This window comes from Zeugodacus cucurbitae, chromosome 6, assembly GCF_028554725.1.
Source record: "Zeugodacus cucurbitae isolate PBARC_wt_2022May chromosome 6, idZeuCucr1.2, whole genome shotgun sequence".
Lineage (NCBI taxonomy): Eukaryota > Metazoa > Arthropoda > Insecta > Diptera > Tephritidae > Zeugodacus > Zeugodacus cucurbitae.
The window spans coordinates 4902797-4974885 of record NC_071671.1 but is presented as its reverse complement, the minus strand read 5'-3'; the positions used below and the strand labels follow the sequence as shown (position 1 = coordinate 4974885).

At 35.4% G+C, this 72089-nt stretch overlaps 3 protein-coding genes and 8 non-coding genes across 11 annotated transcripts; 8 read left to right on the top strand and 3 right to left on the bottom strand.

The window, feature by feature from the left end:
* Positions 1-22500: 22500 nt before the first annotated feature.
* On the bottom strand, positions 22501-23529 carry LOC105211194 (C-type lectin 37Db-like). The gene is made up of 4 exons (XM_011182530.3): positions 23337-23529; positions 23232-23275; positions 23047-23164; positions 22501-22819 (listed from the first exon to the last, which is right to left on the bottom strand). The coding sequence occupies exons 1-4, from the start codon at positions 23485-23487 to the stop codon at positions 22599-22601; spliced, it is 534 nt and encodes a 177-aa protein (XP_011180832.2). The 5' UTR covers positions 23488-23529; the 3' UTR covers positions 22501-22598.
* A 1125-nt stretch (positions 23530-24654) lies between these two features.
* On the top strand, positions 24655-24868 carry LOC114803866 (small nucleolar RNA U3). The gene has a single exon (XR_003752229.2). It is a non-coding gene; the product is annotated as a small nucleolar RNA U3 (small nucleolar RNA).
* Positions 24869-30123: 5255 nt separating this feature from the next.
* On the top strand, positions 30124-30338 carry LOC128922904 (small nucleolar RNA U3). The gene has a single exon (XR_008472093.1). It is a non-coding gene; the product is annotated as a small nucleolar RNA U3 (small nucleolar RNA).
* A 4135-nt stretch (positions 30339-34473) lies between these two features.
* On the bottom strand, positions 34474-34545 carry Trnae-cuc (transfer RNA glutamic acid (anticodon CUC)). The gene has a single exon. It is a non-coding gene; the product is annotated as a tRNA-Glu (tRNA).
* A 3345-nt stretch (positions 34546-37890) lies between these two features.
* On the top strand, positions 37891-38104 carry LOC114803865 (small nucleolar RNA U3). Its single transcript, XR_003752228.1, has one exon. It is a non-coding gene; the product is annotated as a small nucleolar RNA U3 (small nucleolar RNA).
* A 193-nt stretch (positions 38105-38297) lies between these two features.
* LOC105211193 (general odorant-binding protein 56h) lies at positions 38298-39058 on the bottom strand. The gene is made up of 2 exons (XM_011182529.3): positions 38901-39058; positions 38298-38816 (listed from the first exon to the last, which is right to left on the bottom strand). Exons 1-2 carry the CDS (start codon positions 38952-38954, stop codon positions 38463-38465), a joined length of 408 nt encoding a protein of 135 aa, XP_011180831.2. The 5' UTR covers positions 38955-39058; the 3' UTR covers positions 38298-38462.
* A 2179-nt stretch (positions 39059-41237) lies between these two features.
* On the top strand, positions 41238-41309 carry Trnae-cuc (transfer RNA glutamic acid (anticodon CUC)). Its single transcript has one exon. It is a non-coding gene; the product is annotated as a tRNA-Glu (tRNA).
* A 4034-nt stretch (positions 41310-45343) lies between these two features.
* Trnae-uuc (transfer RNA glutamic acid (anticodon UUC)) lies at positions 45344-45415 on the top strand. The gene has a single exon. It is a non-coding gene; the product is annotated as a tRNA-Glu (tRNA).
* Positions 45416-52237: 6822 nt separating this feature from the next.
* On the top strand, positions 52238-52798 carry LOC128922859 (tigger transposable element-derived protein 6-like). Its single transcript, XM_054235129.1, has one exon. The coding sequence runs from the start codon at positions 52238-52240 to the stop codon at positions 52796-52798; it is 561 nt and encodes a 186-aa protein (XP_054091104.1).
* An 11363-nt stretch (positions 52799-64161) lies between these two features.
* Trnad-guc (transfer RNA aspartic acid (anticodon GUC)) lies at positions 64162-64233 on the top strand. Its single transcript has one exon. It is a non-coding gene; the product is annotated as a tRNA-Asp (tRNA).
* A 6795-nt stretch (positions 64234-71028) lies between these two features.
* On the top strand, positions 71029-71100 carry Trnad-guc (transfer RNA aspartic acid (anticodon GUC)). The gene has a single exon. It is a non-coding gene; the product is annotated as a tRNA-Asp (tRNA).
* Positions 71101-72089: the final 989 nt, after the last annotated feature.

The window sequence follows — 72089 nt, the reverse complement described above, 5'->3', positions numbered from 1 at the left end:
TAAAAAATGTAAAAATTAAAAAAAAGTTTCCTTTAAATACAAAATTGAGAAAAATATGGCCTATCCAAAGGCGCAACCATGTCACTATAACTTTAGTATTAACTTAAAAAAATTCACTTCTGTTATTAATATCTAAAATTATCTCTTGCTCACATTAGTTACTTACTTGTAAATCGGACAAACACATACCAAAATCGTGAATTACTCCAACAAAAACTGTCTCCTCTTCCGAGCCCAATGGGCCGGAAGCGAGAAATCAAATATGCTGCTGACCAGTCAGCCATATAGACAGCTGAATGGTTAGGTAATTACATAAAATGCATTAATTTGTTAGAGTAATAAAATTGTGAACGCCCAAAAATAGCCCAAAATGAGCAAATATACAGACATAGCTAAACCAAAAAGTAAATAAGCAAACAAGTAGATGAAAATAACAATAGAAATCAAAGCAAAAACCGAAACTGCATACACACATAAACTTAACTTACTACATTGAATGGACAGTGGCAGTTGCTTGGGCGCCTAAAAGCACACAATGACATAAAACAAGCATGATGGAGTGATTTTTATTGCCACAGACACACATCTAGCTGGCGAATGTCATGCGAAAAGCTAGCTAAAAAATTTAGTGTGATTATAAAAACGCAAATTATACGCATTGTGTATATAGTAATATGTCAACTGTAGTAAAAATCTAGTATATGTATGGGCCTAAATTAAAATAAATTTACTAATATACAGATGTTTTTGTGTGTGTCTCTGTTGTGCTCTGGAGCGTAAGATGTCTAAACGCACACCAACCGTGACGACAGTTATGTTACAACAAGCCAGCCAACAATAATAAAATACATAAAATTATTCATGTTGCATACCAAAAGGCGCTTACACCAACACATAGCATATTAATAGCGGTCAGCTGTAGCAAATTTAGTGCGAAAAATCAACAAGAGGTCGTCGTCAGCAGCCGCACCATCCGCATCTACACACTGACCAAAAGCTATATAATTTCCTGCAGACAAAGAAACGCACACACATATGAAGAAATAGCGGAAATAAAAATGTTTTGCCTACCCCTCGGCTGCTGCTGCTGTTGCTGTGCTCGTAAATATCAAAATTAGTTACTGGTCAACAGCAACGGTCACACAATTAATTAATTAGCTAAAGGCCAACATGACAAGCGCACCGAGCTGTGACAGCCAACGAGCGGGAAGGCGTTGCTGCTGGCCGTTCTCCGTAATGCCGCTATTACTGTTGTTGGCCTATTCATTACAGTTGGTCGGTTGACAAAAATTGCATGGGCGGCATAACGGTGGCTGTGGGTGTGTGTTTTTGTTAGTTTTTGTAAAGGTCGTTTGTTTTGTTGCTGACGCTAATAAGGATGCTTGCGGTTATTGGGCTAACAAAATTTCGGTTCACTGTACAAATATGTATTACGTGGATTTACTGAGCATAAATGAAAGGCTACTAGTCAACTTCTGCTTGTCATGCTAAAATTATGTACACATTACTTTTACTATGTAGAGTTGTCGAATGTGAGACACTTTTTCGGAAGGAAAAAAAATAGCCTACATTTAGGGTGTTAAATAAAAAAAGAAAATTTAGTCTACATTTAGGAATAAGAGGAATTTTTTTGAAAAAAATGTATAGCAAATTATAAAATGTATTTCTGATGAATAAAAATTAAAAGAAAAACTTTCATATAATATTTGTTATTTAAAAAAGAATTTCGAAAGTAATTATTTTTTTATTTTTTTAAATGCTGAACCATTTTTCTGTATATTTTTTTCCAATCTGGCATCTCTTTTTATGTACATTTGTTTACCAGCTGTCAACTATGTGACGGAAACTCGAGTTTCTATTCATATTAATTTAGGCACACATATGTGCTTTGTCTATGTAGCTGTTTTCCACATATCTAGACAAACTCCACGAATTTGTGTTTAGAGCCTAAAGGACTACTAACGAAATGAGCTTTATTATTTGATGTAAATCTTACATAAGCAAACTGGGCTTATTTTGGTGTTTCTATGTTTATATATTTTTACAACAACAAAAATTTGTCGACCAAATGACAAACCTAAATACTTACATATATTTATGTAGAAAGAAACTGCTCATGACTTTTTGTGTTTTGGCTTTAAAAGAGGTTTGACTGCTTAAAGTCATATGATTTGTATGCGCCTAGAACTATGCTAAGCAATTTTATTAATGCGAAAGGCATTTTTTTAGTTTAAGAGAGAATTTGAAGATTTTTAGGCTAAACCAGAAGAGGCCTAGAAGAATGCTAAAAAAAATTAATTACTGTGAAAAGCAATTTTTCATAAAAAATCAATAAAGTTAAGAGTTTCTGTCAGAATAACGAGTATTAAAGTTGTGTTTCAAAATAAATCGAACACGAAAACTAAAAATCAGAATATTCAAAAATTCTTTAAAAACAGACATAAACCTTTAATGCTGTCTTAGTATGGTTAAAATTATTATAATTGCCTTACAAAGTAATGAAAGTGTGCCTTTATATAATCGCAGCTATCTACAAATCACTTGATACGCAAATTAGCGTAAATCTGACTCACCAATTACATGAAAATTGTGAAATCAGCACGTTTCATAATTTCACCAAACACAAACTAAGTATGGTGAATGTGAATATTGTAGCTGCACTACAGGGCATACGCCCACTTGAAATGCGAAAAGCCGCAACGAACGAATTCAGCAAAACTCCGATGCAACTGTTACAGCAAATAGCCACTTATGTGGCATACATGTAGGCGCCAACGAAACAACAGGAACCAAAAAATCACGGCATTGTAGTGAATGCACTGCACATACATGCTCTCAAATAGATGAAAACAGACGAATTTTTATTTAAAAATTTTTGGTAATAATTTGCTGCAACTGCAACTGCCACAGACAGACAATACGAGCATAGAGGAGAAACATAGGTGGAGGGGACAGCGGGAATCACACTATGCCGCCAACTCAGCAGTCGCTTTGCATTATGCTCCTGCAGTTTTACCAAATTGGCAGACGCATGAACGCACAAGCGCAGACCTTTGCCGACCGGTTACGTATACGCCATGGCGCGCTCCCACAGTGGGCAACAGCGCGTTGCAAAGCGTATGCAATAAAAGTGCTGGAGACGCGCAGGCAAAGCGCACTAATTGGAAATTTTATGCACTTCGTTAGGGTAAATGAGTGGTCAGTGGCCGCCAGTAGTGCTGCTGCACACCAAACCACTTCAGCGATGGACAACTGCGTGACTCATGCTGCAACGATGCAACTATGCCTGTGACGCCCTCACTCTTACCCTCCGCGCTGCATCTATGCACCATTCCGCACTCATGTTGAGTTTAAATACTCCGCCGCTGCATATCAATCGGCTAGTAGTTATTGGCAGCGATTAAATGTCGTCGGCACGCGCGCCAACGATAATTGGTGGTGATGGGCTTATCGCTGGCACACAGAGACACACGCATTCCACATACATTGCTGTCGAATCAAAATGCATGGCGTTGCACCAATCAACTCGAATGGTTCAAATGTTCATGCACAAGTGGCATTTAAACAATTCACTACAAAAGCATGCACGCAACTCACACACACCAGTACTTTCAAACATGCGAATATGTATGTATTTGTGTCTGTGTTCACTGACAGCTGTAATCGCATAAAACTTATAACAAAGGCAACACAACATCACTTGCAATTCTATAATTTGTGGTGTTGCACTTGAAAATTGTAATTAAATAAATTGATGCGCAAATTGAAGTGGCCAAAAGCACAAAATGTTGCTTTGATGAGCAGGCTGTGGATCGGTATAAATGTGGTAGATGGACATCCACTGCTTTTCAAGTGCATTTTACTACAAAATATTATGCTCTGAGTGCCATCTAGGCGTATATTAATAATCAAAGCAATATTGAACTTGATATTTCAATATATACAGGGTGTTCCATATAGTCGAATTCAAATAAGAATCGAAAATTTGGATAAAGGTAAATTGTTTACTCAAAATTCGATTTCAAAGGTTACGTACAATCTTAAAAATAAGAAAAATACAGTCATGTAAAGAAAAAAAATAAGCACGGCTTACTGTCTTATATGAGTAAATCAAAATATAATACGAAGAAATTTTCATGTGGATCAGTTGGAAAATGGTATGCAGGGTGTTACACTGCCTACTTTTAGGAGCAGGTATGTGTTTCAGAAACTACTGTTATTTTAACCAAATTCGGTTTACGGTACTCACATTAGATAATCTTAGTATGGTTTTAAAGATAGAAACGTCGACGTGGAACACTACTAGTTTCGTTGGATCCGCATTTAAAATCAAATGGAGTTCATTAACGCCGAAATCCGGGCTATTTTAAAGTTTTCCTTCGTTAAAGGCAAATCCGCTATAGAAACGTTCCGTGAGATTAATGATGTTTTGGGGGATGGTAGTCTATCACTTCGAACTGCGGAGGATTGATTTCGACGATTCAGAGCGGGTGAAAACGACACCATGGATTATCCAGCCGGCAGAAGTCCTGCGACGACGAATACCGATCAAATCATGGAAAACATCGAGTTAGACCGGCATATGGCATCTCGTGACATCGCCCAGGAGATGCGAGTTAGTCACCAAACCATTTGAAACCATCTGCAGAAGGCTGGATACACAAAAAAACCTGATGTTTTTGTGCCGGATGAATTGACGCAAAACCTTCGGAACCGAATCAACGCCAGCGATATGCTGCGGAAACGGAACGAACTCGACCCATTTTTAAAGCGGATGGTGACTGGCGACGAAAAATGGATCACATACGACAATATCGAGCGAACACTGTCGTGGTCGAAGACCGGTGAATCGTCCCAAACAGTGGCTAAGCCGGAATTGGCGGCCAGGAAGGTTTTGCTGTTTGTTTGGTGGGATTGGAAGGGATTCATCCACCATGATTATTATTTGAGCTGCTCCCATATGGCCATATATTGTGAAAAACTGGACCGCTTGAAGCAGGCAATCGACCTGAAGCGTCCAGAATTGGTCAGCAAGAAGGGTGTAGTGTTCCACCAGGGCAACGCTAGATCACACACTTCGTTGATGACTCGTCAGAAGCTTTATCGAAGGTTTTATGGAAGGTTTTATCGCATCCACCATATAGCCCGGACATAGCGCCAAGTGATTACTGCCTGTTTCTGTCCATGTCGAACGCCCTTGGTGGTGTAAAGTTGAACTCAAAAGAGGCTTGTGAAAAGTGGCTGTCCGAGATCTTCGCAAATAAGGAGGGGGCTTCTACAAGGGGAACCGAACCGAAAGGAAGGGAGATATTGGCCAACCTAATATATATGAATTCCTGGTGTGTAACGTCTTTTCAAGTCATAAACAGACAATATCAGAGTTGTTCCGCAAACCTTAACATCATGGTCAGGATTCCTATCCCATCCCTTAATTGTTAACATCATTCTTTAGTAACACATTTAGTAGTAAATATATGAACTTAATTTAAAAAAACAATCCAATGGACAATTTTTTCTTATCTTGGAAACTTTTTTCTACTTCTCTTTATATACTCACATAGATTCTCATTCCACTCCATGAAAAACCACTCTCTAAAATGAAAAAAAAAATGTCTCATTCCACATGTAATGGCGTATGCCATTGAGCATTGTTCACTGAAAACGTTTTTAATTAGTTTCTTATTTGTTTGCACCAAACGAGCGCGCAATGGCAGAAAAAAGTTCATAACCTTTCCTTACTCTTCATTGGAGTGCAAACAACGCGCCGAAGGTTACAAGGTATAAAGTTGACTGCAAAATATCGACAGCAGTCAACAACAAGTGCAACGCCAATAAACTGAGCTAAAGCAACAGGCAAAAGCACACAAAACAACAACAAATGCAACACACGTACATTACAGTAGTGGAAAGTAGAAAAAACTAGAAAGTACAGTGAGTTAAAAAAAAACGCCAATGAAAGTCCTTTACTTCCAACTACCCACAACTCATATGCGATTTCACAAGAGTTTATATTGCTGTTGTTGCATTTTTACCAATTTCCACTCCTATTTTTTACGATTTTTTGTTCACTCCATCGCGTTGAATAGAAAATTATTACGTGAAATTGCAACTTTGTATGGGTTTAAATACTGTATCGAGCAGTTTATGGCAGCGATTTGTGAGCATTTTGTTGAAGTGCCGGAGCAAGCAAGCATACACATGAGAGTATATGTGTGTTTGCACGCAAATGAAATGCTACTGCATTGCCATTGGTGCGACTGCACTTTTAAATAATGTAAATGGCAATTGAGACGTCTGCAAACTTTGTACCTTCTCGTAAGCTTGCCATAAACTTGTGACTTGCCCCAGCGTCACAAGCGCGAGCCACGAGTCAAGGAGACTGCCAACCTTCAGGGTTAACTAACTAGCCTTTCGCAGTCAACTAACCCTGGTAACATGGAGTTGTACTACCACCCACATGCGAGCTGTGGCAAACTATTAGCTGATGGATGCTGGCATATCGATGACTAGCTATAAGTATTTACTTCAAAATTACTGTGTGTGTGTGTGTGTGTGTGGGAGTATGAAGTAGTGAGAACTTCAACTTCAGCCAGCCACAAAACCAAAACACATCATGATGGACTGAATAGCAGCAACTGCGGCATTGCACTGGTCTCTAGACGCTTTGTGGGTGAAAGACAACGAGAGAAAGTAGCTACCCAGTAGGAAAAACGTCATAATTAAAAAATACTTCCCCTTTTGTACCAAACAAACGAAGACGATATCTTATCGAACCAGAAAAACCAGTGGAGAGTCTGCATATTATGTGCTGATTGAATGCTAGTGAATAGAGGGTTATAAATAAATTGTTCTCCAAAATTTTTTCAGTTCAATAACTCAAAAACATCGAATTGGTTGTGGAACTTGGTTCTTTGAAGTTCTTCAGACCTTCAACTATTTTTTTGTGTAGCACTTTTTGAGTCCTTGACGAGATTCGTTCTGACTGTGTAGAATATTTTGATCATATATTCGATGCTCCAACTGATTATTATTCTTCAAACTCAAAACCTTAAATCGTCCTTTGGGACAGACTTGTCCTTTAAAGAATATCATGAATAGTTCTGAGGTAATCTTTTTCCTGCAAGGGTTGTTTTCTATCACTACCACTGAAGCAATATTCTTATAATATCCAATATACTAATAAAGCCTCTTCAATGACTTGCCACAACCTTGATCACACCTATAAGTTTTATTTTTCTCTACGATATTTCCACCAACCTACAACCATTTCCATGTGCCCTCAGCGTTCAAATTTTTCAGCTTCTCTTGCAGTTTTTCGCTGCAGCCAATTCTCATAATGCCCGATGACTTAGTAGCGCATACAATGAAATGAATTACAAGATTCCTAATGGAGAGCATATGAGCTTTGGTTGGTTGGTTAACGATATTTACGGGTTTGATAACACCTATGGTAAGGGAGGTCATCATTTTTGAATTGATGATGATAGAGAATAGTTTCAATAAATTTTTCTGAGGATAGTTCTACTATTTGACTGGTCTTTAGTTGAATTTCGAAGAAGTAAATAGCAATTTCTCAACTTCTGAATGAATTTTTCCCTTATAAGCTTTTTATAGAATCAAACAGAAATTTGAAGCACCTTTAATTACAGATTATACACAAATCGTGCTTTATTTTTAGATGATTCAGAGAAGAAATCGACAATCTTCCGCTTTATTTGATGCTTCTTCTTTGTAGACACAAAATAACAAACCAATCGCATACATCAAGGTGGCAATGACGACGAAAAAGCAACTCAAGATGATGAACTTGCATACCGTCGTTTTATTGACGCGCTACTCTTGCAACAACGCTGAGACACATCATGCATACCAACTGTGGCAAGTGCAACTCTTTTTTATGCACTGCATATCGAACCGTCTGACTTATTCCCAGCACGACGCTGGCTTTACTATCGTCTGCAACGCTAACACCTTGGCCGCGAATATCAAATAGCTGGCAGACAGACGGGCAGGTATCCTACTGCGTTATGTATGCACCTGTGTGGCAAGTTGCTGTTGGCTTTTGCAAAATTATTGTTTATGGCGGTCTAAGCACGTTGCGGCAGCGCGAGATTTCTTTGCAGTCTACCGCTTGAAGATTTGGCTTTTCGAAGAAACTATTTCACAATTTTCGCAAGTTGTTTATGCATTCCATGTCTTAGTATTTTTATTTTATTTTTATATTTTTTAATTTTCTTCAACACTTGAGTTGATTTGCTACTTTTTGGCTTTCAGCTGGTCGTTGCCACTTTGCACATTTTTGGTTTTTTGATTTTGGTTTGAGTTATTTTCGAGTTTCAAGCTTATTTTATCGCCTTTTCTCTTACTTTTTTGTTTGTATTTTTCAATGTGGTGCAATTCGATTTGTTTCATCAAATATTCAATGGCATTAAAAGACAGTGATGTGCTTTTCATTTCTTTTTTCATTTGCTGCACAAACGAATTTGCGGCAGCAATAACAGCTATGCAGTTCTATAAATAAACAAATTTATACTCTAACATTGTTTGTGTTGCATAGTGTATGAGAATTTTATATTTTTCGAAGTTGTTTTTTTATTCATTTTGTTATTTGAACACCCAAATAATTTCAACTTTTTATTTTTTTTGCAATTTCACAATTTCATTTCTCACTATATTTCTTTCACCAATGTAGCTGGCTTAGAGTCCAGTCAATCAGTCCTCTCTTAAAAAATTTATAGAAATTTTTGTGCATTGCTTTCGAAGAGACAAATATCAACATTTTTTCGTGAAGTTTTTGGAGCCATACTGTTTCACAGGATATGAGGTTCCATTGCATTATGTTCGTTTGTTTACTATCGAGTATTGGTTATATATAGTTGCTGCCAGTCAATCTGTGACTTCAGTTTAGTGGTTTGAATATTTTGATAAGCAAATTTAGCAACTGCAAGAAATAGAATGATACCAAATTCTTATAGTTTAATTAAGCTTTTTAATTAAATGAAATATTAACGCTAGATGGCGTTTTTATAACACTGTTCATATAAGACACATCTATTTGAAAAATGGTCTTCTCAGAATGGTTAATAAACGATTTGGGAGGAACTTAACAAATTCATAAGAAAGAAAACAAATATATTTTTGAAATTTCAAAACAATTTTGATGTTTCTGATCAAAATATTTGAAAGCTTTAAGGTTTAGTAGAGATTTTGCTTTATTGCAAGTTCATATTTTCAACAAACTAACTCGGAGAAATTAATCGTTATTACTGATAAAAGCTTTGCTCATTATTTCTAACTCCGAATGAGCCAGAAGGTCTTGACCAAAATTAGCTCCAGGTGGGATTCTGAAAAGGTTATCCCAAGGCAAACATGTTAGGCAGCTCCTCCGAGATCCATATCATACAACAAATTCATAAGAAAGAAAACAAATAGATTTTTGAAATTTCAAAACAATTTTGATGTTTCTGATCAAAATATTGGAAAGCTTTAAGCTTTAGTAGAGCTTTCGCAATTTCATATTCTCAACAAACAAACTGGGAGGAATTAATCAGAACTATTGATAAAAACTTTGTTAAATATATCTAACTCCGAATAAACCAGAAGGTTTTTTTCCTAAAGAAGCTCGTTATGTGATTTGGAAAAGATTGTCCCAAGACAGACTCATTAGGCAGCCCCCAAAAGGCTCAGATTTGTAGTGTGATAATATTTGAAGGACGAAACTCATGCGGAATGATAAAAGAGCACGGAGAACCAGTCAAATAGCTGAGGAACTATATATAAGTAGATACTCAGCCACAATCCCAAGACACTGGAAACAATCCAGTAAATAGACAAGCTTCTAGAGATCTCTTTCATTATATATTAACTATTAAGTTGTCGTCCATAAGGTCGTTGAACCGTACAAAATACCAAGTCATGTATTTATGGGAACAGGTTCCTTAAATTCCGATATCCACTCTAATTTTATGATTTTTTAATATTTAGAATATAGAACACAAAGTAATATGATTATGTTCCATTGCTTTCATATTTCTTTGAATCAACCAAAGGAATAAACTCTTTGAAAATCGCATATAAAAGTCCATTGGATGTTTTTTTTACTAGAAACTAAATTTTTTGTCTATGAAACACTCCATATAAACTTAATAACTTATTTACAAATTCATCAATCAACATGTATCACAAAGTTTAAAAAATTAAATATGAAAATAAAACAATGCCGCAAATAATAGACTCCGAAAATCATTTGAAATTTATATTTGCAACACCCACTAGGTGCTACATGTGGTATGAGTAATTGCAATATATGCAATGGCGATCACTCACTCTTACCAACAACAACCATATAAAATATATTGCATGCATTTAAGCGCTTCCACTCACACTCACTCAATCGATAGTCGAGGCACAATAGACAACTTTAGCAATAAAGCAAATAACAAATACCAATACCAGCAGCAACAACAACAACAGTAACAACAATTATGTGTGCTTAGATGCAACAATTTTTGTAAATATGTAAGCAATTATAACGCTTGTTCCGCATATATGTATATGCATGCATAAATAAACTGACATTTGTATGTCTGTGTGTGTGTGCATGAAATTTTTGCATTTTCTATGTCCCGGCGTTTGTTTGCATTGCTTTGGTTAGTTGGTTTTGTCTAACCATTGAGGCATGTAACTTTCAAAAACGCATACACACTCAAACAAATGCAAGTGTGTGTGTAATTATGCGACGCTTGAAACCCCAATGACAAACCACGAACTTGATATGTGGCCATAGTCACCATATGTATGAGATCAATCACCGGAAAATTGGATTTCCATATGTGTACACATAAAGTGCTAACACGAACACATACACACTCATATAGCCTCACTTAAGCAGAGACATACAGGTGACTGCTACGTAGTAGAAAGAGCTTCCTAGTGGTAAGAGTGACTCAACCAATGTAGCAGCAGACATATTGCGAACACCAAGTGGCACATAAAGAGTTGTTGTGGTTAAAGTTTCCGGCAGTTAGTTGGGTAGCTCAGGGCAGCGCTACGTGTTAGCTAAGGTTAAAGTTTAAATTGGCAAATTCTGGTCACTGACACTTAAATTTCATATGAGTTTAATGACGGAATTAAAGTTTAGAGTTGTTATTATCAAATAATATAACTAGGAAGTGTTGAATTTTTGTTCGCATTAAATCTGTTTGTATCTCAAGCGAAGCCCATAAATCAAGCCGCCGCCAGGCTGTCGCGCCAATGTGGTCGCCAAATTATTTCTCTGTCTGATTGTCTGTTTATTTGCTAAACCAGTGCCAAAGCGCCTACCTGTATGCAATGGCAGCTCTACCACTTTATTATTATTGCGTATTTGTTTACCGTTTTCATAGTCTGGACGAAGTATTATTGCACTCACTGTATGACTGACTTGTTTTGTTCTTGCAGATAGGCATGATACCCCTTACTATTAATATTTTAACTCACATAAATAACTTGCAAAACTAGTTGAGAGTGAATACCGCAATAAGACTCTTAGAGGTATCTGGAAAAGATCGACAAACTCTATGACAACGAAGAGTCATCTCTGCTTATCTAAAAGCTTTATTAGCAATTTAATATCGTTAAAAAGCTCATAAGCATAACCGAAAACTCATCACGGAATAAAAAAGGTGTTTGCTAGAGCTTTCATGTAATCGTTATAACCTAGAGATCATCAAGTCAGAGCTTTTAAAACCTTCTTAAGTCATTTGGTAAACCAAAACTACGCTCTGAGGTCTATTGGCTTTACAAGCTTTGCTAGCATAACTGAAAGCTCATCGCCGAAAAGTATAAACATCTTGCTAGAGTTTTGAAAGAATCATTATAAGCCAGAAAGTATGTACCAAGGTAGGTCTTCTTAAACAATTTTGAACCATTTTGAAACTTAAAACTTTACCGGCATAAACGAAAGCTCACCACCGAAAAACTGTTTACTAGAGCTTTCAGGGGATCATTATTACCTAGAAAGCACCAAGTTAGACCTACTTACTTCATTTTGATTTTATTTTCAATCTTAAAGCTTTGCCGACATAGCCGAAAGCTCCGAATGTTTTAGGTGCTTCTCTCATTTAAAAATTTCCACCGCCTCACTTCGTCTCTTTCAAAATCATAAAACCGCTTTTTTAAAGGCTGGCCATAACCGCCTCGCCTCACATCGCCAGCATCGTCACCTGAATATTTACCGTTGTCTGCATTGATTTGTTTTGCATGCAACACTGCTTTCCACCATTGCTTATGCGGGCAACAGACAGACGACACTGTCTCCATCAAATCTAACGCTGTGGCCACTTTTTGGACCAGACATGCAGGCGGTCAACAAACGATCATATGTACAAATATAACAAAAATGACAACAAAAACAACAATGTAAATGGACATCTCAAACAGACCGCTCGCGTGGCATCAGCCCTTGATATACGAGCGTGTGTGTGTTTATTCTAATGCGTCGATGATTTTCAGTTTGGTTTTGCACGCAGCCACACACACACTAGCACGCAGGTAACGCCATATTTGTTTAGTTGAGATGAATTTGCAAATTACTACGACGAGATGCGTGCACATTTGTGGATTGAAGTCGAGACAACGTGACTAACGGTACAATAAAGTGATGAATATGCTAAAGGGAAAGAGAGAGAGGTGAGTAGTCATCCGCCGTATGGTATGCAACAAATTTTGATTGTGATTGTATGTGATTGTTTAATGGCAGTAGCAACAAAGCAACCAATTGATACGACGCTATAAGGTGTATGGCTGTGTGTCTGAGTGTTTATATGCATAACAATATGTGCTCCAGAGTCTGCATTTACATTTGCATTTCATTGCATTTTGTCTACATCGTTGTTCGTACCTGTGCTGCTATTGTTGTTGTTTCAGTGGCATTTGTTCGTTTTGTGCAAATTTTAAGCAAATATTGAATTTAATCTTAATTGAGTACAAATTCTCAATTACAGACACGCCACATCGTCATTTGTGTAATGTACAACAAACAAATGCAAATATATAAATGTCCAATGTACGTCGTGTTGTTGGTACGTCAAAGTAAACATAGAGCAATGAGCAATGTCCACTTACAGAGCCAGACCCCATGAATAGGTTACATAATTACAATGGAAGTTACAATGGAGTGGTTCAAAAGATCAACACTTCAGATAATTTTGAATTGAAAAGCGAATCATGTAGACCAGCAATGGAAGTGCATAAATGAAATCTTGTAAAGCTTTCGATACTAAAAATTGGTCTTTTTCGCTGAAAGTTTTGAATAAAATTATTATCTATTACTAAAACGTAAGCTTTTCATTATAATCAACAGAAAGCGAATTCAATATACTGAGCTGAAAGCCTGCAAACACGCCTTTTATATTTTATAGTTTTCATATATGTATGGAAAGCTTTTTTGCCGAAAAAAAAATTTTTGCCAAAAAAAGCTTTCTCCTAATATTTTTTTTACCTCGAATAATAAAGGAATAGGTTTTTCCAAAGAAAAAGTGGATTTTTCTCTTTACATTTCTTCATTTTTCTAAGCTTTTCAAGAGATTCCATCTATTTAGAAATTCAGATATAAGAGGAATGATTCATATAATAAAATCTGACTATGGAGATCATTATAATTTTTCCCTAAGCTTTTGAAATGCTTTCATGACTTCATGAAATTTCGAATATTATCAGACTAACTATTGTGAATCAAAAAGTAAAGATAATTATTAATTCTTATGGAGCTTTTGAAGAGCTTTCATTCATTTACAGCTTCCAATATCACCGTTAAACCATTAAAAATCAAAGTGAACCTTATTTATCTTTCAATAAGAAACTTACTATTGAATATATCACTTGATGTGCTTTTGAACCATTTAAAGATATTATTTAAATTATTAAAAAAAAAATCTAGAATATTAATTTAAAATCTTTTACATGTACACCATAATTTTCAAGAGCAAAACTAAAATATTTGATATAAGTGCAAATATGTGACAAATAAACCTCAAACCTAAAATGTTTGCTTGCTAACCAAACAATTCTCATAATCAAGCGCCCACACTGAACTACCAATACACCATCGCAAAATAATCAACACCACCATTGTTCTAGCTTTGTTTTTGTCAATTTACAACATTAACATTTCACAAATTTTAGCCAAAATGTCAAATGGACAAGCAGCGTCACTGCGGCAGTGACAAAGTCGCGGAGGAGTGATGTGACGTGAATCTGTCAGCCACGGCAGTTGGGCTGTGCGCATACCTGTCTGCCGCAATGACATCGCCTCCAACGAATACTTTACCCAACCACACATGTCTGTCACTCGTTGCGGCTGCAGTCGCCTGCCAAGGCCCGCAGAAATTTCACTTTCATGTCAGTCCACAAACGCCGGCACAAAATGTCACCAACACCCATTCTCATCACTGGCTTGTATGTTTGCAATGATGTTAATGCAAATTCAGACACACGAATACATACATGCAAACATATTGTTGTTTACATGCTGGCTGTTTATGCTCATTGGTGATTTGGTTCGACTGCAACTCCCAACGGTTTATGGTCACCGCAAAATAAACACGCGTTTTAATTTCCCTCAGCGCATTCGACTTATTTAAAATTCATTAACACTTTGCACTCAAAACCGCCCATCCGACCAACCAACCAACAGGAAGGCCAAAAAAAAGGGCAAAAACAAAAATAAATCATATTAATGGCTTTTATTGGTATGTTTTTGTTTTTAATGCCTGTTGTTTGCTTGGCATTCTGTTCACCGTTCAGTGATTTCTCTGATTTATTCATAGGCACTGCATTCAGTTGCATATTTTAGATCATTTTAAAAATTAATGGCATACTTTTCAAATAATTCGATTTAAGTAATTTACAATTTCAATACCCCAGCATGAAATACCGTTTGTACTGCTCTCATCAAAGTTAGACTCTTCGAGTCCAAATTCTAGTGGTCTCTTCTCTACGCTGAAACCTGAAAGGGTTCTAAGGACTAAGTAAAACCATTCTATAGTAGCGAGCTCTCCTCTCCTACCCCATCTTTAGGCATCCAGAGCGATAAATCGTCCAGAGTGCTGGAGACAACTTCATAGTCGGGAGTTTTTCTTCGACTCCAGTTGCAGGCTTACAGATCAATAAATTGCTCGAGAAATTGCTAGATAGCTTCGTTAGGGAGCTATAATCTGGAGCAGGAGTCTCTACTCCAGTTTCAGACGTCCAGATTAATAAACGGCCCATAGAGTTAGAGAGAACTTCGTAGGAAGTCTATCGATAGCTCTCTCTCTTAACTCCAGTTTCAGACCCATAAACTGTGCTCCGAAGTGTAGCCTCCGTCAAAGTATTTCGAAAGAGTATTCACTAGGTCAAAGAAACTTAAGTTCCTCTAAATCTGCAGATGTCTGAAATGATACAACATCTCCCTTAATAGTGAGTACAGATTCCCGTGTATTCTTATCATTTGCTGAATACTATGCTGGAACTCTGCAATCAGAGTACTGTGTATTGACTCCCTATTTTTTAATTATTCTAAAATCTTTTTAAGAAATCTCCTCGCGCTCTTCACACTTGTCCAATCAAACCCAATCAATTACTATTACAGCACCACTCTCAGGGACTTGTCAGACTATCTAAATCTCGTAAAAAAATTAAAAAAAAACAACAATTTAAATCAAAAAATTACATGCACTTAAAAAGTATGAAAACATCATATTGACAGCTGCTGGGACTCACATGTGCCCGCACACGTTGAAGCCGCCAATAGGATAACTTCATTTGTAGACACGCTACAATGGACCCCCGACTCGTGACAGCTTTATTTTGTAATCACTGCGAAATGACAGTGGACAACAGAGAGCAACTGAGTTTTTGGCGAGTTCTTCGGCCAGACAGCGGATGGTTGTTTGCGCAGCTCAACACACAATCAAACCCCTCATACCGATTTTAGATGTTCATTACGTGGTGTATAGACTTGCAATCGTGTTTATTTGCGCCTGAGTCCATAGGGGTTTGGTTAGGCATGTGTATTTTTATGCAGGTACAACAGAGATTTATTTTTCTTTGCAATCCACTGATGAAAATTTAATTGTGATTTGATTAGAGTATTTTTGATTTTATTTTCTTTTTTTTTTTTTTTTTGTTAGTGAATTTTTAAGCTTTAAAATGAGCTTTTGACGCCTTAAACGTAATAAAATATCTTGAATATATAATAAACTATAAAAGAATTTAATTTAAATTCGATTATTGTCAATTTTGTCCTTTAATCAATGCGTAAAATGTCTTTTCCTTTATTGCGCACGCAATGATATTTGTGTCAAAAGATAAGCATTAAAATGACAATTAAACGACATAATTTAATTACTCCGTCGCTTTAAATACAATTTCGTTTAAATGCAAAAGAAAATACATATTAATGACAACTTATAGAGTTTCAGTTGTGGATGAGCAGTTGTGACGAATTGAAGTGAAGTCCCACATGATAAGGAGTAATAAATCATAAAGTTATTAATTATGAGCGACGAAGGACAGTAAAGCATAGCGGTTGGTAGAATATGCTGCAGCGCAATGATATTAAATTTTATTTAAAGAATAAAAGTCATGTATTTTGCAAAAAATTGAATTTTTAAGATTCAAAAGTATTTTGTATAATGCTCCTAAATGTAGACTATGCATATTTAACATGTATTATGAATTTGACAAAACTGTAAGATTTTCTATATGAAATATTCTTATACATTTTCATTTTACTAGACTGAGATGATAAATTAGTATAAACTTACTTACAGATTCTACGTTCTTCATATATCAAACATTTATCAAAATTTACTGAGCTACTTGATCCGATGAGTATGCCGGGTTTTATGATCAGACTTAGTCTTTGATTTTAAGGAAACTCTCTTCACTTGAGACGAACTATTTCAGTGAGGTACCGGTTTCATAATAACTACGAGAAGTGGTCGTTTATTCTTCAGAAAGTTTCCTAGTTTGATTCAGCATATAACATCTTAGAGATCCCTTTAATATACTGAAGGTACATCGTGTAAATTTGGGTTCAATACACATTTAAGTCAAGACCTTCAATCAAAAAATTAATTATATTTTGATATTCCAATATCCAGTGCCTTTTTCAAGAGCCGTCGCTAGCAAACATGAATTTATGGAAATCTATTTAGTGGAGAACCTCTAATAAAATACTCTTTAATATACTAAGCTTTACGCACCAGGCTGGTGAAGGATTGCTAGGCCAGGCACTTCGGTCTCATTTACAATGGAATGGGAACAAGTAGGAGCGCCGCTGTCCTCTTGCAATTTGCTTCTGTATGAATGGGTCTCAGCTGAACTGAGGAGACCCTGGACAGTCACTAGCACCTCTTCTGTCGCAAGATCATTCTGTCCTAAAGTAAATCGCAAGAAGTCAAGGGAACTCTTTGCCCAAAACAAGGTCACTCTTTCCCAAGTTATAGAAGTTCTGACTGGCATTTTGTCCCATCGGGATTCACGAGGTCAAATTAAAAATTTTACCGGATGCTAGCTTCAGAAGCTGCTTAGAAGAAGATGAGGTAGAATCCTTCCAGAATTTCCTTTTGGAAAGCTTCGCCTTTGCGAGATCTAGACAAAAAATCCTTGGACCTCACTTTTTTTGAGCACCCCCGCAAATTAGCGGATACAGAAGTTAAAAACCTCTGCAAATTTGTATGTAGGTTCTGGGCGCATTGGCGATTTATAATATAAGTGAATGGGTTGAATTTTATGGCATTGTTCTTGAGGATCTAAGTGGGAAACAGCCGTCGTACCTAACTCTAATCCTGAGGATTCCTTCCAAAAAACTTGCTGGGATCGAAGCATTCTAAGCGGTATTTGTAATGACGCAAAAGAACATTCTTTGGAGACTTCAATGAAGTTATTACTACTTAAAATTTCACAAAATGTTGTATTAAAGTGAATGAACAGTTATTGGTAACAAACCAAAATATTTAATGTTTCTCAATTTAAATCTTTAAAGAGTTTCATGTGCTACTTTCTGCGCTTCTAACCAACTCTAACTTTCTAAAATAAACACATTTTCCTAACGACCGCCCTCTCCGCCTCCTACATACAATGCCAAGTCGAAGTGACGTCTCAGTGACACCGGAAGCCAAAGTCGGATGCTGACTTCTGTGAGGCGTAATTGTCGTGGTCGGCACGGCGTAGACGGTGGCTGTTGTTTGTCGCATATTTAGACACACATACACTCACATACAAACGACTGCCATTGCTTGGCGCCTTCATTTATCATTTACGCCAAACGTATGGAGCGTATAAACAAAAATAATAATAATAATGCGGAAAACGGAAATGGAAGAATGAAGCGAGTAGCAAGCGGAATGTGTAGGGAAAGACGAATTGTAAGGCAAAAAAAGGATATCATAGTCGACACAAATGCAATTAAGTATGTGTGTCACGTGTCATGCTGTCGTAAGTACGTATACACATATATATATATATTATTGAGGGTTTATATATGGCAGTGCGCGCTGTGCTGTTGTATGGGTGCGGCGTTGACGCGCATGTGACGTTACCGTTGCGAAGCTGTCAAAATGGTAATTAATCATGGCGTCAAATGAGTTGTGCTGCGATGCGAACGCAGTTGTGGGCCGGTCAGACAGCAGAGCAGCAAGAAAACTACGCTTGGCATTCACAGACTGCTTGGGTTGGGCTAACTGCGGGCGGTATAACGGTATGTTAAGGGACTGACTCCAGTCGTGCCATTATTGTGTGCTTTCTTCGTCCTTTACACATAGTTCATTATTCTTTCCTCTCGTTCGGCGCGCTTTTATTTACTCTTTCATGCGTCAATTTTTGACTTTTCCGCAACGTCAACCACAGTGACAGCAAATGTTGTCGTACATTGAAACAAAAAACAAAAAAAAACCGCTTACAACAAGCAAACATAATTTTAACCATAAGTATATTAAACAATAACAATGTTTGTCTTTTGTTTTTGCCTCATGGACAATGGCGACGCTTAAAGGGATTGCTGTCGGGCGCTGTGAATGAGTAATAGTTCTTGAAGAGTTTTCGACCAAAAGCGGTAAACGATGCAATAGAATTTTAATGGTTATGAAATCAATTCGGCTGCCAACAAACCAAGCATGGCAACTGTCACCCAACGGAAGTGGCGATAGACAGATTGTGACGGATGTTTTGGTGAAAAAAAAAAACACTTTCTTAAAGAGTTTGACAAACTGATGTAGAATTTGTTGAGTTAGAAGTACATTGAAATGTTTAACTAAAATAATGTAGTACTTTAAAAGAGGTAGGCTATAAAAGCTTGAAAAGCACATATCGCTGGAATGCTTTTTAGAAACTTTGTTTTGAGCACAATCGGGATTCTGTGCATAACAGAGATCAGAGACCAGCTATAAAAGCTTTTAAAGCACATATTGTTTAAAAGCTTTTTGGAAGCTTTGTTTTGATCACCAGCTGGATTCTGTTCATAATTGAGATCAAATAACAGCTAAATATGAACTTTTTTATAACTTTAAACTGATTTATGTAAAACACCGTAAAAGCTCTGTAAGCTTTGAGAAAGCCAAAAGCTCCCAGGAGCCTTTATAAATGAAATATATTGTTAATATTAATTTCAACGCATATATCCGTACCAAAAGCCCTCTTGCTCCTCCCTTTCATCCACGAAAACAAATTTCGACTAATTTCAAAATCATCTTCACAACTTTTTGCCGTCTTAATTACACTTGCCATATATTTTACATTTTAATACGGAAATTAACGCCGCCTGTCAACAATACTACCTTATTTTGAAAATAAAGTTGAAAAACAAGTTTTTCTAAACGAATACACCGAACAATGCGACAGAGTCTTGCGCTGATAAACACAGCTTTTCGCCAAAAAGTAGCCGCAGACAGCACAAGAATAATATCTGCGAAGAAAACTCATTTAATAAATAACTGTCCAATTCGTATTAATGTCAATCAACGGTTTGGTGAGTGAAAACTTCATTTTCTACTTCATTGTCAGCGGCAACAGCAAGTGGAAGCCAGCCGACAGCAGCGACAACAGAACTGCCAAAAGAAATAAACGAAAACAGCAGACAAAACACAAATGAGAAAACAGCAAAGACAATAAGTAACAACAGCAATAACAACAAGCAAAATATGTAACAATGCGAGCAGACAGTTGACAGCTCAGCGCCAGAAATTATGCCACAAAAACCAAATACACTTCATTTTCAAGTCGGAGTGGCAGTGGGGGATGGCGAAAAAACAGTGAACTTTCAAATTAGTGGAATGGCGGATGAACTGTCAAAACGCAAGAAACTAATTAGAATTAAAATAGAAATACTGAAGCAGCAACAAGCAAAACAAAAGCAATCATAATGTTTTTAGCGCCAAACCAAAAAAAGTACCAAATAATAGCACAACTAGACTACATTGTATTTAACTTGTTTCGAGCGTAAGCTGAATTTACTAATACAAAGCAACAAAAAAAATGGCTGGAAGGAAATGAATGGCGGCTAGTTGTGACAGCAGCATATTTATGTGGACTTGTTGTTGCTTTAAAGTATCAGCGCCAGTCACCGAACTGTGGCGCTAAAATGTCAGCAGTGGTGACAGTCAGAGTTGACATTTGGGTGACCGAACTGCTTTTGGTTCATAGACTTAATTTTGTCAAAAAACATATCTCATCTACTACTCAACCAATTTCAATTAAATTTGGTACATAATAGAGTAATAGTCCTACTGAAGATTTACTCGGTTTAAGATTATTGGAGTTGGAATGATTTGAGCTATTTTCCAACTTTGCAAATATATAAAACATTTGAAGTTATTCTTTTTTGTGTAAAGATTTACTGAGCTGTTTAACTTTTTGGGAAATAATTCATTGAACATATCGTTGCCCTGGGGTTCTGTCATCAAATTCGTCAGTGGAGATATTTGCCTTCAAAGAAAGAGGACTGAATTGTTAAGTTTTTTGGTAGGAAGTTATGGTTTACAGCTTTTTTCGCCACTGTATATGCTTCTATGGTCGTGTCTGTTTGAATTTCGATTTTTATCATCAGCGAGAAATTATCACAAATTATCTGTGCAGGCGAAGTGCTGTTTACGAGGGATATATGTAGGTATAAATTAGTGTTAATTTTGTATTTATTAGCATCTCAATTCCAATAGGGTTATATGTAAGTAGACTTTTCAAATTTCAAAACAAGCTCTAATAGCGAGCAACAATTAATACTTTTGACATGCAGCATAATGTTGAGGAAAGCAGTCGTCATCATCCCACCTCATACTTGGAAATAATTTAATGCAGCGTTGTTGTCCTCCTGCGTTGTTTGGCTCACCGGAACCCGGTATAGGATAGTGGCAGACCACCCAAACCCCAGCGGAAAGTTTCATCATCTTATGATCATCATCTTAAAATTATATCCGTTGACAAAATTGTAACACACTGACGTCAGCTGGCAACTACGACCAACGCTAACGGAAAGTGAATTGCCTGACTTCGTTAGCCATAAAGATATTGCCGTACAAATGCATACATATTAGTTTCTGCCTTTTATAATTCAGATTTTGCATAGTGGCCATTTGAACAACCAATAGGCATATATTGAAAATACTACCAAAATTAGATAGTCATAGAATGGCAAGAGGTTAATCCAGTTTAATGGACAGTAATGCCAAATTTTCACTAATATCATATAATACAAAAATAGAATTCGAAAAACTTACGAAAACTTTCGGGAACTCTAACACATTGTGTCAGGGTAGCGAGGAGCGCGATTAATATGACTGTTTGCTTCATTTCCTTTCACTTCACTGAGACAATTTTCATTCAATACCGATTATATACCTAAGTGGCTAGTATTTATAGCCGAAAGAGGAAATCAGTTGAGTACCGTTATCAATTCGATCAATGATACGTAATCTATTGTTGTAGCTTCATTAAACAATTCTAAGTATTGAATTATAATTGAAATTATATATGATTACTGATCAAATGGATCAATAAATCAATTATTAAATGCTCGTAATCTTATTGCGCTGCTTCTTTGTAAAAAATGTATTTGTAAAAATAAATAATAATAATAAATAATTGCGATCTCTAATTCCAATCAGTTTTATTGTACACATTCTATAACAGCTGTTCTCATCGTGAATGGCTAAAAGTAAACAAATTACAGTCAGGAATGGCAATACAAATAGTTTTTATACTCTTGTAATATGTTGCACAAATCATATGGAGCTCACATAACCGTCGTCTATAGCACCTTCAGCTAATAAAAAGAGATATAGAATTTTATATATCAAGGTAGTCAGGGTGACGAGTCGAATTCCAAGCTATATTTTGAGTAAAATGTATATATTTTAAAGACACTTGGTACACTTGTTTCTAGAAAGGAGAAGGTTGCTACAGATGGTTACCTGAAAACCATACTACAAAATAGTTCTCTTCCTTTGAACAGTACACAAATTGCTAGAGCATACAATTTTCAAATAAAATGTATATATGCTTTTAATAAGGAAGTTTAAATTTGGTTTTCATGTAAATAGGCATGTACAATTCCAAACAAAATATAATGCCGAGCCTAACAATTAATACTTTTGACATGCAGCATAATTTTGAGCAAAACAACCGTCATCATCCCACATTAAAGATGGAAATAGTTTCATGCATTGTTGGTCTCCTCCACCATTGTCTGGCTGACCGGGTTGCCAATCGGTATAAGATACTGGCAGACCACCCAATCCCCAGCGGAAAGTTAAACCATCTTCTAAGCGATTACCGTATAGCCAGTAGGGACGAGATTGAAGATCTGACAAAAAAATTAATGAAAGAAGCTACAGAAATAGAAATTTCTAAAAAATATATGTTTTATAAAGCATTGAATAAAGAGCAAAAAAGCGGAAGGGAGATATTTGCTTTGCCAATATAATATTTATGGTAAGTTGACGGTTAAGCAAGATATGAAATAAGTAAATGTTAAATAAATAATGCCTTGGATTCTTCAGATTTCAGATTATACGAAATTTCATAACTTACGATAAATGTTAATAAACTCTGTGAACTTTAGCTTTTTAATGTCAAAGTTCCCCAATTCCAATGATAGAATTGTCGCATTTTGTTGACTACAAAAACCATAGGCAGCGAACCAATTCATCTGCAAGCAAAATAGTTTTTAGTGCAAACTTTCTAATAATTACAACAATATTTTGGCAATTACTCACTTTCGTTAAGCTGACTATAAAACGATCGCTTTCGACTTGCTCAACTGTTGATAGTTATGGATAGTAAAAGAGTGTTATAATCATTTATATTTCAATATAACTTACGTCTTACATTCAATAAACTTGATATTGTCAAAACAGGGACATCTTCGCCTTCGCCTTCGTCTTCATCAGAATTCGAATCGTTTAATTCGTCAGCACGGACACATTGTGCCAGTGCAGCTAGGAATGCGATTAATATGACTGTTTGCTTCATTTCCTTTCACTTCACTGAGGAAATTTTCATTTAATACCAAATATATATGTACCTAAGTGGCTAGAATTTATAGACAATTGAGGAAATAATTTGAATAACGTTATCAATTAGATTATTTTTACTCTCCTTTTTGCTATTATTTTTTATTAAAGACAATTTGTTGACGTTTATTAATCCACTTGATCAAGTATTTGTTACAGTGTTATTTTGCCCTTATCACTCTATCAACAAATAATTCATTCAATTGACTTATAATTGTATTATTAGCTGGAAGTTGATCAAATAATTGAAAGTCCCAACAATGAGCGATCAGTGACAGATGTGCACATTATCGAGCTAAAATCGTAAACAGATCAGAAAACACTGTGTTTTCACTTATGCCTATTTGCTATAAAATGGTTTTGTGTGGATTATTCAGCTTTTTGCAATGTAGTGTTTTCCATATTTTTTATGCCTTCTCTATTAACTGACATTCATTATTGTCCCGAGTTTTCGTGATAGAGTGTAAATTTTGAGTGACACAATTTTACTTAACTCTGGGCTATAAATACCTCCACTATTTGATGATTTTGTCTAGAAACTTTAATAGACCTTCAGAATATTATACAGGTACTCTCAGTCTATGTCTCAGAAATTGTTAGACCAGGACCAGCCCTTATCGAACCGAACCACAACAGAGAAAATATTTAAAAAAGTCTCTTCTTAGTCAATATGGACCCATTAAATCGCAAACAACATCCATATTTAACTAACCTTGTGAGATTCTAAGACGTGATCTGATAATGCGCTGTACAATTAAAAAGTAGCATAACGTAAATTTTTAGTCATTCAAGGTATTCTCTATGTAGGTAGGTTTCTCAATGCAAAATATGTATGTATGTAAACCTCTCTATACAACATTATTGTTGTTGTTACTACATATTAACGTTACCTACTCATGTACGCATAGTAGCGCGCTAGTGTGGGGTGAGTATCTTATAGTTGCGAGTGTACTAGCTACCTTTTCTTTACACACACTGATATTATGTGTTTGTTGTTTTTGTTTCTTAAACAAATATCTCAAGAATGCCTCGATCGTTGTTTATACAATTCTTTCGTGGCAATTCACTTCTCAACCACTTTATATTTATTTTTGTTGAAATACTGCGTGCTGATCGTTGTAAAGTTAAGACTATACTTCACAGGATCATTTCTGTAGTCAGTCTTCATTTACTTTCTTTGCAAATCGAAAGTATTCGAACCCGCGATGAGGAGGTATATCGTTTTATCTGACAGCGTGAGGTTTATGAACTTCATTTCTAATTTTGTCTTATGACATATTTGAATTGCTGTTTCTTCGATGATCGCTCGGTTACAACGGATAAAACGACTTCTGAGTGGTCGAACAAAAAACTTTTAATTGATAAATTCGAAAATCATAGTATTAAGTAGTAAATCATTAATCGAAGTCTTATATTTAGATTTGTAGATCTTAGTAAAGAGAACAGTAAGAAACTGATATAGACGAGATTGTTAGTTTTTTGATAGCCGGTGTAGACACAGGCATTTGCCGATTTATGTACTTAGAGAAATATGTAGTGCAATAGGAACTATCACTGATCTTTAAGGACGAGATCCTTGAGGTCTAATACTGATTAAAAACCAATAAATAAAATATAATATATGTTTCTCTAGTTAAATTTTAACATATTTAAGCTTCACTATCAGCGCGTGTTACATGAAAAATGCATAATTCATACCTTAATACCTTATTAATCTATAATATAAAAATGAATCGCAAAATGTGTTGCGATGATTAGAAAGTTGGAAGGATTAGAAAGTAAGTAAATATGGAGAGGGAAGCGAGACGCATTTGCAGACAAAAAAAGAAAGAGGCCGAAATGCGTGAGTACGAAGAGCTTGAGAAGCTGGCAGACAGAGGGAATGCTCGAAAATTTTATGAAAAAATGAAGCGACTTAACGAAGGTTTCAAGACCGGAGCATCCTCATGTAGAGACCAAGGTGGTAATCTGGTAACCGATGTCCAGGGCATACTGGGATTATGGAGGGAACACTTCTCCGACCTGCTGAATGGCAGTGAGAGTACAACACCAGGAGATGGCGAACCCGATCCCCCAATCGATGACGATGGAACAGATGTTCCATTACCCGACCATGAAGAAATTCGAATAGCAATTACCCGCTTGAAGAACAACAAAGCAGCGGGGGCCGATAGATTACCGGCAGAACTATTCAAATACGGCGGCGAAGAACTGATAAGGCGCATGCATCAGCTTCTTTGCAGAATATGGTCGGAAGAAAGCATGCCTGACGATTGGAATCTCAGTGTGCTCTGCCCAATCCATAAAAAGGGAGATCCCACAATCTGCGCCAATTACCGTGGGATCAGCCTCCTAAATATCGCATACAAGGTTCTATCGAGCGTATTGTGTGAAAGACTAAAGCCCACCGTCAACAAACTGATTGGACCTTATCAGTGTGGCTTTAGACCTGGAAAATCGACAACTGACCAGATATTCACCATGCGCCAAATCTTGGAAAAGACCCGAGAAAAGAGGATCGACACACACCACCTTTTTGTCGATTTTAAAGCTGCTTTCGACAGCACGAAAAGGAGTTGCCTTTACGCCGCGATGTCTGAATTTGGTATCCCCGCAAAACTAATACGGCTGTGTAAATTGACGTTGAGCAACACCAAAAGCTCCGTCATGATTGGGAAGGACCTCTCCGAGCCGTTCGATACCAAACGAGGTTTCAGACAAGGTGACTCACTATCGTGCGACTTCTTTAACCTGATGCTGGAAAAAATTATAAGAGCTGCAGAGCTAAACCGAGAAGGTACAATCTTCTACAAGAGTGTACAGCTCCTGGCGTACGCCGATGATATTGATATCATCGGAAGCAACAACCGCGCCGTTTGTTCTGCTTTTTCCCGCATGGATAAGGAGGCGAAGCGAATGGGTCTGGAGGTGAATGAGGACAAGACGAAATATCTCCTGTCATCAAACAAACAGTCGGCGCATTCGCGTCTTGGCTCCCACGTCACTGTTGACAGTCATAACTTCGAGGTCGTAGATAATTTCGTATACCTGGGAACCAGCATCAACAACACGAACAATGTCAGCCTCGAAATCCAGCGCAGAATAACTCTTGCCAACAGGTGCTACTTTGGACTGAGTAGGCAATTGAACAGTAAAGTCCTCTCTCGACGAACCAAAATCAAGCTCTACAAGTCTCTTATCATTCCCGTCCTGCTTTACGGTGCAGAAGCTTGGACGATGTCAACATCAGATGAGACGACACTAGGAGTTTTCGAGAGGAAAATTTTGCGCAAGATTTATGGTCCTCAGAACATTGGCAACGGCGAATACCGCAGACGATGGAACGATGAGCTGTACGAGTTATACGACGACATTGACATAGTTCAGCGAATAAAAAGACAGCGGCTACGCTGGCTAGGTCATGTTGTCCGAATGGACGAAAACACTCCAGCCCTGAAAGTGTTCGATGCAGTACCCGCCGGAGGAAGCCGAGGAAGGGGAAGGCCTCCACTCCGTTGGAGGGACCAGGTGGAGAGCGACCTGGTAACACTTGGGATCTCCAACTGGCGCCGAACTGCGAAGGAGAGAGACAGGTGGCGCACTATCGTCGATTCGGCTATAACCGGCTAAACGGTTGCAACGCCAATCACATACAAATATGGAAAAATTGTGAGGAAGATAACAAGAAGATGATTTTATTTGAATTAACAACAAAATTATAAAAAAAAGAAAACAAACAAGTAAGGAAGGGCTAAGTTCGGGTGTAACCGAACATTTTATACTCTCGCAATTTATTTATTTAACTGTATTTATATTATATAATATACAATTTGACCCACATATTCGTCATATATATTGTATAAAGTCCATTGAAACTGGAAACCTAATATTAGGTTAGATGCACCGAGGTCCTCGTGTTTGATATATGGGGCCTTAAAAACATATGGTCCGATTTCGGCGATATTTAGTATGGGGCTGCCACACTATTAACATAGTATTTATGCAAAGTTCTGCACTGATATCTTCACTAGTGCTTACTTTATATATTGTAAAGTAAACGATTTAGATCGTCTTCAAAGTTCTGGTATATAGGAGGTAGGCGTGGTTGTTAAGCGATTTGGCCTATTTTCACAACATATCATTGGAATGTAAGGAAAGTATTACAAACCAAGTTTCATTGAAATCAGTCGAGTAGTTCCTGAGATATGGTTTTTGACCCATAAGTGGGCGACGCCACGCCCATTTTCCATTTTGTAAAAAAATCTGAGTGCAGCTTTGATCTGCTATTTTTTACGTGAAATTTAGTGTTTCTGACGTTTTTCGTTAGTGAGTTAACCCACTTTTAGTAATTTTCAACATAACTTTTGTATGGGAGGTGGGCGTGGTTATTATCCGATTTCTTTCATTTTTGGACTGTATTAGGAAGTGGCTAAAAAAAACGACTGCAGAAAGTATAGTTTATATACCTCTATTGGTTTGCGAGATATGTACAAAAAACTTAGTAGGGGGCGGGGCCACGCCCACTTCCCCAAAAAAATTACATCCAAATATGCCCCTTCATAGTGCGATCCTTCATGCCAAATTTTATTTCCATAGCTTTATTTATGGCTTAGTTATGGCACTTTATGTGTTTTCGGTTTTCACCCTTTTGTGGGCGTGGCAGTGGTCCGATTTTGCTCATTTTCGAAAGCAACCTTCCTATGGTGCCAAGAAATAAGTGTGCCAAGTTTCATCAAGATATCTTAATTTTTACTCAAGTCACTGCTTGCACAGGCGGACGGACGGACAGACAGACATTCGGATTTGAACTCCACTCTTCACCCTGATCACTTTGGTATATATAACCCTATATCTAACTCGTTTAGTTTTGGGTGTTACAAACAACCGTTATGTGAACAAAACTATAATACTCTCTTTAGCAACATTTGTTACGAGAGTATAAAAACAACCGAACATTTTATAATCTCGCAATTTATTGAAGAAACTTACAAACATACAAAATTTACCCATAAATGCGGCATAAAGTTTAATAGAATAACGAAAATCGTAATACATACTATATGAGGGCTGAGGTGATTCTTTCATTTTCACCAGCTGAGTACACTATACCCAAGACTATACGCTCACTTAATTTTGCTATTAAACAATGCATATATATGATGAATGAAGCCCACCGTATTTTTGAAAAACCTATAATTAGGTATATGGGAGCTAGGAGATGTTATGACCCAATTTTAAAAAGAAGAAAACAATTTCCTCTGAATTACATTAAATTATCAAAGAGATTTACACAAATTTTCGGTTAAAATTTACCCTTAGGCGTTGAGTTCAACATGTTCGATATCTGGGACCTTGAAAAGTTATAGTCCGTTTTCGACAATTTTTCACAAGTGAAGTCAGAGATGATATGTACTATTTGTGTAAAGTTTTATTCCACTATCTTCATTGGTTCCTTATGTATACATGATAAAGTGAAGGAATCAGATGGAATTTACAATTGAGTTATTAGGAAAGTAGTTGTGGTTGTGAACCGATTTCGCCCATTTTTTATCCGTGTTATCAAGTTGTAAAGAAAATATTATATACCGAATTTCATTGAAATCTGTCGAGTAGTTCCTGAGATATGGTTTTTGACCCATAAGTGAGCGATGCAAAGCCCATTTTTCATTTTGTATTAAAATCTGAGTGCAGCTTCCTTCTACTATTATTTATGTGAAATTTAATGTCGTCTGTCGTTTTTCGTTAGTGAATTAACCCACTTTTAGTAATTTTCAACCTAACCTTTGTATGGGAGGTGGGCGTGGTTATTATCCTATTTCAACTATTTTCATGGTGTGTGGTGGGGTAAGTAGGAAAAAGACTGCAGAAAGTTTGGTTTATATAGCTTTATGGGTTTGCGAGTTATATATAAATAACCGATTTGGGGCGGGGCCACGCCTACTTCCCAAAAAAAACTACACCCAAATATGCCCCTTCCTAGTGCGATCCCATATTCGAAATTTTACATTTATAATTTTATTTATGGCTTAGTTCTGACAAAGAACATGTGTTCCAAGTTCCATTAAGATATTTTAATTTTTACTCAAGTTACAGCTTGCACAGACGGACAGAAGGACAGACGGACAGACGGACAGACGGACGGACGGACAGACATCCGAATTTCAAATCTACTCGTCACCCTGATCACTTTGGTATATTTGACTCTATATCTAACTCGTCTAGTTTTAGGTGTTACAAACAACCGTTATGTGAACAAAACTATTATACTCTCCTAGCAACTTTGTTCTCTAGTATGTATGTAATTCTCTCTATACAACATTATTGTTGTTGTTACGACATATCGTACATAACACTACCTACGCATGTACGCTTAGTAGCGCGCTAGTGTGGGGTGAGTATCTCATAGCTACGAGTGTACTACATAGCTACCTTTTCTTTACACACACTGGTCTTATGTGATTGTTGTTTTTGTTTCTTGAATAAATATCTCAAAAGTATCTCGATCTTTGCTTATACAATTCTTTCGAGCAATTCACTTCTCAACCACTTTATATTTATTTTTGTTGAAATACTGCGTGCTGATCGTTGTTAAGCTAAGACTATACTTCACAGGATCATTTCTGTAGTCAGTCTTCATTTACTTTCTTTGCAAATCGAAAGTATTCGAACCCGCGATGAGGAGGTATATCGTTTTATCTGACAGCGTGAGGTTTATGAACTTCATTTCTAATTTTGTCTTATGACATATTTGAAATGATGTTTCTTCGATGATCGCTCGGTTAACAACGGATAAAACGACTTCTGAGTGGTCGAACAAAAAAATTAAAATTGATAAATTCAAATATTATGGTATTAAGTAGTCAAAAATTAATCGAAATCTTATATTAAGGTTGGAATTTGTAAATCTTAGAGAGAACACCAAGAAACTGATATAGACGAGATTGTTTGTTTTTTGATAGCCTGTGTAGACACAGGCATTTGCAGATTTATGTACTTAGAGAAATATGTAGTGCAATAGGAACTATCTCTGATCTTTAAGATCGAGATCCTTGAGGTCTAGTACTGATTAAAAACCAATAAATAATATATAATATATGTTTCTCTAGTTAAATTTTAACATATTTAAGCTTCACTATCAGCGCGTGTTACATGAAAAATGCATAATTCATACTTTAATACCTTATTAATTATTCATAATTGTGTTAGTGGTAAAATACTAATATTTTCACTTTTTCTGTAGCCACTGAAATTTTTTTCGACTCAAATTACACACATGCGATAATTTCCATGATGTCAAGCCAACTTAAATGTTATATTCATATTAATATGGTTTGAGTTAGGAATGCGCTCAAAAAATTCCAGAACGAATGTTATGTAATAATATGCATAAATGCCTGTATTTTAAAATATATGTGATTTCCATATCGGCACTTGGCTAGCATTGTTGCAACTTAAACCACACGATATAATGAAAATTTATAATTATATTTATAAAGCATATAGGCAGATACATATACATACATATATGTATATGTGTGAAACAACTCACACCAATACATACATACATATACAATTACAAATTTTTAAATGCAAACTAACTTTCTGTATAAATAAATCGTAAGTGGTAAGTGCTTAATCGGCATAAAGTTGCCAACACGCACATGCATTAAGGTTTACACACACATATACACATGTACATATATACATTTGTGCTTGCATGCGAGCATGAATGACAGCGTTGCATTGCGAATGCATTTCGTAATAATAATGAAAACAACATGGAAAAGCACTTGAAACGCAAGTAAATAATAACCATGTACCAACAGTTATAGAATGCAACCAACACCACTCGCCCCTACTGAGGTTGGCATTTCAGATGTGCGTGCCAACAAACGAATACAACTTGCAACAGCAAACACAGAAATATGCAGCAGCAGGAATGCCACAATGCGATAAGCGTCATCGCCAAAAAAGCGGTGTTACCACGTCAAACACCCAACCACCCCCACTAAGTTCAACAACAATTCGTTGCGGAGGAATTAAAAAATTAAACATATAAATAAACTACATTGGTAGAGTGTTGCATGCAACATGCTGCTGTTCGCTTGGATAAGCGTATTACATGCGCTGCGGTGCAATGCTCACTAGTGTTGTTGTTGGTGATGACTCAGTCGCAAAGCTATTCGCGTCACTCATACGCCGCGGCACTGGTGAAGCTTACAAGCTTTCGCACACACATGTCTGTTGTCGCACCACATTTGCATGTGTTTATAACACATATTTGCTTTTGCACGCTATGTGTTTGACTTGCAGGTGACTGCGCTTGAAACCTTAGCAATTACTTCCGCGAAACTTTAGACACTATCAGTTGTAGTGGCACAGTAATTTAAGCCTTTGTTGACGTCAAAAAATGTGGCAGTTTGAAAAATATATTAAAAGCGAGTTATTTGTTGATTTTAGTGTATTTAAAAATGTATTAAATAAATAAGTAACATAATTATTATAACAAAGCCCAAAAGCTTTAAAAGCTCTGAGTCAATACTTCACGTTTCTTTGGAGATACATGTAAATATTTTTAATAGAATAACCAAAAACTACTGAAGACTGTCTTCAGAAATACATTTAGTATCTATTAATTACTTAAGGCAGTAGTCTGCTTTACAGGCTTCAAAAAATCAATTTTTTTGTTTTTTTTTTTTAAATCTTTTCCAAAACTATCCAAGAATATGTCTTTAAGATTCCAGAGGCCAATTCGACATATTTTCGAAGCTAGAGCAGTTTTAGTGGCCGAGCGTCGAACAGGAGCGAATGCTCAGGCAGACTTTAAAGCGCGTTTTCTCGAGTTTTAATTTTCACAAGTGTAAGAAAAGGGTGCCGGCGATAACAAAAAGAATATTTGTCCGATCGAAAAAAAACCAAAGTGATCTAGTATTAAATTCTTCTTCTTCTTAACTGGCGTAGAAACCGCTTACGCGGTTATAGCCGAGTCCACAACAGTGCGCCACGCATCTCTCCTTTTGGCGGTTTGGCGCCAATCGGTAATACTAAGTGAAGACAGGTCCTTCTCCACCTGGTCCTTCCACCGGAGTGGAGGTCTCCCTCTTCCTCGGCTTCCACCAGCGGGTACTGCATCGAAAACTTTCAGAGCTGGGGCACTTTCATCCATTCGAACAACATGACCCAGCCAGCGTAGCCGCTGTCTTTTTATTCGCTGGACTATGTCTATGTCGTCGAACAACACATACAGCTCATCATTCCATCTTCTGCGGTATTCGCCGTTGCCAATGTCTAAGGGACCGTAAATCTTCCGCAAAACCTTTCTCTCGAAAACTCCTGGTGCCGTCTCATCGGATGTTGACACCGTAAATTAAATTATTAGTATTAAATTATTAGTATTAAATTATCTTCTATTCGAACTAAAAAAGTTGGACAAAAGTATTATTTAAACTACTTGTTTTGCAACTTAAAGTCAATTTTTTTTTTCTTAAAAAAGTGAATTTTTTTTTCAAACTTCGAAAAAATTTGGAATTTTATAATTTCTTCGGGATTTTTTAATTTATAAAGAAAAGAAACTTATAAAAATTAAAAAAAAAAATTGGTTCGACTGTTTCAGAAGCATCGCACGACAAGTACAAGTGCAGGCTCCAGGCACTCCAGAAAAATACTTACAACTTTGAAAAAATTTCATTATTTTTTAATAATAAATATTGTTTTTTAAGCCTTAAATATAGTACACTATCGTCTTAAAAATCCGTTTACTGCAATCATTTCCTTCCCTTTCAAAAAAAATTGTTTAAACTCCTTCAAGCTTTACACCTACCGCGAGTGAAGCTCATAATCCAAACAATATTTTATCTCTTTTTGCATTGTATTGCGATAATATTTTAGAATTCTATAGCTTCCTGTAAATTATCAGCATCAACAATTATCAACTATCAACAGTATTCCAATATATACGATGGCAGTTGTCAAATGGATATGGAATGGCATCTGTCTTTTGACAGATTTATAATGTCCGATGATAACAGTCAAATGCTATGTGGAAATATAAGCCTCATTTGGACCTTTCCGGTATTAAACAGTTGTTTTAATGAGTCCGATGACTGCAAGATAACTGTCAAATACTGTATGGAAATAAATATAAGCGTCATTTATACCTTCCCGGTATTGAACATCTGTCTTAAAGAGTCTATGTACATATGCCTGTTACAGCTTAGCGGAGACTTAGCTGGTGTTTAGCCATAAAAACTCTGACGTTATTCAATCAGCCATGTCTCTAATCTCAATAACAGTTCTGCGTAGCAAATTCTGAAACAATAGTTATTATTTTGACAGTTCGTATTCGTATAAAATATATATATATATCCGCGCTCATTATAGGTTTGCAGGTCTTATGGTTTTTTCATATTATTATTTTTAATTTCATTTTTTTTTTCTTTAAATCTTAAACTTTCTCAAGTATTGTAAGGCATTTCGTGCAGCATGCCACAGCGAGCGCTCAGTTTGCATTTTCTAAATGAACACCTTGTCAGAGCACCTATATACCACTGTTTATTATGCGGTATGTAGTTAATGCGAGCAACATTTCTTGTGATAACCACTTTCAGTGATATGCACGCAATAGTAATTTCAAGTGAGAATTATTTAAGATTTCATTTTTCCACTAAAGTCAGTAAATTTAAAATTTTATAAAATTTTTTTAAGTGAAAATTAAAATAAATTCATTGTCAAAAGAATTTTAAAAAATTGTTTTAACGTTAAAATTCGTTATTAATTTACACAATTATGAATTAAAAATAATTGATTTTTTACCGATTCTTGGTATTTGGATTTTATTTATAAAACTTGTTTTTATAATTTTAAAATTTATATAAAAAAAAATTATAATTAAAGATTTATAATTTAACAAAAAATTGTATAAATGTAAAAATAAAAACAAAAAACATTCCCATACCGGGAATCGAACCCGGGCCTTCCGGGTGAGAGCCGGATATCCTAACCACTAGACAATATGGGACTTGTTAATAATGGCAACAAATGACTTATTACAACCGAGTAGAGATCGATGATTACCGATCACTACATTACAGTTGTTAAAAAAAAGCAAATTTAATTACAGAAATAGAAATAATTACTACTTATTAATATTAATCACTGAAAAACAAGAAATATGTATGTTTGTACAACCATATCCACATATTTTGTATGCTAATTGAAAATATGATAACGAAAATTAAAAAAAAATTAGAATTTCATATAAAAATATTTATTTTGCTGAAAAATATATAAATTCACTTTTTTCATAAATACTACTAACCATATTAAGTCATAAATAACATAATATTTTCCCGAGAATACCACTTAGGTATAACAAAAACAACCGAATTCAATTAGCACTCGCATGAAAAGCATAAATTTCAAATTCAATTTGCTTGCAGAAATCAAAGAATACATACATTAAATAAAAGTAATACCTTAACGCACAACAAGCTAACAAATTTATGCATATGTGTACAACGAAGCTTTTAAGCACACGCACACAAGCATGGCTTTAAGTACATAAATGTACTCATAACCATATTTGTCCATCACTTCCGTCATATGTTAGTATGTATGTGTGTGTGGACACAGCACCTTGCAGCTAACCTGACTTGCGTGCTTAAGCTTTCTTAAGTATCGGCTTCCCAAAACGCCACTCACAATTCACACATGAAGTCAGTGCAAATACACTCCTCGCACGCTCTTCTTCCTCGCCGGAGGACTGCGTGCTGCATTTGGCTTGATTTTTATCACAATTTCCACTTCACGTTCCCACAGTCATTCGTCACTTTATCACGTGTGCTACGTGTTCGGCCACTTTGCCACTTTGACCTATTTTTCTCGGGTGGTGGCGGTTGCAAAAAAGCTTGTTAAATGTACTATATATACTCGTAGATGTGTGAGTGCTTTATGGATTTTTGATTAAATTATATTTATGTAAGTGCAATCATATTGTACTAGTGTTTATAAACCGTTATACTTTTTCCTTATGAAGTATTACATTGTTATTTTGATTGACATACTTACACTCTAACATATATGTAAGTGTATGTGTGTGTGTTTGCGTGGAAATCATAACGTAAATATAATGGAATTGGAATTAGTGGCAAGTAATGTAATGGCTGCACTTTCTTGGAAAAAGTAAAGTCCATTAACAGTTGCAGGAGTGTATACTTAAGTTTTTATAACAAACACACTGTGTAAATACATATGTACACATTCCAGCAATCACGTGACCAATTCATATGATTACACTTGCATTTATAGCTGACTCTATGGCTGAGCAAACAGCACGACACAGTGACTGCAACTCTTTCACAAGGCAAGCCAAGGAGAGGCAAACAATAACTGGAGCACTACTTTCAATAAGAAATATGTATAAATGCACAGTTATCGACGTTGCATGCACATTTGCCATTAAAGCCAACCATCGATGACCGCAACCTAATCCGTGCATTCAGCTAGACACAGAGGTGTGGCGGCTGGCGCTATTATGAACTCGATATTGGAGAAAGTGAGGGTTGTGCAGTGAATTTAACGATGATTAAAGTTTATGAAGTTTCTGAATAAAAATAATATTTTTTTCTTAATTTTATATTTTAAAATATTTACATATCCTTTTTGGATTGAGTTTGCTAGTATTAATTAAAGAATTTTCAGAATTAAGTGGCGGATAGTCAATGATGGAATTGAAAAATGGTTCCAAGATCCGGGTTCAACGGGAAAAACAGTTTATTGGAAAAATAGTGTGAAGTAATATAATAGTACTCCAAGAGTAAATGTTGGTTTTGGTTTGAAGGAAGTATTCTAAACCCCAAGAAAAGTGTACCTTAATTTATATATATTCCTTCATGTTATGTTAAACTTTGTTTACTCTTTTGGCAGGAATTCTTGTGTTCACGCATATTTCTCATTCAAAATTCAATAATACTTTCGTATTTCGATTCCCCGAAATTATTATTTTTACTTCCCACAGTCGGCCATTTCCACCCGCTGTTAGCTACTGCCGGTCAAAGCTTTGACGTGCTGAGTCCACGTTCACTAGACAACAATAAAAACAACATTGTGCTTGTTTAATTAAATTTTCATGGCCTCCATTCCTGGAATAAGCCAAATACTCCAATATATACTCGGCAATCTTAACCAAAATCTAACTAGTCCGAAAAGTTTTAGTTTTGTACCAATCTTTTCCTAAGTAGGTTCAGAAAGAGGACAAAAGTTATATCACTAAATCAGTAAATCAGTATATAATAAAAATATAGAGAATTTGAATAAATACTAAAACAATCAGGTACAATAGAATATATATTGAACTACCTAAGTAATGTATCTGGTTTTAACTAGTACGAAACTAGTATCAAACTGGTATGAATTTAACACATAAATTTACCAATGGTTGGTATGAATGAAACAACGGTCAACTGACTAATTGCGCTTGCGGTTCATACGAGTTGTAAAGTAACTAGTTGATTGCGGATTACATAGCTCTAAGTGGGTAACGAGCGCCTGTATATGTAAAATAGTAATTGATTTCAATATTTTTTTTATTTTGAGTTGTAGAAAGTCTTTTTTCCCAACCCTTACCACTATTTATTCCTTTTTTTGTTAATAACTTAATAACTAACATTATTAGTAATTTTCCACTTAGCCAACAAACAATGTGAGAATATCAACAGAATATTTGCCAAGCATAAAAAGAGGGGAAAATATGAAAACTGCAGTTATGCATGCTATCCATAAAGAGGAAGACAAAAACAATAAGTTGATGTTAGGCCTATGTATTTATTTACATAAGTACACATGTAATAATCTGGTTTAAATGTGCATTATGCACGTGAATAGATTAAGTGAAAATTCGAGTCAAGTAACCTCTCAAGTAATGCCAAACCAAAAGCAATAAACTGTTTATGAATTATCATGAAAAAACTGCTTTAATGCTAACACTAACTGAACTAGTAAAATTCAAAATATTTCTCGGTATTTCTAATGATATGTATGTATATACATATACTGATATAGCAAAGCCTAAAAATAAATTTATAAATTCACCAAAGAACATTGTTGTTGTTACTACATATTAACGCTACCTACTCACGTACGCTTAGTAGCGCGCTAGTGTGGGGTGAGCATCTCATGGTTGCGAGTGTACTAGCTACCTTTTCTTTACACACACTGAGTTTCGGTGATTGTTGTTTTTGTTTCTTAAATAAATATCTCAAGAATGTTTCGATCGTCGCTTTTACAGTTCTTTCGTGACAATTCACTTCTCAACCACTTTATATTTATTTTTGTTGAAATACTGCGTGCTGATCGTTGTTAAGCTAAGACTATACTTCACAGGATCATTTCTGTAGTCAGTCTTCATTTACTTTCTTTGCAAATCGAAAGTATTCGAACCCGCGATGAGGAGGTATATCGTTTTATCTGACAGCGTGAGGTTTATGAACTTCATTTCTAATTTTGTCTTATGACATATTTGAATTGATGTTTCTTCGATGATCGCTCGGTTACAACGGATAAAACGACTTCTGAGTGGTCGATCAAAAAATTTTAAATTGATAAATTCAAAAATTATAGTATTAAATAGTAAAACATGAATCGAAATCTTATATTAAGGTTGAGATTTGTAGATCTTAGTAGAGAAAATATTAAGGAAATGATATAAACGAGTTTGCTTATCACAGGATTTTCCACTAATACCTCCGACAGAGTAAATTATTCCGAAATATGTTTTTTAATTTTTAATAGACACATTTCATATTTATTAATCCCTTATACCAAATAACATATAAAAATCAGCAGATGTACATTTTCTAATAGAGAACTCTCTTAAAACAATCGATCAACAATCCAGGGCAGATAAAAGCAGCATGTAGAGCAGAGAACTTTGAATTCCTAGGGATTCTTTGACCTAAACTCCTTGAGGCACATGGTAATCTTAAAAGCCGTATCACATTCATTAGCACCTTTCTCGTTCTTACAATTATTCATGGCTTGTGTGATTTCGGCTTCGTGGCCCTTTAATTTTGGCATTTGCATGAGCTCTTTAACTTTGGCATCAGCATTGAAGACACCATCCTTCCATATGCCTTGTTTTTGCATCAAGCATTTTGTGTGACACTTTATATTTTCCTTGGCTTCATCAGCTTTCATGCCATTTTGAAAGAATTGCTTCAGTTCTTCCTCCGTGACTTTGGCTTCGTCCATGCAAGCTTTATGGAATTTCTCCATATCGGCTGGAAATTGACACTGGCATGGAAAATATTGATATAGTACGAGCTATTTGGCATCTTTACATATTAATTGAAGATATTATATATTTTTTGTACCCACCACTGCCAACGTGACGAGCGCCGCCATTGTTACCAAAATGTAGAATGTATGCATTGTGACCGTTTAAAAGGATGCGCGCAGATTTGTGTTCAACAAATGAGGTCAGAAATGTTACTGAATTATCTAAACAATGGAGTTTGAATTTATACTCGGATAATCGAAATACATGAAAGCTTTTATTTATTGTCAAATTCATGGTCTAATTAATGCGCATTATACTCGAACATGCGTACAAACATATGTTGGTCCGATTTTTAATTCATCACCAACAATTTTCACACTAATTTTGCCAGCCATGTGCCATAAATTACTCAGTTCACTAAAGTTTTTCAACAACATTTTCAAATTGTGGCAGAATGTCAGTGAACAATTGTTCGTAATTTGTCAATTATGAAAGTTTTTGTTTGTCAATTAACTAAACTATGGGCTAATTTAACTGACAGTGTCTGATTTATGCTTACGGAGAGCTGTTGTTGTTGCTTCGGAAAATTATTTTCGAATAAACACATATAAACAGAGCACAATTGTAATACGATTACGAAATGATTAAATAACATTTGAAACTTCTGCGAAATATGTGTGAATGAGTAAAAATTAATAATTGTATGAAAGCATCAACTGACCCTTTGGGTTGAATAAACCTTCATTGTTTGCAAATTTTGCTATAATCCCTGCTAGTTGATTCCAGAATTGTGTCAGAGATGACTGATCTGTACTCTGATGGACTCTGGCCAGTTTTAAGCTAAACCGTAATCATGTTCCAAGTTTCAAAAATATACAGTTATTTTTTTGTAGAATTTTTCTCTAGATATCTCCTAGCAATTTAACAATAAGTTGCTTTTCCTATGAGCAATGAATATATTCATAATGTTTCGACTATTAAAACATTTCAATATGTCATATTTTGAGTAAACGACCTTAAATAATATTCATCATTTAATTTAATAAACCGCTTAGATCAGAATTATCCATGTTCTGAATAAATTCAATTAAATTCTATGAAGTCTAGCTTTACATTCTGTTTTTACAAATTGATAACTGTAATCATATAAGTGCTCTTATGTTATATATGTACATAATTAAATTATTATATGAATTGCCTTATTAGCTACGAGGGCTGCTATATATATTTCTGGCCTAATAATGAAAATAGGAATATTTATCAACGAAAATGGTTTTATTGTTTTTCAAAATATTCTCCATCAAGATTTATACACTTTTGCATGCGCTCAAACCAATTTTCGAAGCACTTTTTTTGAGCCTTTTTTAAGCGATTGTCAAATTGTGCGGGATCCAACGAGAATAAACCTATTTTACGGGCAGGTGTTCATGCAATATCGAATGTATGCTGGTGGGAGAAATACATAGGCATGTCTCTATCTGAAGGTATGTTACATGACGGTCTTGCATTATCAGTTCACGTACGGCATCGATGTTTTCTGGCACAACGGCTGTTTTTGGACGACCTTCACGGAATTCGTCTTTGAGCGAGCGTCGGCCACGATTGCATTCCTTGTACCAGTTTTTCACAGTGCTATAGGATGGTGCTTCAAAGCCATACAAAGATTTTCTATGCACTCTTGTCGCGATAATCCGCGTCCATTTTTTGGCCGAGATGAATTTTTTAATTCCCTGTAAATAAAACAATTCACGATTAAATGACAAAACGTTCTGAGTGATCTTATGTTAAAAAATGTCAAACTTTCCAATGGAAATGTCAGATTGCACCTGGCACCACTAAGTGTTGCCTAGGCCAGAAATATATATAGCAGCCCTCGTATAAGTTGTCATAGAGATAGTGGGTACTTAGTATTAATGGGTAAAATAAATTAATTTTTAATAAAAATTAAATATTTCCACAGCAAGTAAATATTATACGAAAACTCAAAGAAATTTTGCTAATTTCAAATGTACTTGTGATTAAATTAAATTAAATTAATAATCTAGTACTGATACATTAGCAACCCAGAGCCAAAACTTCTCATCAAACTCTGGGGCGACTGGGCAAATATGATGCGATTCTAGGAGATGGGTGATGTATCTAGCATGAATCATATTGTGGTCAGTAAAAAATGAGAATTTTCTTAGATTTTAATATATTTTTTGAACGAAAAGTCAAGATTTGTAAAATAAATCTTCTTTCAACACGTTTTACAAGTAAATATATCCGATCACATACATATCTACACTTTCGTATTCACCATATACAGTTAGAAGTGGTGTATATATGTGGTATACCCAGTATAGATAGAAGTGGTGAATATAAATGGTATGGTGAGTAAATATATCATGTTGAGCGACGAACAAGTGAAACATTTGTGAGCGTTTGTTTAACAGTCCCATATTGTCTAGTGGTTAGGATATCCGGCTCTCACCCGGAAGGCCCGGGTTCGATTCCCGGTATGGGAAAATTGTTTTTTATTTTTATGTTTCTTTTGTTTCAATAATTTAATTAATTATTTTTAAATTTAATTTTTTTTTTTTATTAATTTTTTTTTAGTAATTTAACAGAAAATATACCTATAAAGATGTATATTTTTATATTTATAGTTCAAATATAATTAACATCCATTTAATTAGAGAGTTTGTTAAAATATTACTGAAGTCTTTGTACAATTTGTAGCGCTTATAATAAATTTATGGAATTGTGGATTGCAATAAAAAATATGAAAAAGTCCAATCCAAACAAAATTACAAAGGATCTTTAATTTTCCAGCAAGAGGTGGCACTAAAAAAGATACACAATAGACGTACATAACTAAATACATTTGTTAGTGTGGCTACCTATTCCTCCCTGCGCCGCCGGGCGTCTGAATAAGTAATTTAATTCAATTTCCGCACTTTTGCGCAGGGAAAACTTTTTAGTATTCTTTTTATTGCTCTTTTAAGTGCCTCCCGCTTAAACTAACAAAATAAAGAAATATTTGGTGTAATACGGAAAAATTTGTTAACAACAACAGAACCATGACTTATGTTAAATAATTCAAGTTAATAATATTTTTCATTTTACCAAAACCAAACAATACCACTGGGCAATAACTCGCTACACACAAGAACTTGCCACAATTGCAGCGATAAGACAATTAAAGAGCACCAAAAGCCAACACAAGGCAATAAGGAAGCGTGCGCTTTGTACCTTGTTCTGAAAGGTATTGGAGCCTGTGTAGCTCCAAACCGCCACCATTAGAATATGTACCCCCATGTATGCCTAAAATACGTAATTGCATTCGCTTGTTTGTTGGACGCCTTTTTGCCGTCGGCTGCTCGCTCCTCAGGGACACATTCAAACCAAAATGAAGTTGTAAGTAGACAAACCCCAACCAAGCGGACTTAGAAAACCAGACGGGTGTGGGAGATGTGTTTCTTTCTTATTTCAAACCCGGAAAAGGTCAGATACATACTGAGGTAAACCGCAAGCGGTAGCCGTTTTGTTGTAAAAGTGAAAAAAAGGAATGAGAAAGTAGCTCCAATTTGCCGCCGAGAGCACAGAATGTGTCTTATGTGCAACAAACAAAGTAATAAAATATAAAAGAATTTGGAAGAAAACGTCTACAGGCCATGGAAAATGCAGGTGAGTGCTCTACAGGTTGCTGTATACAGGGCCGTTCAATAGCGCCAACTCCCCAAGGTGTGCGTCGCCTGTGCAAATATACGCTTGGCTGTCTACTCTCTTGATATGGGGTTGCTGGCCGTTTAATCCCAACGTAGCGTCTGTTGCCTTAAATACTCACCCAATTTTCCGCTGCGTCCTCAGTTTTTATGTATCTACAGCGTCTTTGGAAGTTCCAAGGCATACTGTTTTCTTTTCTAAGTCTACTGACAACAAGTAGTCTTACTTCTACTTTTCAGCTTCAATGGTCTACTCATGCGCTTGTAAGTTATTTAGCCTGCGGTAAGTTTTGTTTATTTCTCTGTTTGAAATTATGTTTTTCATGTGTGTTGTTGGTCCAATGTTTATGTTTTTGCTAAAATGGAGGCATAGCCACATTTTTCTACACGTTTCTATTTTCTCTACTGTTTGCAGTTAGCCTAGAGGCTTCGAGCAGTACGTGTATGTAGGTACCGTATAATTGGGTAGTAAACTTTAAAACTATTTTTTTACTCCCCAAATTTACACATACTTGTTTATGTTTATGGTGGATACTTTCTTAGCTTTTGGCTAAACAACAAGGAGTACAAACTTGCAATATACTCATGGTCTAACAACTGTAGAAATTGAACTTTGTGGTTTTCATATTTTTTCCTTAGATATCGGAGGTTGAGAGCAAGTCATAAATTGAAACAAAAATTCAAATAAGCTCTGATATTTCACTGAAAAGATGAATGTTATTCTCAACGAAAGTCTTATGAAAACCACAAAATAACCACTTTTCGCAATTACCTTTATTGCTCTTAAGATATCTGTCTGTTGATGAACCCTTCGTGTTCACTTTCAGTTTGACACTGCATCTTTAATTCGCTACGCATTACCCTTCCTGCAGTTAGTCTCCTTTGCTTTTCTCACCTTTCCCAAAATTAAGTAGTAAATACGATTTCCATGTTTTAACGCCGTTACAAGCCATAAACCTCATTCCTAAAGCTCCTAATAAGTAAACGCAATTTCCTTCTTACGATTGTTATGCTACCCTTACTCGAATACCACTGCTTAGCAGAAGATCTCATGTTTGGGGTATTTTCCCAGGTGATTTAGCGTATTCTTAGCAGAATAAACACCACTATTGCTTTCGCTTTGCCATTAAACTTTAAGTTCTTGAGTATTGTTAAAGGAAAAAGTAAAAAAATTAATTATGTTGAAAACATTATCTTTATTTTTACATAAATAAATACAGATATTAAATGTGCTTAATATAAAGTTTTCTCGGAATTATAATACATATTCTGCTATTTTTCAGATTAACAGAGTCTAAAGTAAATAGAGTTCGTAGTAAACTTAATCTAATGGAATTCTTCCTAAAGCCTATACAGTGTCAAGTCTATGAAATGTGATATTTTGGAATGCTTTAGATATACCTTATAGAAATACACACTCTATCACAATCCGAGTTTCTACGTACAATAGATCTTTATTTCAATAACAAAAGCGTATTCGGGAGCGAAGAGGATACCTTAATTTTCTATATATTTACAACTAAATAGGCAACTAATTTAAATACAACTGAAGAAAACATGAGATTCAATAAACAAGCAAAAAGCAAGTTAAGTGCAACGATTCGAATGTAAAAGACATAGGAACTGCACCACAGTGACGCCTAGAGCAACAAGCAAAACTGCGTAAATTGCGTACAAACACAACATGTTGAAAAAACCCATAAGCAATTGTTGACCAACTAAAAGGAGTGCTGCCTACGTACTTCAAACAATCCTTTGCTTCATATCCTGGCAAATAAAACAATAAACCATACAAATGTGCATACATACATTTTTAATATAACAAACTTACTTTGCTTGTCGTCCATCAACAACAGCAGTTGTTGCTCCAACTTTTTCACTGCTGGTCAATGATGCCCCTTAGCAGCTGGTCAGTGGACGGCACTCAACACAATCCTTCAGCACAAGCACGTCGCTCCGCTCTTACTTCACTAACCCCATTGCATTGATTGTCATCTCAAATTGTCAGCATAACATCAATGACCTCTTTTGTATGCTTGTCATGTCATTCTATGTACACGCTCGTTTGGTACTTGCTTGCTTAGTAGTTGTACTTTTTATTAGTAAAGCACTGCGTCCTACTCACTCTAAACAGGCACCAGTGGACGATTAAGGCTGCATTTAAAGGATAAATACAATGTTTTAGATAAATATATCTACACCAACGCATGCTGTGGGTTAGCAATTGTTGGTGGTATATACACTTTGTGACTTTTGTTGCTTGTAAGGATATGTAAACAACATATGGACTCGGTCAGTCAGTCGAGTGACGACACTTGTTTTGGTTCGTAAGAAAATATATTCTTCAAAGCTGGATGCTGGCCTGGAATTTCAAAGTGCTTGTGGCACATGGTTGGAAACAGTCATCCAAAGCATTAGAAATTGACAACCGCACATAGTTGGCTGTTTAGAAACTTATTGATTTAGTTATAAAGAATTTTAATATGCAATGTTGTTTATTTCTTTCGCGCACGGTTTTCTGCAAAAGTTCGATTATTAGTTTTGCATAGAAACCGGCCGATTGATTAATGTACCTAAGAAACTTTATTAATTCCGAACCTATACTTCTTATATTAAATTAATAAAATACATATAAACTTTTTCGAAAAATTAAGATTTTTTCCGTGGAATGATTGGCAGCTGCATAGTATTAATACTAATTATATATATATCGTATATACATACTTACATACGTATGCATACAAAAATACTTATGATATAAACTACACTATGTTACAGTTTGCTGCGTCAGTGTTTTGTATTCGTATAAGCGTTTTAGCACTGATTTTAATATATCCCATATGGTCTAGTGGCTAGGATATCTGGCTTTCACCCAGAAGGCCCGGGTTCGATTCCCGGTATGGGAAATACTTTTTTGATTTATTTCACATTTTCAGTTTTAAGTTTTTCAATAGCTAAGTAGGTTAAGAATTATGAAATCGTATCAGGCAGCAACAACAAACTGTTTAAGTAATCATATACAAATTCAAACACTTCGAAAAAACAGACACCACGTGTTGAATAGCGTGTAATCGAAAGATGATGTGAGTCAAGCGAGAAATAGTAGCACTAGTTGCCATGTGCGCATACTAATCCTAAGCACCAACAAATTTTCTTCAGCTTCTTCCAGCTATCTGAGTTTCGGTTATGTTATACGTCAACGATAGGCACGTCGTCTTATCTATGCGTTCTTGTATGTTTGTGTTGATTGTTGTTGTTTTGTCTAATTTTGTCGTTCTTTCATTTCATTGTATATTTTTTTCGTTGTCGCTTACTTACTTCAATTCTCATACAGTTCATACGTGTGCTCGCATATATAGTCGTGGTATTGGAGTTGTTAATTTGTCATTTAGTAGAGGTGAACTGACGTTCTACCCTATTAAAAGGTCATATGATGTTTCAGGATGATGATTCAATCATGATTAGAATCACTCCCACGGTTCCGACGGGGTTGCTCCTGCCTGGGACTAGTGGCTGAACTGATGGCCCCAAAATGACCAAAAAAACCACTTCAATTAATAAATTCAAAACTGTAAAATTGGGTAAAATGTATATTTATCTGGATATCAGAAGTTAATACTAAATTGTTATTAATTTTCCAAGTCTTCAGTGTATTGATTATCTTGTTAGATGAGGTGTAATGGACAACTGATGTTCTTATTTGGTTGCAGTTGGTCGAGTAAGATTATGTTAAAGATTGCTCAAGATAATAAATATAAATAACATAAATTTAGTTCCGTTACTCTTTTGAGTTCGAAGTGCATCTTTAGGTTGAATGTCTTTTGAGTTTTTTTATTTAATATTTCATGTCTTCTCAGAAAGATCGAACATTGGTACTAGGTATATCAGAGAAACTATAAATTATTGCCCAAAACGCGTTTATATTTCATTAAAAAAACTAAATGCAGATAAAGTTACAAAAACCGAACGTTCTCCCTCTCCCATCCTCAATAGTAAACAATAATAATAGTTTGCAAACTTGTTCAGCTCCACATGTATTAGTCCTATTACAGAAAATAAAAGTTTTATGCAAACTATTTGTGGTTACAAAAAAAGAAAGTCTAAATGAATAAGCGCACAAATACACAAAGTATTCGCGTCGAGTTAAACTTGACTACACATTTGGCATTCAAAGGATTAAAACGAGGATATGAGTACAAATGTCCGCAAGCGTTTTCATTATCACGTTAGCACAAGCGCGCGGCTAGTGCAAAAGCCAAAAAACTTGCGACAACAAGGAAATTGCAAAAAGCAACACACAAATACTGTCTGTATATACATGTATAAAAAAAAACGCTGCGGATATGCAAAAACGTGCAACGACATAGAAGCGGCAAATGTCCTGCATCAGCCATGGTCAACGCCAGTATATGCTATAAGCACGAGCAGATTTTTCGGAGCATGTGGGAAATTTAAATGCATACAAAGATTGCTGCATATGTGTGGGGTTTTGCATTCGCTAAATCTATGTGAAACACATAGTGAAATGCATGAAACAGGTGTTTGTAACTTTGTGTGCGCCGTGTCCGGTAAATGAGCTTTACGTGAAAGTTAGCTAACTGGCTTTGTTTAGCAGTTTGGATTGTTGTTGCTGTTTCTTTTTGGCAATGCCATTTCCATTTTCTGCAACAAAAAAAATGTCGCGTTTACACAAATTGTCTAATCCTAACGAAATTGTATTGCGGACGAGAATCTGCAAATACGCGACTTTGCTGTCCTTTATGAATTTGCGACTTTTTTCAACTGCAATTGCATTAAAATTGTGAGAGAAATAATAAACCATATAAAATAACTAAGAAACAAATTAAAATTAATAAAAATGAGGGTTTTAATTGGATTTTTCATTTGGAGAAAATTTTTAATTTTCAACAAAAAAGGTTTATTAATAAAATTGTTATTCAAAAATTTCCAAAATGAAGCTTTTACTAGTTCGTAAATCATAATATAAATTTCACTGTTGTTATTGTTTTTTAATCACTCGAGCTCTAAGCTCTCCTATCAGGCATTTCGAGTTAAGTTTTCATAGATAAAGATTTTCTGGACTGTTTCTTCTTCTTAATATATTATAGATATAATTATTTGGACGAAGTCGCATAACTTCGCTGTCTAATTTATTCTTAAGCGGAATCAGAACATGAAAAATAATGAAACATGAAAAGTTAAGTTCATTATTTGTCTATTTTTCTTTTAAACTGTATCAAAAAATCACCTTTAATACTCACTTCAATGAAAGCTCTTTAGAGTTATCTGATTGAGCTTTCACTTTAATGGAAGCTTTTTAGATGTAAAATATAAATTTAATTCCAAAAATGTCTATATACCTCTTAAACTGGATCGAATGATCACTTATCATATGGAGATTTTACTTTCATGAAAGCTTTTAAGGTGTAGCTTTAGATATACTGATTTCAGATAAAGTTGAAGAAAAGACTGAATTTACACTTTTCGACCTCATAATTCAGACAGTGCTTACTAGTAATAACTTGGCTTGGTTTTTATATAAAAGTGTCGGATTGTTGTTGCCTAACCTGCTGGTGGGAAACAATTTTCAACGCCGATATACTCACTCTCGCGTGTAAATCCATACAAATCCACTGACTAAACTAGACACAATAGATATGTATGTATTTTATATTTTTTTTTATTTTTTTTTAATTTCTAAAGAAGCACCCAAACGAAAAGGATATGAGAAAGTGTTCAACTACTTATTTTGATTTTTTGGTGAATATGTGTACTGATGTTTGTACATATATATTTATTTCACATATGTGTTGTTGCTTTTGTGACGCTTGTCCGAAAAGTTCAACATTATAAATGACCTAGGCGTGTCTCGTTACTCACACTTTCACGAAGCTCACTGCTGAGAATGTGTTTACAACTGTGAGTACAACGTGTGCAACAAAACGTTGCAACAATACATACATACATACATGAAAAAAATGCGGAAATATGTAAAAATGTCCAGGCACTAGCCTCGCTCTGACTTTAATGTCTCTCACCAATTTGTTTGTATGTGTATGAAATGGATTTTGTTTGCCAGTATGCGAGTATGTATGTATAAGTTCACTTATTTATTGTATATGCATGCATGCACATTTTCATTTAAAATACACTACAGTCGAATTAAATTTTCGTGCATTGCAAGTGGCTGCAAGCCCCTATTTATATCTATGTATGTATGTAATCAAGTGGAGCAGAGTATGAGTGGCAAATCAAAGTGGTGGAAGACTCTTAAAAAATTGCTACACGGCTGTGTTGTGTTCCAACTGTTATCCTTGCATACACACTCATTTATATATGTATGTTCATATATATGACTGCTTGCATTTAGCTGTGTATGGCTGTGTGTACGTTTACTTGTGTCCAGTTAGTTTGGTGTTGAAGTTGCAAGTGTTGTGCAGTATTTTGACTAGCTTTCTGGCTGAATGCCTGGAATGAAAATGTCACCAACAGACAATTTAATTAAAATTTCTTCGCTATGAGTTTTTGTTGTTGTTGTTCTACTACTCTTTGCTTTTCTTTAGGAAAACTTTGGTTGTTACCGATGTGGCTGTGTGTAGTTTTTTTTTTTGAATTTGTTTGACTCAAATATACTTTTTTAATTAAAATGCGTAAAATAGGTGTCATTAGTGTTTAGATGAACTAGAAAAATAATTTTTAAAAATTATAGTTAATTTAGTTAGAAATATTTTTTTATTGATTATTATTTTTAATTTATAATTTTAATTAGAAATTTTTACATTTAAATACTTATCTTAAGAACAGAGTGTTTACTATAAATTTTAAATAAAATAAAAAATAAAATTTTATATTTTTTATAAATTATTTTTTCTAGTTTTTTCTATTTTTAATATATTTTTCCAATAAGTTTTTTCTCACAAGATTAAAATGTTTTTATATATATGTTTAAATTTAATTGTATAAACGATCCTTTAAATTGTATTTTTAAATTTAATTTGTCTAGTTTTTGTTATGACTACGTTTATATTTAACCTTACCACCACCACTGAAGGTCAACGCAGCAACGAATGTGCCATGTGTGCCCGCATTTCATTTTTTGCAGTCAACAATGTCAGACATGTTGACCATGACACTTGCTTAAAGTCATAAAAATTGAAAAACAGTTATAAAAAAATCACAAAAACAGTAAAAATGTAAAAAATATACAAAAAACTTTTATTTATGATAAATGAGCGAAAAACATTTGTACTGTCTGTCGCCGGCGAGTTAGCATAGGCTGCTGCATTGTTTTGACAGCAGCACGAGTTTAAATGACACACAAAAAAAAGTTGAAAATAAAAATCAAAATAAATAAAATAAAATCCGGCGCTATTATTTTGGTTATGCAGTAATTGTCAGTGCTTGTGCGCTCAACTGCAACGGAGAAGCACGTATGTATGTACACATTGAAACATATACATATAGCTTCTGCAATATATGCATCTCTGCAAATTTGGAATTTTGTAACTGTAATGTTGCTGGGAGTGCAACGGTTGAGATTTTCATACATGCATTGAACTTACATACAATTCCCCAAGTTAGCTTGTCAAAATACTTAATGATGCCACTTTAGTAACATACATATATGCATACATACATATGTAATAGTTTTAATTTAATTTAATTTATTTAGAAATTCGAGTTTAAATGTAAATACAGTGGAACTTCTCTAACTCGAATCACCATAATCCACAAAAAAACTTCGAGTTAGAGAGACTTCGAGTTATAGAATTGTCATTAAAACATATAAATTTTCAAAAAGCTGTAAAATATAGATTGGCCCACAGTTTTAGTTATTTACTTCGCAAAAAGTTGTATTTAAATACATTAAATCATGTATTCTGTAATTTTGTTTGTTGCAGTTTGCTATTGTTGCGCTCTGGTGGATTCGGCTATAATCGCTTAAAGCGGTTCCTACGCCAAATATATATATATATAGTTTGCTATTGTTTGGCTCTTGAAGTATATATCTCATGCCTTTGTTACATGATTTAGGAAATCTATAAGTATAAAATCATATTTTTGTTTGCCTCCATACGATATAGTAAGACTCTTTTAAAATGGTACCCTGATAGTAAAATTTTAAATTTTGTATAATGTCCTGGTCGAAAAGTTCGATTTGTGGAAGGAAATTTGTATGAAAGCTGCACTCTATTGCCTCTTCAAGAGTTCGAGTTATGTAGAACTTCGAGTTATAGAAGTTCGAGTTATGGAAGTTCCACTGTATATGCATACATTGATGTATCATCCTCTCTACTGTTGCATGTAAATTATGCACAAGTGTTTTCCTCACATCTTGACAGGCATATTTATCAAAGTTTCTAATTAAAATAATTATTTATTAATTGTTGTTGTAACATGAGTTGTAACAATGAGTGTAAAAGCATTTAATTTAATTAATATAAATGTGTCTGCGGTTTAGGAGCACCATACAACAACTATGTTTATATGTATGAGTATATGTAAGTGCAGTTATAAATGTAAATGTAGCAAAAATAAATACAGTGAAACTTCGATAAGTCGTAACCTCGATAAGCGAAAAACCTTGATATTTCATAGTATTTCTTCGGTCCCTAGAAAAATTCGCGAAAAATGCATGTATTTCGGTCCCTTTGATATCTCGTATTTTTCTAGAGACAAAAATTGAAAAATGTGTATCAAAAGCCTCTACAACTCGTATTTTTTTCACAAAAAACCGTACGTGACGAAAACATAGTACGTTTTTTAACCGTTATTATTTTACAGTTACGCATATTCATAAGTTTTGCTTTGTTTTCTACAACTAGCGTAGATAATCTACTCATACATATAAACATAGTTGTTGTATGGTACATATCAATTAGGACGCAAGATGTCAAGTTCTCGTAAGTGCAAAATATTGCCAATTAAAAAAAAAAGAAATTATTCTTGCCGTAAAAAATGGTGAAAAACAAGTAGAAATTGCGAAAAGGTTCGGTATTGCGCCATCTACTATCACATCAATTTTGAAAAAAAGTGATCTGTATTTGGGTTTGCCCTCAAACACCAAACGTAAGCGCCAAAAATTACCAGAATACCCGGAATTAGAAAAGAGTGTACTCACTTGGTTTTTGCAATGCCGAGAATCTAATACTATTTCAGTTGGAGAACATTTACTAAAAGAAAAAGCAAAGGTGTATGCCGCAAAATTGGGTTTAACACAATTCAACGCAAGTAATGGCTGGTTGGACAATTTCAAGAAGAGAAATAATGAAAGTTTCAAAAAAGTTTGCGGTGAAAGCGCGGCCGTTGATGATGAAGTGTGCGTTCAATGGAGAGAAAACATTCAAAACTTAATAGAGAATTATGAGCCCAAGAATATATTCAAAGCGGATGAAACGGGTCTTTTTTACAAGTGTCTTCCTGGTCGCACTTTGTCTTTAAAAGGCCAAAGTTGTCATGGTGGCAAATTGAGCAAGGATTGTCTTACTCTGTTGCTTGCTGCAAATATGGATGGGTCAGAAAAATTTAAACCATTAATGATTGGTAAATCCAGGAAACCCAGATGTTTTAAAAACATCAAGACGTACCCTATGCTTTATCGTGCAAATTCAAAGTCAGGGATAACACGTAATTTATTTCTTGAATGGCTACAATTGGTGAACCAACAAATGATAAAACAAAATAAAAAGATTTTATTATTTATTGATAATTGCACCGCCCACACTGCAATGGAACCTTTGAGCAATGTGCAGACTGAATTTCTCCCACCTAACACCACTTCAGTTTTGCAACCACTCGACAAAGGCATAATCAAAAGTTTCAAAACATTGTACCGTAAAGAGGTTGTTGTTAAACTGCTTGAAAGCATCGAGGAAAAAAAGGATTATTCCATTTCGATTTATGATGCAATGAATATTGCTCAAAAAGCCTGGACAAATGTCAGTAAATCGACTATTAAAAACTGGTTTCTAGCTTGCGGTTTTGTTAAGGATCAAAATGTAGTCGTAATCAGGGAAGATGTATTCAACATAGCAGAGTGGGCTCGTGTTCCACAAAATACAGAAACACGTGTAAACTTTGAAGACTACATTCATGTTGATGATGAGTTGGTGATTACTGGAAGCCTCAATGATGATGAAATTCTGGGTATCGAAAACATCGACGATGAAAACGATGAAACATTTGAAATTCCCTCAGTTTCCACAAAGGTTGCGACAGCTTCAAATGAAAATTTGCGTCTTCTTTCATGGCATCAAATGTTGAAGACACTATTTTTAATGACATTGTAAACATTGATAATAAAAATACGCCAAAATAATGTCCGTCAAAAACATATTACGGATTTCTTTTAAAATGAACACTTTTCTTAATTTTTTTGTACAATTTTTCAAAATACATGCATTCATATATTGATTGAATAACATAACTATTGATAACTTGAAAAACTCCATAACTCGTATTTAAATTGTGGTCCCTTGAAAATACGAGTTATCGAAGTTTCACTGTACCAATAAAAAAATTAATAGATCGCATGTGTGTGGCATAACATAACATAACAGAGCATACCATAACATAGCATAAGATAGCATAGCATAACATAACATAACATAAGATAACATAGCATAACATAACATAACATAACATAACATAACATAACATAACATATAATATATAGCATCAAGGTTCAATAACAGCGCCTTGATATATTCATCATAGGCTTTTCTTTCAATGGTCTTCTCGATTCCACTACAGAAATAAAGAAATAAAGATTATAAGAATTCTTCGAATAATGTCATCAACTGCTCCCTTTTCGCAACGTAAATTTTTTGTGAAAGTTTCAATATCTAACGTCATCGTCCACGCAATACCGCAGCTTAAAACCCCAGCTGTCTCTGCAATCCAACCAAAATATTTACCGTTGCAATAAACTGGCGATATAAGTTTCAGAATGCAAAAATTGCAAAATCTTCAGCAAGCTTGCAGGCACCACCGGAAAAGAAACGAAAAATAAATAAAATGGCAAATCTGGCAAATTCATTCAACTGAAATAATTGGCAAAGAGATAAGCGGTGAGTGCAATGAGTGCACTTCATTGAAGGCAGCGGCAGCAATAACAACAGCTCGGCGACGCGAGGCAAGCGACGAACAAACAATGTGTTCACAATGAAATGCCCAAAAAGGGCCAATTCACTCAAATGCAGGCAAAGGCAGACAGACAAACAAAGGCACACATCCACACAAACACAGAAAGAGTGAACAGACAAAGCCACGCTCAGGAAGCGCTTTAGCTGGCAGGCAAATTATGCGCACAGACAGACAGCCAGGCAAACGGCTTTGTAGGCACACAAGCGCAGACAACACAGACAATCAAGCACAAATGGGCAAACATTCGGACGCAGTGGAGCAGTCAGCAGCAATTTTCATTGCCAACTGAGCGAGCGCCACCAAATGAATGAGCGAATGGAAGAAAGAAATCAGCAAAGAAACAAACAAATGCCATGCCACAAAAGTGTTTGCAACCAAATGTTGCTGCAGTCAGAAATCGCTGCAAATAAAAAAGGCCGCTGGCAAACAAGTGGCGCAAATGAATTGTGTATGTATGTATGAGTGTGTGTATTATACAAAAATAAAAGCAAAGCGGCGAGAGCAATGCGACGAATTAAGCAAAAACTTGCATGCAAAATTGAAGCTGTGGCATAAATTGATTGGGTGTCGTTTTCCGGCATTTATGCAGCGCTTCTTCTTTTTTTTATTTTTTTAGTTGGTTGCAAAAATTCGGGATTTCAGTGGCGTTTTTGGTTGGAGACAATGGGGATTATTATAGCTGTATCAGTAAAGAACGGTCTCAGTCTGTTGTTGCTGAAATGCTATTTGGTTTGGAACGTAGCAAATGAGTGTTTAGACCAATTGCCATAGACAGCTCGTATATGTGTAGACATATTTGTATATGATAGTTCAATGGACTTTGGAAAAAAAATATGGAGACTCAAAGAACATTGAATTTAGTTCGAAGAATGGCAGAGGTGTTCATATTCGATAATGGGTGTTCGAAATGCAAATGAATTTTTTGTTGAGAATCTTATATTTGTGTATGTGATGTATATGTATATGTTCATAAAAAAATTTCAAACGACAAATGTTTGGCCAATTTAAAATTTTTGGCTAATTAAGTGATTTTTGAAAATTTTTAATTATTTTTTTTGTAAAAAAATTTAAAAAAAATTTAATTTAAATATGAGATATTGCCCTTTGCTTGTTATTTTTCCGTTAGCGTCGAACACTTTTAAACAAATAATTAAATTTAACTTTTTTTTTTGCATTTTGTTGTAGTTTTTATCAATGCGCCTAAATGTAGGCAAAATTTATTGACTTTACTTCCATTCACAGTCGAAATTTTTACATTAGATTGTCAAATGAGGTTAATAATTGAATATGCTAATGTTTCTCAGAGATGAAAGTAAACAGCATTGCATAAAATCAAAATTTTTAATTTTTCAAAATAAAAAAAAAAATATTGAAATATTCAAAACTCGACCTCAATATTTAGTCGGGCACAAATGACACTGAAATTTTAATTTTTTTTATTTAGTTTCATTGATTGACTACCAATAGAAAATTAATATTATGTTATCCCGAAAGTAGGCTACACTTTTTCAATCATATTCATACCAAAACCAAAACCAAAAAACTACTTCGTATGAGGAGTGAAAACACAAAAACTGTTTTTCAGTAGGTCTATTAATATTTACATTGGAACCCGTTTTTATTTTGTGAAAAAAAATTTGAGGATGTAGATATCCCCATTTGAAAAGTCACTCCTCATTTATGGCATATAGTTTTTCAGTAGCATATCTTTAGGCGGTAGAAAAAAATACTTTAATTTTTGTGTGCTAACAGCAAACCATTTACCTTGTCTTTTATTCAAATTATAATATATTTTAGTTCACTACTGTAATAAATTCCTCACTTCCGTTCTATATATTTCTTCATTTTAATCATATCAATGATTTACTACCAACTATGTGTTTTCGCACTTTAATATTGCATTAAAACATGATTAAAATGTATGAATCAACATAACATGACGTGCGCGCTTTATTGGCAGCTTAATTATGCGCTTTCATATTTCCCTACAAATCGCTTAACTCCTCGTTAAAATGTCCGTTTATGGTCAGTTTTTACAGTTGCAGCCGAATTGTAGGCAACGTAATGGGTTGGCATAACTTAATGTGCAACGAAATGTGCGAAATTGTAAGCTTTAATGTTTGCATAAAATATATTAAATTTTTTATGCGCCTCTACATTTACTAATATAATATAAGCCAAATAGTAAAGTAGTGGTTATAAAAACTAAATATATGCAAGCATAAAACTCATAATCAGCTTGTACTGGCCACACTGCGTAACCTTTGTTTTTATTGGCGACCGCTTTATTTAGTACAATGAATTTCGTTTTAGTCAAATTTATCATAAAGTAGTTACGGCGCGATTTGTTGGCCAACAAGTGCCAAAGTGTCAGCAGCGCATGTCATTCAACCCTTTTCAGTCAAGCTCAAACACAGCTGAAGTAGTATTTCTTGCAAATGTTTTTGCAATAAAATTTCCACTATCGACCCTCGTATCAACATTGTAGAGCATTTAATTTTTATTTTTATTATTTCGTTGTCGTTTTTTTTTTTGTTTTGCATTGCGGCAACAGGCGCTTGCACTCGTTAAGCGCTTTATGTTTGCGAACGGAAGGAAGTTGCGCAAGTTTCTTAGTGAAGCGGAAGGTTAGACGGGCGTCGTAAATTTTTAGTATAAAGATTATTATGCTTTAATGGTTGGGTAAGGCGAGTATATTGCTTTGGTAATGCGCGCTGTCTCTGTTTAACTGTATAGTTGTAGTTTGTACACACTTCCTTATGGTAAATTCAATGAACATGTGGCACACGCCATGTTATGTAGCGCCTATTCCAAACTTTATGTCTGCGGTTTATTTCAATTATGATCTTTAGGGTGGCGGGTTTAATACATATTACAATTTAAGGTATCTGCATTACGCCATGTGTGAATATTAACAGTTTTAACGACACTTTAAGTCGGTCTCAAGTAATTCTCACCGAAAGCTTGTATTGCAGGAAAATCATACATTTATTAGCAGAGTAACTCTTTTGTATCATTTTATACATTTAAACATAATTTAATCCCAATTTATTTATTTATAGTTTAGCTAAATTTTTTAATGGAGGTTTAGCCTAAATGTAGGCAATAGTTATTAAAATAACGTTTCAAAAACTCTGTCGAAAAATGATGTACTTTTATTCCCTTTATAGGCTATCAACTATATTATTATAGGCTTAATTTAATTTTCTAGTAAAATATTAGCCTAAATGTAGGCTAAATTATATCTTTAAGCATCGTCATCGTCATAAGTTAGTTAGTGCTCTTTTTGGCGCTTCGTGGTCATTTAAACTATATGATTTTCAACTTAATTTAATTTCGAGAACAATTTTAACTTAAATGTAGGCAATAGTTAGTAAAAATATGTTTAATACTGTCCATATATCAAATAAATTAGTTAGGGCACTTTTAGGTGCTTTACGCGCATTGAAACTATACTATTTTTTGCATAATTTGATTTCTCAATGCAATTTTAGCCTACATGTAGGCAATAGTTATAACAAATAATGAACCAGGTGTCTTACGGGGATTTGAAATATATTATTTTGCATATAATTAAAATTTAAAGTGGAATTTTAGCCGAAATGTAGGCAATATTTAAAATAATCCTTCATTTTAAATATTGTCTACATTTTGGCTAGTCCTCTTTTAGGCGCTTTAAGATCTTAAATATACATTAAAGTGTTCCAAAAGACGCAAGCTATCAAATAAATAATATTTCATAGAGACGAAATGAAAAAAAATTATAAGTTTATGATCCTTTCAATATCCATATGAAATAAATTTTAAATTTCTCGTTATTACAGTTATTGCCAATTTGATTAGTTTCATTATAAACGCATAAATTTTGCGGAAGTAATACGGAGCTTGACATTTCCGATTGCATTCACCACACCAGCGAACAGCATTTTTGCACGCATGTCAGTACAAGGCAATGCTTATGAGGCATAATCTAATATTTAATAACGCTGAAGATTAAAGGATGAGCATTAGCTGCGCTACCACGCTATACCATTGAGTGCCAATAAAGGCAGTCAAAAGCTGAGCATACTACACATTCATATATGTGAGTGCACTTTCATGGTCATTTACAACATCTGTGCGAGTTTTTATTTTGGTTTTCCATTTTTCTTTTTTTTCTGACATACAACAACACATTTTACACTTTTACAGCACAGTACAAGTAACGGCATATTTTGTAATTTGCAATATTGCAAAAATTGGTACACGTACTTGTTTCCGCATGTGTGTGGCAAGTGCATTTGGCGGCGGCGGCGGCAGTTGCAGCACAGTTTGTGCCATATATCAAAACTAACAATACACCAGTGCATACTTGAAGGCGCAACAACCCTGCTATGCGCAGTTCAAGTGTACAGACTGCGTATGCGTCTGGAATAAGTGAGTGAGGGTGCTGCGTGCAACATACAAAAAAAAAACATCAAAGCCATGCAGCCGTAACGCATTTACACGCATTACAGCAACGAGCAGCAGCAATTTGAAGATTGAACCTGTTGTGGGGTGTTGTGTGCTTCAACCAACCACCCGCCACACCACAGTACACACTCGTGCGAAGATGCAACTACCATACTATTTGCTAGACCGCACAATTGTTTGCGTCTACAAGTGGCAGATAAGAGTATTTACAACTACAAAGCGGGTTTACTGCTCCGGCGAGGGTTGTGCACTCGTTGCTGGTGCTTTGCTGTCGGCAGCAAACTGATTATCGACAAAACCGCATATTACAGTGTTGTTGTTGTTATTGCTGGTGTGTTGTCTGTTCGGTCGTTGTCTGCCCTGTGTGCAACGCATTACAAGTCATAATTTAATTTATAAAAATAAATTGTATAAAATATTTATTAGGTTAGGCACTCATTTGCCTCAGTTGCAGGCGGACTTACATGTGTAAGAGTACAATCATAGAAATAATGCTAGTTATGAGCTTAGCATTTCATATACTCGTATGTAGAGGGAGAAGATTGGTACTTATATGCAATTATAATTTATTGCATTAGTTGACAAGTGCAAGGCTATGCATTAGGAAGTAAATGACCTGTGTCTAAGCGCATGCCAAAATGGCAAAGGTTTTGTGTAAGCTTGTATGATGGGTCTTTTAGGTGATTAATTAAATAAAAACCTCTGGCAAACTAGAGATTTCCTATGTAAGTGCGGCTTTGATCTCTGGAATAAAGAGCTGTTCTAAGGCTATCAGATTTGTAGTTTCTAATGTTTCCATTTCTGAAGATGGTTTTTTCTCAAGACAATATGGCACTATGAACTGAGTGAAAGATTTAATTATTTTCAGAGCTCGGAAATAGCTCAAAAAGCTTATTTTAGTGTCTTTATAAACTTGACTTGCAACAGAACAGTTCTTTTCTTTAGAGCTAGGTTAAGAATTCGACTTTATTTTATATTATAGGCCTGCTACTATACTTCGGCTCCGCACGAGTTTAAACAAACATTTCAAAATTATTGAAGATTCCAACATGAAATTTAAATATTTTATTTTCAATGAGCTGAAACTTGACCTCTATTCTTTGGTGTCCGTTGCTTTCTCTCTGATTATGAAGGCGTTGTATGGAAAACTTCCGCATTTTACTACATATCTTCACGAAATTTGGTGTGAGTTATTGCTCATAGAAATAATTTAATCTCCGAAAAAATTGTTCAGATCGGTTCACTATTTCATATAGCTGCCATACAAACTGAATGATCGGAATCAATGGCTTGTATGGAAAATTTTCGCATTTGACGTGGTATCTTCACGAAATTTGACATGGATTACTGCTTAAGGTAATAATATAATCTCCGAAGAAATTGTTCAGATCGGTTAACTTTATAACCTTAATGTTTCAAGCAAACAACACGGCTAAAAAGAATTAGTAAAATGTGTTCTTTTTTTACTTACTTTTTCTTACGTCTTTAGGTTTGCTTAAACACATAGTTACTAAAAGAAATGCACCTGTGAAGGGTATATTAGCTTCGGTACCGCCGAACTTAACGTTTTTTCTTGTTTTTTCTTCAATCCGCTGCACACGGTCCGTACTCGACACTCGAGCGCGTACTGGAAGTCTCTGGCACGCGATTGCGGTGCGAAGAGAATGACTCGGGTTCCGACGTGGTTTCTGTTTCTTTAATTAATGTATAGAAAAAACGTTTTTCGTTAAACTCGTGTTAAAAATCGTCGAAAAAACTCGTGTTTATGATGATAATTTAATATAAAAATTTGCAGCTTAAAATTTTACACCAAAAATTCTCCACTTAAACTTTAAAACTATTTAATTTCATTGAAAGCTTGAACATTTCCATTTATTTTTATATCATAATTCTGCCGCTTCACTCATGGAAACTTACTTGTCCGCCAACGAGACAAGCAGACACAAATGAGACATATACGCATTGCTATGTGGCAAATGTTGCTGCCACATTTGCCATTTTCACTGTCAAGTTTGTTGGTTTCAGTGTCGGAATATACTTGAAAAGCATGTAAAGGTATATTTTATGAAACACACACAAACACAAATACACACATTTAAGTTGTGTGTAAACGCATTTGTACCGTCATCACTGTCGCAACGGATAGACTCGTCTGCTGTAGCATGCAACATGCCACCTAGAATGTGGCAGATTGCTGCATGCAAGCACTTTTGTGTGTTTATATGTATGTGCAGGCAGGACATAAATATTAAAAGAGGAAGCATATTTTTGTGTTAAAAAATTTAATGTTTGCATAAATGTCATAATATTTTAAAATGCTTGAATGCTGGAAATAAACTAGAGACTGCATGACGCGGTTTATTAAGTGGAGAGTGTGATGATAGAAATGTGGAAATATTATTTTTAAGATATACTTAATGTTATTTGAACTCCAATATACTTCATACTTTAGTTTAAACAATTAAATTTTATTGCTTTCTAGTTGAGCTAGCTTAATATGCATCAAGCCAAACTAGCAATTCCATTTGAAATATCACACAAATACATACATACATTCGGAACTGCATGCGGTGCTTTTTCGTTGATTGCATTTTATTGATTCCCAATGGACATAGTTTTAGTTATGCACACGTCAAATTACTTACAAGTACATGCAATTACCAGCATTATTATTTATAGCCTACTTTGTGGGGTGCATAAATATTGTTTATACCGTTACCTTATTCATATATCACATAGTGCTAGCCAAAATCAAGTTTAATTTGGGGATGAAAAAATACTGAGGAGTTATAGCATATTCAATGAATATTAAATGAATTTTCAAGATTCATTTGTTTTGACGCGTGTCTCACGCAGCTACTGGTGCACTGCATGGCTTTTAAGTAGTGATTATTATATAGAGCATACTTTATATTATACCTCTACTCGATATCTTTATCTCAGAAAAATATGTACAAGCAGCAAGAAAGTTCTTCAGTTGAATTTATTGCAAGTGGAGTAAGTGGATACTTCATTAATGTGATATAATCGCTTGCTATTTCTCATTGTACCTGTCTCATATTTGTATGCCAATTCCTTATTCGATTTGCAACTACAAAACATTTCCGTCTCTTGGACTATCAGCCATTACTTAGCTTATGAAATTGATGGCTTACTGAAATATAGAAAGCTAAAGTGATTAAAGAGCCTGGTTTAATGTTCTACAATATAAGATTGATATTATAATTCAGATTTTACTTACTTAGAATAAATATACAGGAAATATTAAACTTCGATAGCTGTAGTGCGGCATGTTCTAATGATATACATATATCATATATATGAAACTTATAGGATTATTCTAACGAACGATAAGATATTATAAATATTTAAAAAATTAACTAAAATAATTTCTGTTATCCATTACCTCTCTAAAAGATCAAATTTTTTATTAATTTATAATATTTTTTCCAGGAACATTGAAACATCCGGTCTATCCTTCGAAAAAATCGGAAACTTCAGAACTATTATCATTCCATGCTATTTGATTACATAGAATTTTGAAAAAATTGATGATTAATCTATAGATCTTTCTAAAATGTCTTTGGCTCTCTGCTGAAACAATTTCGTCTCAATATCCTCAATAGTTCTAGAACACCTAATGCAGTTATGGAGAACTTCGTACAACCTACTGAAGTGATAAGCTCAAGAAAGGCAAGCAAAACTATCGTAAATTGTTATTTAAAGAAGTACAACAACAATAACTCTATCAACTAAAACTTCTTGCCACACGTCTTGCCATAATCGCATCATATCCAGCTCCTTTTCAAGCATTTATCAACCAATCGCCCGCACGCCTGCCCGCCAGCTCATTTGCCGGTCTCTAATCGCCATTAATTCTCATTAGTGGGTGCATTTAACGCTTTATGGTATGCCATTTTGCCAACAACAAATGTAACTCCCCACGGGATGCCAGACAGATAAAATGTACGCAAGACCGGTGTATTAGCAAATGAGCAAAAAAAACGGAAAACAAAAAAAAGTATCATCGTTTGAGTGGCAAGTGTTACGCTGCGACTTACTATCATTTGTTTATTTGTTTTTTTTTTCACACACTCGCTTGCAAACATATTTATTCATATTGCGTACGCTTGGTAAATCCTACGTTTATATTTGTTTTCGTACATTTTTTATTTTTTTCGGTTTATCCTTTTATTCGTGCGCATCCTTGGTGTTTATAATATTAAAATACACCCAAGGGGTTGGTGGTTTGCATGGTTAGCTGCTTGACTGTACGGGTGGGGGTGCTCGTGAAGAATACGCTCGGTGCAACAAAACGGTCCACAGCCAGACACATAAATTTCAGTGTTGCATTCGCATGCGTTTGCGCTTCGTTTTGTTGTTGTTATTTTTTTTTTGCCTCGGCGTCAACGGCAGGTCCCAAAACAACAAAAAAAACGGAAAAAATGCGAAAGGATGCTCTCTCCTTATTAGTTAACTGTGGTGCGTATAAGAATATAGTAAACAAGACAAACCGGTGTCGGTGACAGACAACGAAGAGACAGCGTTGCGATTACGTAGCAGCACGCCACGCTTACAAATGGAAATAAATTAACACTAACCTGCGTTATTTTGTGCAGTTCATTTCCCCGCGCGTCTGCTAATTTAATGCTTGTGTTTTTTTGTTAAACAGTTTATTTGCTTAGCTTTGTTTTTTAACCCTTAACCTCAATTTGGTTTGCGACGCCTGGTAGATATTTCAGTGGAACAAGGGTTAGTTTTGTGAAAAGTCTGCATTTCTATTGTGGTATTGTCAAAATATTGCCGTGGCAAGATCAATACGTTCATAAGCCAATATTTGCTATTTTTCATTTTGTTGTTGTTGCTTTTTTTTTGTTTGTTGTCTTCTTGCACATGTTCACTTTATCAGCTATGCACTTAACCTCAATAGGCTGTGGTTAGTAAAGCAAGCAATTTTGTATCTGACTGTCATCATTGTTAGTGCTGCGTATGTTTGGTGATGATCAATCTCGATCCCGATAAAAATTTCTATAATTATTACATAATATTATTTTTCGATCCAACTATAGAGATATAGATGTTCATATTTCGAAAATCTTACTTTTACATATTTACAATTTATATTAATCCCGAAAATATAAAATACTGTAAAAAATGATCCCGAAAATCCCCAAAAAAAGTATAAATATTATTTATTTTTGTATGTTTAAAATTTTTAATAAAAAAATAACATAGTTAATCCCAAAATCAAATCTAATCCTGAAAGTATGTATCCCGTAGTCATACGCATACCGAAAACGTAATAATTGTGAATTCATAAAGTTTAAATTTTGTATTCATAAAATATTGTTAATCCCGAAAATGTGATTCCGAAATTATATCGAATTCCGAAATCATAACTTATCCGAGTTAAATACAGATATGTATTTTGATCCGCATAATTTTGAAATAATTTTTAATCAGTATGTATTTAATGAATCCCAAAATTTTACTAATCCCGAAACGCCCTCAGTACCGACATCTTTTGCACATCACTAACTCTACCGCGTAATTGTTACGACCTTCATAGCTCGATTAGCTATAAATAATTTATTTGATTTCATTGTATTTCCGCTTAAATGTGCGCAGCTGTTGTCAAACGCTGCTTTTTGTTGTAGTGTCTTGTTGTTGGTTTTGCTTTTTTATATTATTTGCTATACTAATATGCATTACTTATTTAATGATGTGCGTTGTTTTTGATAATCTGTTGGATTTTTTTCTTTTTATTTTGCAAATTGAAGATGAAACTGTTTAGAGATCCGTGAGATAAAAAAGATAAAAAAAGAATTCACTTAGAATTCACGCTTGATGAGATCTTTAAAAAATTATTCATCACTTTGTTCCGCATAAGTGATCGCTATATGAATAATATAATATTTATGAATATTAATAATGAATATTAATAATTTAATATTTACCTTCACATTCAATGTTGTTGTTGTTTATTTGCTGTTGATTGAAGTCAAAAATATTGTAGCTATAGTCATAATATTATTTTGACAAACATATTTCAACATCCTCGATAGTATAGTGGTCAGTATCCCCGCCTGTCACGCGGTAGACCGGGGTTCAATTCCCCGTCGGGGAGTAACGAGTAGGGATCCGCTTTTTTTAATTTATCATTATTATTTTGTTATTTAAATCATATGCAGATTATTTGGATTCAAAAATCTTCAGAATATCTTAGAGCGTTTTTAGACAGGAGCTTGATCAATTAACCGGCCCTGCTTGATTAAAGCGCTTATTAAGATCGATTTACCATACAAAATGAAACCAACATTTATTTTAAATTGAATTTTAATCGAATTCAAAATCAAATGCAAATTGACTGAATTTTTTTATAGAAAAAGCTGTGCTGCAAAAAATATGAATCAGCTGATGAAACTTACCAACTTCTTATGAAAAGCAAAAACAAATATGTATAACGGCTGATCATAAATCGAGTAGCCGGCAGTATAAAAGGTAAAAAAGGGTTTCTCAAATATTATTAATTTTAATTGATTTAAAAAATTAAAAATTTTAATTGATCAATTAATTTGGCTGTCTAAAAACGCTATTAATTATTTTCAGTCGAAATTAAGTCGGTAAAGTCAAGCTTCTTGTGATATTGCACTGAATGGTTGATAACCTGGCTAAAGTTCTTAAGGAAGTCGAACTTGTTTATGTGTAAGCCGTATGTGGAGGAGTACTGATTTTAAAACGTGACATAAAATAAGAGAAATGTGGTGAATTATGATATACTCTACATTTAAATTCATGAGAAATATTGTCTGATTTCATGCTTTAACGCGCTTACCACATTTTTTTAAATTAAATTTCTATTTTTAAATATGACCTTGCTTTTCCCACACATTTCTAGGTATGCAATATTTTTGTTCAATAAAATGATCAAATACCGCCAAATACACTCACGTTAAGTACATAGCAGCGCAGCACTTCATTTCGTTAATTACAAAATACAAATATGAGCATTTGCAATTTGATTTTCATTACATTTCATTGCATTTCCAAACACTTGAGTGGTCAACACTTGCAAAATTGAGTGGCGAGGGGGCGGAGAGAGTGGGAGACGGCAGTCAACAAAAGCGAACAGCGCTGAATTGGTTGGGTTGACGAACAGTCAACGAGCAGCATTTGAAAATAGACAACAACAATAACAAATGATAGATAACAAAAACAAACACACACACTATTGTCGGAAAGGCGGTGAAATACGCGGTTTAGTCAATCGTTGGCACTCGAATTTTAAGTGAATTTTGTGCAAATATTCATATTTGTACATGGCAACGGTAGCTTGTTGGGGGTGGGGAGAAATTGAGTGCCGTGCCGGCCACACGGACAATCAAAGTTAAAATACGCCCATGCACTCATGAAATATTGGCCAAGCGAAAAAAGGCCGAACAGCAGCAAGCTTTCAAGTCTGACACCGGAGAGAGGGTGCACCCGTTGAATGTGACGGCTTTTGGTGTTGCAGCTTAATTCAGATTTTCAATACTGCCAAGGGCAGACAATGGGTCAGACAGACACGGCGTGGCGTGGCGGCCAGCCAGTAGCAGACCAGACGGCAGCCAACTTGTTAGGGGAGCATGTGAAAGGGGTGAACAGCGCCGACCAGTCGTCGGAAGGTGATTATGATGTTAAAGCTACAGCTGCTACTGCCACTGCCACTGCCACTGCCACTGCTGATAATAGCAATGATGAGCTTGCTGTGCGCCATGAATTTGTGCAAACATTTTACTAACGCCGTGCGATTTTTTGGCAAGCCAAACTCATTCCTCAACGATTTGGTGGCAAAAATCGCCTAAAAAGTGTATGTAGAATGCTTGCGTGCATTGACTGCCGATTTGTTCGATGATTTTGAATTATCCCAGCATTTGATATATTTGCATAGCGTAGCGCTGCCAGCAGTGGCTGTGGTCGGGCGTATTTGCTATGTGGCCTGGTTGACCGTGACCATGACCATGAGTGTGGTAGCAACCACAGCCACCAACACTGCCAACGCTCAACACTCAACGATACACTCATACCAAATATATTGTCAATGCCCATGAAATGAGTCGCCAATATATTGGATTGTTGCCATAGCACCGATGCAGCTGCCAAACTAGTCACTGGCTGTCTGTCTGTCTGCATGTCCGTCTGCAGCGCCAACCACTCTGCATCATTCATCTGCTCAGCTGTCGATACGGCTGTCTGTTTGTCTGCCGCTCTTCGTGTCCGCCCGCCTCTTCGCTTGTGTGCACAATACATTTTCCACTGTGAAATTTACATAAAAATCGCATTACACTTAACATCCACTTTGCTAAACGAACCATGCAAATTTTTCGTACCCCCAAACTATGCGGCATACGCCCGGCTCCACAGCTCCACGCAGCGGCTTTTAGTCCTTTTTCTTGTACGCTGTCTGCTCGCCTGCCAGCCTGCCTGTCTATATCTCGTGGTGCGTTCGACAGATTTGCTCAGCGCATTCGAATTTTCATTTCGGCATTGTCGTTTTCATTTTCATTTCAATTTCCAATTTTATTCGCGTTGTATCAATTCTTGTGTCCTTGTTTGGGTGCGCATTCACCATTCATTTGAGGTTTTATTTTATTTCCTGTCGGGAAACCGATCATCAACGGTTTTGGCAATGAAAACTTTTGCTGTCAAAATGGGCGAATGCTTTTATTTACTAGCGAGTAGTTGTAGATTGAGCGGGTGGTTCAAGGGAGAGGGATAAGCATTATTTAATAAATAATTTAACTAATGCCTTTTCGAGTGCTTTCGAGACTTTGCTCTTAAGAAGTGTGTATTTTAGGCATGTATTTGTAGAGTTTATTGTAAAATTTTGCATTTTATTTCTTAAGATTTGAGTTCTTTGTGCATAAGTATAGTTAGTAAAGAGCATACTAATCCTTAGTACTAGTTCGATATGTTCTTTGGATTACTTATTAACTATAAAGAATCAATTTTTAAAACCCTAAGAGATTGCAATGGCCGATCAGACTTCAAACCATGAAGACTCTCTAACTTTTCTTTGGCGTCTGGATTAAAAAAATGAATACCGTAGAATCGGTGTAGGAAATATCTGAGAGTTTCGTGCTATTTTACTTCATTAGAGCTTCGGTCGGTACAGAAATAACTGTTTGATATTTTATACTTCTTTAAGACACCATCTCTTTATAAACTCTAATTAGCTGTTCAAGTTTATGTTCGTTAAAAACAGTGTAAAAGAGTATTATTAGGAGAAATCTTGATATACATAAATTAAGGAAAGCTACAGAATGAAAAAGAGTTTGAGACGGCGAGCGTTACGCTTCAGAATTAATAGAACTATCCAGCATTTCTATTTCATTAAGAACAGTATTATTCAACAACAGGCCAAATCGTTTTCCACTACGTAGTTCCAAAACTTATGGATGAAATCCAAGACAAGTGGGAACTGTGTCTAACACCGAAATTCGAGCTATTTTTTAGTTTTCCTTCGTTAAAAGCAAATCGCCTAGAGAAACGTTCCGTGAGATTAATGGTATTTTGGGGGATGGTACTCTAACACTTCGAACTGCGAAGGAATGGTTTCGACGATTCAGAGCGGGTGAAAACGATACCATGGATAAGCCAGCCGGCGGAAGACCTGTGACGACGAATACTGAAATCATGGAAAATATCGAGTTAGCCCGACATGTGGCATTTCGTGATATCGCTCAGGAGATGGGAGTTAGTCACCAAACCATTTTAAACAATCTGCAGCAGGCTGGATAAACAAAAAAGCTTGATGTTTGGTTAAAAGCCGCATGATTTCACGAAAAAAAACCTTCTGGACCGAATCAACCGCTGGACCGATATGCTGCTGAAACTGTACGAACTCGGACCATTTTGAAGCGGATGGTGACTGGCGACGAAAAATGGATCACATACGACAATATTAAGCGAAAACGATCGTTGTCAAAGGCCGGTGAATCCTCCCAAACACTGGCCATGCCGGGATTGACGGCCAGGAAGGTTTCGCTGTGTGTTTGGTGGGATTGGAAGGGAATAATCCACTATGAGCTGCTCCCATCTATGAGCTCTACCATCTACTGCGAACAACTGGTCAGCTTGAAGCAGGCGATCGACCAGAAGTGTCCAGAATTGGCCAACAGGAAGGGTGTAGTGTTCCACCAGGACATCGCCAGACCACACACTTCGTTGATGACTCGTCAGAAGCTACGGGCGTTCGGATGGGAGGTTTTCTCGCATCCACCATATACCCCGGACATAGCGCCAAGTGATTACCAGCTGTCCCTGGCCATGGCGAACGCCCTTGGTGGTGTAAAGTTGAACTCAAAAGAGCCTTGTGAAAAGTGGCTGTCCGAGTTCGTCGCAAATAAGGAGGGGCTGCTATGAAGGGGGTATTATGAAGTTGCCGTCTAGATGGAAACAGATTATCGAACGAAAGCACGCATATTTAAATTTTAGAAACTTCTCCAAATACCTCGGAAGTTCTTATTTTTTTTTGCATTTGAGGTGTTGTGAAGGCGAAATAAATGGATTCTTGAATATATTTTTGCAATCAAATCCATTTTTTTAATACGAACTGTATAAAGAAAACCATACTCAGTAGCCTTTATTTCCTTAATATCTTTCTTCGACTTCATAACTCATCTCTTTTGGAATTCGACGGCATCACCGGAATTCCGCGTCTGCAACTGTAGTTTCAGACTGTCATTCTTCGGAAAGTTTTTTTTTTATTTTCTTCAAACCAAAAGGCAAATGTGACTTTATAGTTTTGTCACATTTGCCTTGCAGTGAACCTGCTGCCGCAGCTTAAACTTTTTAAACTTTGTTAATAATTATTAAATAAATAATCGATGGCATGACAAGGGGCGTGAATATTTACAGCACAATATTACTAGTATTTACCTATATGAGTTTGCACAAGTTATGATCTTCGATAAATAAATATATTGCATTATTCATACAACTTACTCAGTAGCCAGCGAACTTCCACCGGCACACACCGAGCACACCTACACGGTGCACACACAACTGCATTGTTTCTAAGAAATGTCAGCAAACACACACAAACATGTAGACTAATATATTTATCTTGCAACAAAAGCCACTCAGCTGCTGCTTTATTCGGTGAGTTATTTGGAATTTCTTTTGCGTGACAAAGTCAACTAAATTATGTTTACAATCAAGGGAACCAACACACACATAGACACATACAAGTGAAGTCGTTTCGCGTGCAGAGGGGTAGTGGGTGCTAACTGCCGAGGAACTTTACTGACTTTTCACTGAGTTCATATATTTTCTTTATGTGAGTGGACAAAACTTTGGCGACGAGCAAATGAATGGCTGACTCTGTATTGGATGGATGGATGGCTATGACTCTGCTTGCTTGCATGCAAGGTGGTGTTGTTGCACCAGTTAACACAAAAAAAAAACAACAACTGCAACAACAAGCGTGCGGGCGTCAGCTAGTTGGCCGGCCAATATTTATTGCACTGTCAGCAGCAATGAAAAGTTAGTTGTTTGCTGCAGTTGTTTATTTTATTGCAGCTGACAACTGCGCAACGAAATGCAGTTACAACAAAAACAGCAACAACAACAACAACATCATGAACTGCAAGTGGTGGTAGCAAAAACAAATACTTTGTAGTAAACTTTTAGGCGTGTTTGCAGCGCTGCAGTTGATTTGACTTGCGTAAGGCAGGGGTATCTAGTGGTGTGGAGAGTGTGTGAGGTGTTGGCGATGAGGGGATGTAGTAACCATTACTGCAGCCTGATTTTCGTTGCGCTAACGGCCAGCCTTGTTGACTGTTGTCAAATCAGCTTTTAACTGCTCACGTGACGGCACGCAAGCGAACGCACACTGACAGGTAAACACACACGTACATACCTACATATAGACTTTTATATTTATAGTATAAGTTGTAAATTGTTTGCCTGTATCCCTTTTTTACACGCTTACCTATGCCTTCGGTTGTTGGCTGATTAAGCGTCGTAATTTAAATTTGTATTTTTTACTGCCATTTTCGTTGCTCTGCCACCCTCGCTTTCTACACCCAATCAGTTATCTGTGTATCCCACATAGATCATTTGTTGACATTTTCAAGGGTTTGCCATTAATTTTACAATGACTTTTTGGCTGTCATGGCACAGCGAACTTTGCAACTATGCATTCGAAGAACCAGCAGTGCACTCAAGCACACATACTCACACTTAGATATACATATGTACATGTACACCCACACAGTTGCCTGCATTTCACTCGCCGCTTTATTAATAATGTGCCTTTTTGTTATAAAATTCTGAAAATGAAATGAAAATATTTGTCAATTGTCTGCTTCATTGAGCTATTTTATAGTTGTTGCTGTTGTTTTTGTATTTCATAACAGTTGTTGTCAGTACTGCTCGTTTGCTGTCTGATTTTTCGGCTCATTTACTGCATATCCTTGGCCGCTCAGTGGCTTGACTGTGCGTGTATATCGAAAGGATATTATGTCCACGCATTTTTCAGGTATTTTCCTGCCTGTCAGCTGTTTCATTAATTTTTAATTGACTTTCGTAATTAATGGCACAATTTCAATGCGTTTTCGCTGTAATGATGTGACAACTGTTAAAAGTCAGCTGACGGTTTCATTAAGTAAGTGAAGTACTGAATACCTTATTTTCTAAGCTGGTTGTATCGATCAAATTGATAATGATTACTTATATAATGAAATTGTTGGACAATTTTCAGTTACAAGGAATTTTATAAAATATTTTAATTCGAAAAATTATTAAATTTTATATTTGAAATTGTTGATATAAAATAATAATTAAATAATTAAATATTAAATCTCATTTTAGTATCACTTTAGGCTATACATTCAATACTTAACTGTCTTATACGTATTCTGCCATCTCACTCTCGCAGTCCTCGATAGTATAGTGGTCAGTATCCCCGCCTGTCACGCGGGAGACCGGGGTTCAATTCCCCGTCGGGGAGTTTAGCGTATTATGTACGACTATCTCTACAATTTTTATTATTTTTTTATATCTTCTCTGTTCGTATGTATTATACTTGGCAAACGTATTTTATTTAAAACTAGCAAAAGTACATAATTTGTGAGCGTGAATTTTATGGCCATGATCGCTATAAATTTTGTTCAAGGCCTTTGCTATGATCATATTATAATCTACACATCACATTCTATATATAACGAGTTTATAATCAAGGCCGTGGTGTATAAAAACACACCATCCAGTTATGGATGCAAATGATCGTGCAGTGGTGAAGTAATTTTGGTGGTGAAAAAGATCATAGTGCGATCGTTCATTATTTTAACTAATATACACAAGATGGCGCTGTGATCGTTACATGATATGAACATCGAGAGATAGAATGATCAATCTGTTTTACAAATAAATTAGAACTTTGAATGTAGTACTCAGAGTAGTTGAAAGTGAGGAAATTCCAAAGATTTCATTCATATTATTAAATGTGGTCTGAAACGGCTTAATTACTTTAAAGATATACTTTATTAATCACAAGATATGAACATCGTATTCACCAAAATTTTTTGGGGAGGTTTTACAAAAAGTTTTATTACTCAACGTATTTTTAATATAGCAGTTCCCTCGCGAAAATTCAGTTATTATAGGACACGTTTTTTTTTTTTTTGAGTATTTTTCGCAAAGTACAAATTTGACGCTAAAAAAGCTCGAGAAATATTTTCTTTTTATGAAAGGGTGATCAACTGTTCAGAACAAAACTTTCTGCGGAGGTGAAAATGTGGAAACAACGAACTTCAGGCAAGCAATTTCGGAATGCTCTTGAAGCTTCAGAAGCAGTGAACAAAACGTCTTTTGGGAATGTTTTCAAGATTTTACGCATATTGGCGTTGTTGCATGCTTCAATAGCATCACCGGAAAGAAGTTTTTCAAGTTTAAAGAGATAACCTATTTACGTAATACGACAGATCAAGATAGGCTTAA

What these genes read in the sequence shown, in the direction of transcription:
- LOC105211194 (XM_011182530.3), bottom strand. Translation starts at nt 23,487, where the DNA reads ATGAAGCAAACAGTCATATTAATCGCATTCCTAGCTGCACTGGCACAA. An exon ending in AAGTTTATTGAATGTAAGAC is followed by an intron (nt 23,276 to 23,336) that starts GTAAGTTATATT and finishes AACTATCAACAG; the next exon opens with TTGAGCAAGTCGAAAGCGAT. An exon ending in TTATAGTCAGCTTAACGAAA is followed by an intron (nt 23,165 to 23,231) that starts GTGAGTAATTGC and finishes TTTTGCTTGCAG; the next exon opens with ATGAATTGGTTCGCTGCCTA.
- LOC105211193 (XM_011182529.3), bottom strand. Translation starts at nt 38,954, where the DNA reads ATGCATACATTCTACATTTTGGTAACAATGGCGGCGCTCGTCACGTTG. An exon ending in CGCTCGTCACGTTGGCAGTG is followed by an intron (nt 38,817 to 38,900) that starts GTGGGTACAAAA and finishes TTTCCATGCCAG; the next exon opens with TGTCAATTTCCAGCCGATAT.
- LOC128922859 (XM_054235129.1), top strand. Translation starts at nt 52,238, where the DNA reads ATGGAACCTTTGAGCAATGTGCAGACTGAATTTCTCCCACCTAACACC.